Genomic DNA, 72,089 nt, shown 5'->3' on the forward strand with positions numbered 1-72,089 from the left:
TGTATTTCTAGCCGAATCCATGTTAGACGTTTCTCCTGGCAGTGTTGCTGGGGCTATTCCCGTGGCTTAGTCTTAGGGAAGCACACGCCTTTGAATACTGCTGAAGCTGTGAGTACCCAAAGCGCACCGGAGTACTTTTGCCATATGGGGTGTTAGTCACTGATACATGTCTCATTCAGACCTGATGGATTCTTGACCCCTTCCTTTTTAAATTTTTAATTTTAATATTTGTTTTTTAAGAGCACAACCCCTCAGGTGGCCACCATGAATCTCTGGTGTTTTCAGTTGGCTGCAGCCTATTTGCCATCTCTGGTTCAAACATATTCGAAGCCTGATGATGCTTCCCTCGGTTGTTCTTGTTCTGTGTGACCTCCGCGCCCGCAGGGTTCAAGACTGTCAGAGCTGGGAGCCCCCTTCACAACTACCAGGGTTTCAGGAACCTCCTTTATCTAGCCCTGGGGATGGAAGAGATGTCATCAGAGGCGGAGGCTTATTAGGTTTACATGCTATTGATAACGAATGAGGAGGTTTTCTTTTATATAAAGGGAGCTTCTTATAATGTGCTTTAGTAGGGTAAAGAAGCTTTTGAGGTTTGCTTTCTCTGGAAAGATAATTTGTGATCCTGCCCTTGCTTTCAACAAAAATATAATTTGCATACCAGTGCATGTTGTGTTACTGAGCACTGGCTGACAAATGGTTCTTTTTTTTTTTTTTTTTTTTTTTTTTTGAGACGGAGTCTTGCTCTGCCACCCAGGCTGGAGTGCAGTGGCCGATCTCAGCTCACTGCAAGCTCCGCCTCCTGGGTTTACGCCATTCTCCTGCCTCAGCCTCCCGAGTAGCTGGGACTACAGGCGCCGCCTCGTCGCCCGGCTAGTTTTTTGTATTTTTAAGTAGAGACAGGGTTTCACCGTATTAGCCAGGATGGTCTCGATCTCCTGACCTCGTGATCCGCCCGTCTCGGCCTCCCAAAGTGCTGGGATTACAGGCTTGAGCCACCGCGCCCGGCCACAAATGGTTCTTAACTCGTCATTCACTCAGTCACACTTTCTTGAATGGCATATGTGTGCCAGCTGTAGTAGGAACTTGCTAGGCTCTAGGACTAACCCTTATGAAACGGGGGTCCTGGGAGAAGCAAATGCATATAACTATAAACGTTTGAGGGGATATCAGAGGGGGTGCCTCTAGGTGCAAAACTTCATTCATTCATTGCCCCATCTAGGAGGTTTTGTGTCTTAGCAGTGTGTTCCATAGCAACACATCCCTCTATCAAAATATTCATCATATTATTTTGAAATTCTCTGCTTAGGTATGTGTTTTCCTGACTAAGTTTAGAACTGATTAAGGACAGGCTATGGGGTATGTATTATATATATCTACACACACAGACACACACATATATATATATATATATATACACACACATTACCATTGTAAATATATAACATATATTTATATATATACACATATATATATTTCTCCCTCTCTCTGTACACACACACACACACACTTCTACTGCCAAGCACAGAAAGTCAAAACTAGGCAAGAGTTCCTTTAGTGTTTATGAAAAAATAGATGTTGTTAGTTAAGAGTTTCCTTAAGTTGCCAGGGGAAAGACAGGATGGATTCACAAAGGAAGATAGCGTTTTGTGTTGTTTTTTCCTTTGTTTAACTCTTGAATTTGAAATAATCCAGGCTTATTGAAAAGTTGCAAAAATAGTACAGAGAATACCCGTATGGTCTTCCCTCAGGTTCCCCAAGCATTTCACTCCATTTGTACTTTCTCTCTCTCTCTCTGTGGATATAATTTTTTTTTTTCCTGAAATGTTTGAGAGTGGAAGGTAGAATGCAGGGCAGGGTGAAAGGTGGAAGGAGAGAGGTGGGTTTGGAGGCTTTCTTTTTTTAACCTTCTGAGATGGAGTTTCGCTCTTGTCACCTAGGCTGCAGTGCAATGGCACGAACTCGGCTCACTCTAACCTCTGCCTTCTGAGTTCTCCTGCTTCAGCCTCCCGAATAGCTGGGATTGCAGGCACCCACCACCATGCTCGACTAATTTTTTGTATTTTTAGTAGAGGGGTTTCACCACGTTGGCCAGGCTGACATCTGATGATCTACCTGCCTTGGCCTACCAAAGTGCTTGGGATTACAGGCATGAGCCACTGTGCCTGGAGATTGGGAGGCTTTTGCAGTAACCCAGAGCGCTATGATGAGGGCTGGACCTGGTTGGAAATGATGAGGAAGGTGAGAAATGGTTAGGTCTGGCATATATTTTGAAAGGAGAGTTTAAATGGGTTGGATGACAAGAGAGAGAAAAAGAAGTTTTAAGGATGATGTCAAGGATTTTAGCCTGAGTAACTGGAAGACGAGAGATGCTATTATTGGGATCGGGAAGAGTATGGGAGGAGTGGGTTATAGCAGAGATTATCGAATGTGTGTTTTGGTCATGCTAAATTTGAGGTCTAAAAAGAGATGTCAGGAAGTGTTGGCTGGGCGTGGTGGCTCACGCCTGTAATTCCAGCACTTTGGGAGGCTGAAGCGGGCAGATCACCTGAGGTCAAGAGTTCGAGACCAGCCTGATAATTATTAAAATCCATCATTGATGTTTACTAATTAATCATATTATTACTCCTAATACCGCAGAGGGTGTACACCTACCTGTGATGTCGTTCCTCATATCCAGGGACAGAGAGCATGATTTTAGTTTTAATATTGCAGTAGGTGTACACTCACCCTGTGACACTGATCCTAATATCCAGGGGGGTAGAGGATGATAATAATTCCAGTATCGCAGGCTGTGTTCCCCTGCCCTGTGATACTGTTATTAATATCCTGGAAGGGAGAGGATGATATGACTCCCCATAGAACAGGAGGCGTACACCTAGCCTGGGACCATGGAGAGGAGAGACTGATATTACTCCCAATATGGCAGGGAGTGAACATCCACCCTGTGATACTCTTCTTCATATTCCAAGGCTGAGAGGTTGATATTACTCCCAGTATCGCAGACACTGTACACCCCCGTGTGATACTCTTCCTGATATCCAGAAGGGGAGAAGATGGTATTAATCCCCACATCACAGGAGGTGAACACCCACTCTGTGATATCTTTCCTAGTATGCAGGGGGAGGGGGGGATAATATTATTCCAATATTGCAGAAGCTGTACACGCTCCCCCCGTGATATTGTCCTTAATATTCCAAGGCACAGAAGATGATGTTACTCCCAATATCGCAGAAAGTGTACACCCCCCAGTGATGTTCCCATGATCCAGGAGGGAAGAGGATGATATGACTTTCAACCCCTGCCCCCTGCAATGCTCTCACCCTGCAACACCGACACCCAGCTCAACCTGACATAGGACCAGAGGTGCTGGCTGGGGGTGTTCATTGCTTCTCTTTTCTCTCTTGCCAGACTCAGTAGAGGAAGCTGAGACTGCTTCTGGCTTTGGGAGAGGCCAGAGAGCCTGTGCGTTTGGAGCCTGGTTGCATGAGAGAAGCATGTGTGGGAACGCCAGGGCCTGGCTTTGAACCCCATTCCCCCAACATGATGCCGAGTGTGGCAGACATGACACTTGGCTTTGCTCTGAGTTCCATCTGCAACAGGGGCTACTTGTGCCCCTGGCCTCATCAACTCAGGCTGAAGGTGGCCCTGGTCCAGGGCAGAGGGGCTTTGTGAAGCAGAAATAGATGGCCTGGTACAGGGGCCGAGCCTGGCCAGGACCTTGGCCCTGGGAGTTGTAAAGAAGGCCGGCCTCTACCATGAGCATCTGCACCAAGCTGTGTCCATGTCACAGTGTGCTCGGCGTCTGCCCTGGCACAGGTGCATGGCCTGTCTGCGCTCAGGCTCCCCGCCTATGGGGCCGAGGTTCACAGAGGTGTGAAAGAGACAAGCACAGAGCAGGGGCCTCCGAGCCCAGCCAGCCTCGCTTCGATGCTGGGAGGCTGACATCTTCCATTTTGTCTTCTGCCCAGGCCAGCTGTGGACCGTCCAGTGGCTGTGCTACTTCTACAGCGTCGTCATGCCCAGCGAGGCCCAGTGTGTCCTCTACCACGAGCTCCAGCTCTCCCTGGCCCGCAAGGTGACCGACAAAGTGCTGGGGGGCCAGTTCCTGGAGACCATCAGTCAGCTCTACCTGTCCCTGGGCACCGAGCCGTGAGAGCTGGCTTTGCAGTGGTGGGAGTGGGGAGCAGGGAAAGGGGGTTGGGGGGGCAGGGCAGGGAGGAGGGCACAGGGAAGCTGGCCCAGGGCCCCATCAGCCCCTTCCCTTTTGATCATTTGGTTCCTTGGCATCAGATGCTTTGAGCTGGTGGGCCTGGGGTCGTCCCAGGGCTGCTGCTGGCCCCCGAGTCCCAGCTTGAGCCTCTCTTGTTGGGTCAAAGGTCATCTCAACCCCAGCAGAGGCAGTACGTGCACTCTGGGCTGTTCTTCCTACTATGGTGGCTTTTGTCATCTGACCTCTGCCTGCCCCGAGTCTTCACTCCTGACATTCATCTGTCCCCTTAAATGTGACCACAGCAGCCACCTGTGGCTTCTCTCCTACAGAAGACAGAGCCAGTTGTGTCACCTGCTTCCCTGGGGTGCAGGGTTTCAAGGTCTCACGTCATAGGTGGCCCACTCGGCTTCCCCCGAGCATTCTGACCTGGTGGGGTAACCATGGCCCTGGCCACTCCACACACAGCTCCCGGTGATATTGCTGCAGTCATACTCCCTCGAGTGTCAGACTTACCAAGAGAGCAGGGAAGGAGCCAGATTCCATGGGGACCTGGGAGACTGGCTCCAGTCTTGGCCTCAGGTTCACAGAAGGAAAATGGGCCAGTGTGCTGGAGCCATGTTTCTCAAAATGTAGTCCCTGGACCAGCAGAGCAGGATCTATGTCACCTAGGAGCTTGTGGCAAGTGGGAGTTCTAGGTCCTGCCCCAGGTCTGTGGAGCCGGAAGCTCTGGGGGCAGGGCCAGCAAGCTATACACACACAGGCCTCCGAGTGACTGTGACGCCTGCACACCTTGAGAACCATCGACCTAGATAGCCTCTGAACACTAACGGCTCCTGGTGCGTCTGAAGAAGACACAGGCCATGTCTGGGAGGCAGGGAAGATGGGCTAGCACACTCCTCCTGCCACAGGGCAGCATGATGCTCGATTCCCTCAGAAGGATGTCCTTCATTTCCATGCCATGTGTGTTCACCCTGGCCCTCCCAGCAGCCTGGGAAGGGCATACTGCACACAGAAGAGGGCCGTTCCCAGTCCCCACATGCCAGATTCATCTGTCACCAGACCCACGGGAGGAGGCAGACTGGTTCCAGGAGGATGAGAGCCCTTGTTCTGACACCTGTGTCTGATTCCAGGGTCTACAGATCCACTCTGGACTACACCAAACAAAGTCTGGGGATTCTCATTGACCTCCAGAAGAAAGAGGAGGTGCATGCCTGGCTGCAAGCAGGAAAGATATACTCCATCCTGTGGCAGAGTGAGCTGGTGGACCTGTACATCCAGGTGAGTGGCAAGAGAGGCAGGAGGGCCACTGTGCTGTTCACTCTCTGTCCATCCGTTCATCCTTCCATCCATTATCCATTCATCCATCCATCCATTCTTCCATCATCTTCCCATACACCTGTGCGTCCTTCCATCCATCCATCCATTCACCTGTTCGTCCATCCATTCATCCTTCCATCTCTATCCAACTGTTTATCCTTCTATCCATCATCTGTTCATCTCTTCATCCATCCATTCACCTGTTTGTCCATCCATCCATCCATCTTTCCATTATCCATCCATTCAGCTGTTCATCCTTCTATCCATCTTCCATCCATTCATGATCCATCCATTCACCTGCCCATCCATCCATCCATTCATCATGCATCCTTTTATCATCCATTCACCTGTTCATCCATCCTTCCAACTGTTCATTCTTCCATCCATCCATCATCCATCCATTCACCTGTTCATCTTTCCATTCATCCGTCCATTCATCATCCATCCATTCAGCCAGCATCCATCCACCTGTTCGTCTGTCCATCCATCCAACCATTCTTCCATCATCCATTCACCTGTTCATCCTTCCATCCATCCATCATTCATCTATTTATCTATTCATCCATATATCCATCTATCATCCATCCACTCACCTCCTGTTCATCCTTCCATCCATCTATTTATCCATTCATCCATCCGTCCATCACCCATCCATCCATTCACCTGGTCATCCTTTCATCCATATATCCATCCATTCACTCACCTCCTGTTCATCCTTACATCATTCATCCATCCATTCACCTGTCTATCCATCGATCCATCCATCCATCTATTCACCTGTTCATCCTTCCATCCATCCACTCACCTATTTGTCTATCCATGCATCATTGATCCATCCACCCACCAACCTATCTATTAATCCATCCCTCCATTCATCTGTCTGTCCATTTGTTTATCCATACATTCATCTATTCGCCATCTATCCATCCATATGTACATACATCATCTACCCTCCACCCATGCATACATTATCTACTCACCCATACATACATACAGACATACACACATCATTACAACCACGCACCCACCCATCCGTCCATCCATCCATCTACTCATTCCTAAGCCACTGCTGAGCACCTGTTGTGCCTTCTCCCTCCCTCCAACTGGTTCCCTCACATCCTCCCCCAGTGGCCAGCATCTTCTTCCTGAGGGCAGAGGTGTGGCCCCCTCACAGTGCCTAGCACCTGCTGGTATACAGCACATGCTCAAGTAATGGGACCACTCAGTTAACACACAGAAGAACTTGCTCCAAGCGACACGTGGCACATCTCCTTACAAAATGAATCTATCATAGTGGCTGTTTTCAGAGGCTTTCCCAAACACAGTGTGATCTGGAACAAATTGTGAAGCCCACGACCCTGGTGAAGCTTTCATTATTGAGCACCTGCTGTATACCTCCTTCAGCTGAGGAGGAGGATCAAGGGCTCATGGCCAAGAGGGGACCAGGCCCACCCACAAACACTGTTGATGTGTGGCCCTGAGCTGCGGCAGGGATGTGGCAACGCAGAACGGAACCAGGGGATGGGCTCCCAGCAATCTGGGGGCCACGGAGACTGTTTGAGTGCAGGGGGTGTGGGCTAGGGCTAGCCCTGGTGGTAGGATTCACAGGTGTCGGGCTCCTGGGTTGCAGCTGCTCAGTCACCTCCTGGCACTCAGGTGCATCAGTTCATTGTCCTCATGCCAGTGGTGGGGCAGCCCTAATGCACAGGTCTGAAAAATGCTCAGGTGTACCTACAGTGTGTGAGAGGAAGGAGGCTGGCGAAGGTGGGTGTGGCCACCTCACCAGGTGTGGGTCTTGAGGGAACTTCTGCCTCCTTTCAGGTGGCACAGAATGTGGTCCTGTACACAGGCGACTCCAACCTGGGGCTGGGGCTGTTTGAGGCAGCTGGAGACATCTTCTTCAATGGGGCCTGGGAGCTGGAGAAAGCCGTGTCCTTCTACCAGGTGAGCTAGCCTATGGGCTGATGTGGGTGGACCTCAGGGCGGGCACCTGGAGGGCAGAGGCCTCCCACCTGGAGGCAAGGCCACCCATGCACATGCTTCGTTTCCCAGTGGTCTCACCGGGAATGATACTGACAGTGCCCCTGCCCGGGACAAACGCTTGGGGCCTGGACATGACTATGGCCCTACCCTTGCCTAGTGATCTCACCGGGAATGATATTGACCGCGCCCCTGCCTGGGACAAACACTCAGGTCTGGACATGACAGTGGCTCTACCCTTTGCACCTGATGATCTCAAGCAACCATGAGCGGGAAGTCCTGTCCCCATCTTCCAGATGAGGACACTGAGGCCCAGAGAGGCACAGGGACATGTCAAAGGATACACAGCATGTCAGTGGGAGGCCCAGGGCCAGGGCCAGATCTGCATGCACCCCAAAAAGGGGACGGCATCTCCCTTCCTCTGAGCTCACGGTGTGCCTCAGCTCTGGGCAAAGAGAAATGTGTTTTTAGAGCAGAGAGGAGTGCTGGCTCCCCCGAGTCAGACCCCCAGTGTCCTGTTGGGAGAGTCTGGTCTGAGGCTGCCAGGTGTAGCTGGATGGGCGTCAGATGATTCTTCAGCCCCCAACTTGGGTGTCTGAACCGTGCGTTATCCCAGAGCACAGAGCTCTGTGGAGGTGCAGGGGTCACTGGGGCGTGGGAAGCTCCAAGCACATGTTTGAGCTCTGAGGATGGCGCTGGGCAAGGTGGGTGCTGCGGGAAGCCTGACCCCACCTGCCTGTGTGGTAGGACCAGGTCCTGCCCCTGGCAGTGACTACGAGCAACGGCAAGGTGAGCCGCAGCTGTGCATCAAGCCGGTGGCACTGCTGGCCATGCTGGAGGAGCCCCAGGAGGGCTTGGAATTTGCCCACATGGCCCTAGCTGTCAGCATCACTCTGGGTAAGTCAACTGAGCGCCCGCCCTGCCAGGACCCACACTTTGCCAGAGTCGAGCCTCCATGTCTGCAGGGCAGGAGCTGAAACAGCTGCTGGATTTTCCCGGTCTCCTGTCCAGGCAGGCAGATCTGCCCAGCTGGCTTCCCTGTCTGGCAGTGGGGCACAGCCTGAGGTCGCTCACGTAGCACAGAGCGCTCTGCCTGGCTGAGCTCTGTTTCCTCTGTCTCTTCCCGCTGCTGATCACAAGGGCCACCCAGTGTGCCCTCTGCCTTCCAGACATGCCAGGCATCTCGGTCCTTGTATGTGCCAGGCTGAGTGGCACATTCCCTTTGTCTTGTGCCCTTTCCAGCCTCATCAACCACACAGCTCTCTGGCTGAAATCCCAGTTCCCCTTCCAGTAGCCTGCCCCTTAAGGCCGGGTATCCCCTGGTGCTGTGCCAGGTCATCTGTCCTCCTCCAGAGACAGGGAACCCTGGGCGGGCCGCATGCCCCAGCGCCTTGTGCCTTGGGGCCCAGTACACAGTAGGTGTGCAGCTGTGTGGGAATGCATCGAATGCAGGCTCCACGGCACTCGCCCTGCAAAGGGGAGGACATCCGAGACAGACTAACTGGGTTTGCGCAACTGTGGGGGGACCTGGAGCTTAGGCACGCAGTGACTCCCCAAGGTAAGGGGCTCTGATCGTGACACACCCAGGAGGAGTCGGATGTCATGTCTGTGGGTTGCATGGAGCTGGGGGTGCCCGGGAGCACCTGGACTGCATGGCTTTTGGGCTCCCCTGGTTAAAACCAGTGAGCAAAGGCAGGTGGCTATGTGTAGGCACAGAGCTGGGCCATCCAAACCCGACTTTGCCAAAGCCTCACAGTAGACAGGGGCAGGCCTTATTAGTTCTGCTTTACAGATGGGAAAGTGAGTCTGCGAACCCGGAAGGGACTGGCCAGAGCTGCCCAGGTGACCGCAGGTGCCTGGAGGCAAGCCAGGTGCTGCCTGGGGTCTGCATACCTGCTCCTGAGGGGCCTGTGCCTGACTGCCCCAGGGAGCCACGTCCTCACACCTGCCCCTTTGGCCTACACCCCAGGGGACCGGCTGAACGAGTGTGTGGCCTACCACAGGCTGGCCGCCCTGCACCACCGGCTGGGCCATGGCAAGCTGGCGGAGCACTTCTACCTCAAGGCCCTGTAGCTCTGCAACTCGCCGCTGGAGTTCGATGAGGAGACCCTCTACTACGTGAAGGTGTACCTGGTGCTTGGTGACATCATCTTCTACGACCTGAAGGTGGGTGGGGAGGAGCAGGGCTCTGGGTGTTCCCGGCCCCCTTGGAGTGGGATCCCCACCCAGACCCCAGGGGTCTGGGTTCCAGCCTTCCTTAGGAATGGCCCAGTGGCTTCCCTGGAGCTCTGCACCCAGCTAGAGGAGCCGGCAAGGTTCGCAGATACAACCCAGCTCCCAAGCTGGCCAGGCCCTACCCTCAAGAACTCAGTCTCAACCAGGGAGGCTGACACATGAGCGGGCAATGCTGGCCTCTGGGTAAAGAATGGGGATTGGAGTCAGGGGGATCCTCCTGGAGGAGGTGACACCAAACTGAGTCTTGACAGTCAAGTGTCAAGTTACATTTAACAAAAACACAGGGTCGGGAAAGGACATTTTGGAGGACGGCATCATCCTCACATTGAATCCACAATGCAAGATCCAACCCAAATCCCGGTGCCTCCTCGAGGAAGCCTGCCCAGGGTGCCTTCACTGAGCAACTCCTTCCTGGAGTCCCGAGACACCTTGAATCTTCACATCACCCAGGAAGGGTGGGGTGGGACCGGTGTCTTACCACTGGGTTAACAGACAGGGGAACCCCAGCTCAGGGCAGGAGTAGTGGGGCGGGGCCCCAGCCAGCCAGGCTGAGACCGTGCTGGGTCAGGTCTGTCTCGAGGGGAGGTGCTGTGCGTCCTCTCCCCCCAGCCGTGCAGGGGTGGAGAGCTGGGACTGGCAGACTCAGACCTGGGGTGTCTCCACCCTCTGCCCAGCAGGCACCCGCCCCTCCTCCACATCGCACCGGCACCGTGTCAGTGCTCCTTATGGGCTGAGGGGCCAGGGCGCTCCAGTCCAGGGGCCGAGATCTTGGGGGCCTGAGAACAACATGAGCTGGGGCAGCCCTAAGACCCTGTCCTGTATCCCCCACCCCAGGCCTGGGGCTGCCCGGGAGGCCTCCGCCCAGTGCTGGCGACACCTGGTGGTCAGAAGCGGTCCCTGTGGCCTCCCAAGTCCCAGTCAGACAGGGAGGCGCCAGGTGTCAGGCCCAGAGGGACACTGCTCACTGCTCAGGGGCTCGCCGGGACCCAGGGGATGGGCCTCCCAAAAGTGGGCCTTTATCTCTCTTGGTCCAGCCTGCTGCCCACTCCGCCTGCCCAGGAGGAAGGAAAGGGCCAAGTAGTACCTGAGAGGCCAAAGTCCATGGTTGCGGTTGAGGGGCACAGCCCTCCTTGCCATGCACAGCCCTCTGGGCCTCATCGTGACTATGCTGTCAGTGCAGGCCAACTTCCCACAGGGAGGCCCCCTCGGAATTCCCCAAGGGCGGCTGTCTTTCCAAGGCTACACCCTCCTCCTTGTATAGGAGGCTCTGGACCCAGGACCCAGGGTCCAGAGCAGTGGAAGAAAAAGCCAGGGTGGATGGGGCCTGGAAGGCTGGTGAAGAAGCAGAGGTAAATGGGCGTCTTTTCCAATTGCCTCTAAAATGGGATCCCCTTTAGTCTACACGTGAGAGTGAGCCCTGGAATAGGGTGGATTAGGTGTGTCCTGGCTCAGCCTGCCACTCACTAGCTGCTGCACACACACACACACACGCACATTCACAGCACAGGCACACGCAGACACATATGCATTGGCTGGCTCCTTCCTGTTTAGTTGGGAAGCCCCCACCCCTTCAGGAAGCCTTTGCCTCCCCCCACCGGCTGAGTCCGGGGCCTCCTGGGCCCTTCACTGTCTCTTGGGTTTCCATCTGCCACAGCCTGGGCCACCTTTGTGGTCAGTGTTCAATCCCAGGTCCCTCAGACTGGGAACAAGGACGTTAGGCTCAGCCATGCACCCAGCACAGAGTCCAGTGTTCGGCTGGGCCGGGGGGCATTGGATGAGCAGTGGCGGTGACTCGGGGCCTTCTCACGCCCCTGCTCCGTGTGTGGGGCAGGGAAGTGAGGGAATGGACTGCTGCATCTTGGACTTTGTCCTTGGCCCTGGGAGCCATCTTGAGATGGTAAAGAGGGACAGGCCAGGCACGGGTCTTAGGATCTTAGAGAAGTCCCTTGGGTCACCCCCATGTGGAGGAGGCGCCTGGGGAGAAGCCAGGTGGGGGGTGGGAGGGTCAAGGAGGAGGTCTGGGAGGCAGCATCCCAACCCAGGGATGGTGAGTTTGAGCCAAAGATGCATTCAAAATGGGAGTGGATGTCTGGGGAGTCACACTCCATCAATATTTCAGGGAACATTGACAGAGAGGATACCTGTGAGATGGTTTTGTACCTGGCCTGGCCCGTGGAGGGCCTGGAAATGGTCAGCATGGACGGGGGCCAGAGGGGAGCCTGGGTCACTCAACGCTGTGCCCCTGCTGTGGCTTGGAGCCACGGGTCCTGCATGGAACTCTCAGAGCAGGCAGGATCTGCCATGATCACAGCCCACGGGGAAAGCAGCCACTGCCTGCAGAAAGGGTGGGACTGGGACAGGAGGCTTGGGGTGAGTGGGGCGTAGGGACAGTCAGGAAGGCTTCCAGGGGTGTCAGGATCGTCCCCACCTCCTGCAGCTGAGACCACAGCAGTGTCACAGGCTTCAGGGTTCATGGGGTGAGCCAGCATTGGCTGGACATGTGGAATGACCTGGAGACAGGAACAGCCTCTGGGAAGACGGGCTCCGAGTCCCACTTTTGCTGAGCATGGCCTGTCCCCTGCAGGAACGGTTTGATGCAGCCAGGTACTACCAGCTGGCACTGGCAGCCGCCGTGGACCTGGGCAACAAGAAGGCACAGCTGAAGATCTACACGCGGCCGGCCACCATCTCCCACAACTTCCTCCTGGACCGCGAGAAGTCACTCTTCTTCTACCGGAAGGCCAGGACCTTCGCCACAGTGCTCAATGTCTGCAGGGTCAACCTGCTTCCTCTGCCACTCTGCGGGTGGGCCCCCTGGTTGGCCCCAGCCACCCTCGCTGAGGACAACATCCGAGGGAGTGAGTTTTGTGCAAGGAGGATGGTCTCCTGCCTCTCCTGGTGTCTCCCGTGACTCATTTTCTGGGAAATGGAGGCATGAAAGCAGGGTTCAAATAGCAATAAATGTTTTTTTTGCAATAACATACCGAAGTCCCTATGGCATCCTTCCCTGTGTGCTTCCCGGGCGGGGTCTAGGTGCCAGCTCCTTCCCTGGTGGCAGCCCTCTGATCTTGGGGATGAGAAGGACCCTGAGTCCAACAGACCTGGGCCAGCTCACCATGAGTCTCGGTTTCCTCGGCCGCCAGAGGGGAGATGGTGGTGCAACAGCCTGGGCCGCTCCCTGCTCAGAGCTTTTGCTGTAGGTCTCGTGCCGCCCTTGCCTTTAACCTTCAGGCCACTGTGCCCGGATATGGGGGCTGCTAGTGTCCCTGTCCGCCATTGAAGAAATAGAGGCACACCGTCACACAGCAGGTAGGGGTGGAGACACAGAGCCCAGTACACTGACCACCACACCACCCTGCCAGCCTGCAGCCAGGAAGGTGTCCCCCATTAGGACCCAAGGTCAGCTCCTGGACCTCTCTTGTGGTGTCAGGAGAGCCAAAGGCTAGTGAGGGTGGCCCCGGGGATCCCTCACTCAGTGTCCTCTGCTCCCAGACTTGGTTGAGCCGAGCCTGGCCAGTCCCACCTCTGGCCACTGGTCAGTCCTGCGGGAAGTGAGATGCAGGGATCTCCGCCTGTGTAGACGCTGCTACCCAGTATCGAAAGCCTTATCTGGGCTGCCCCCCAGCCGTCCCCACATAACCCTCCCCTTCTGGCCCCCAGCCCTCATCCCAGTCCCTGGAATCCCAGGTTTTCCTTCTTGGAATCTCTTGACCCCAGGGAACACATCTCACACGGTCTCTTTGCCTGTTTCTTCAAGGAAATCGAGGTTCAGAGACTGTGGACGTCCCACGTGATTCTCACATGGCCCCTCTTTTAAACACTTTAAATGAGGTGACTTTCACATCGCATGCAATTAACTATTTCAACGCGAATAATGTGGTGGCATTTGTGCATTCAGTCCTGTGCAACCACTCACGCCAAGTAGTTTCAAAACGTGTTCATCTCCCCAGGAGAAACCTCCCATCCTCACTAAGCTGTTACCCCTCCTTGGTATCCCCCAAGCCCCTCGTTTAATGGAAGGGGAAACTGAGGCCCAGAGAGAGACTTGCCAGTGGGCGGAGCTCTGATAATAAGTAATCAGGCACCCATCTGCTGGTTCAATCCTGGGTTGGTTTTCCACCCAGCAGAGGTGACAGAGCCAGGAGGTTCTGGGACCCCATGCTTGCAGCCAGAGCCCTGCCCTGAGCCTCCCCACCAGGGGGCACCAGAGAGCTTTCCAGAACCGGACAAGGGGCTGGCGGGAAGCAGCGGGCAAGAGCTGCTGACAAACCTCACGTGGACCCCAGATCACTGTCTCTGTGTGTTGGGCTTGAGAATTGGAGAGGAGGCCGCATGATTGGAAACGTGAAGACAGCACAGCCTGGCTGGAGCAGCCGGAAGCGTCGTCACGTTTACTGAGGACACAGACTTCCTGCCTGCTGGGCCGGGCCTGCAGCCATTCTTCTCGGGGTGGGGCCTGTAGGTCCGGATTGCTCTCGGTCCCCGACCTGCCTCAGTGTCCGGGGGGCTTTGGAACTGTGCCTCCCCATCTCCACCCACCCTGGCTAGTGCCACAAGGGGACTAGATCCTGGGATCCTGTTCCTCTTGGGCAGCAGAGACTGGGAGACCAGAGGAGATGATGGGTCTTCAAGCCCCACATTCAAACCCCAGCCCACCACGCACAGTCTGGGTGTTCGTGGTGAGGGGGTTGATGTCTCTGAGCCCCAGTTTTGTCACCACTAAAATGAGGCCGACATACTGGGACAGAGTGCCAGCCCCAGGGCTAACAGAGGCCTGTTTCCTACTGACCATACCTCTTACTCCTAGGAACAGCTCCAACAACCACACACTAGGGAACACTCAACCCAGGCCAACTTGTCAGAGGCACGGGAGCCAGAGCGACTCCATCTTGAATGGAGGCTGGGTAAAGGGAGGATGAGACCTGCTGGGCCGCCTTCCCAGGAGGCTAGGCATTCTTAGTCACAGGATGAGATAGGAGGTCGGCACAAGATACAGCTCATAAAGACCTTGCTGATAAAGCAGTTTTCAGTAAAGTCGGCCAAAGCCCACCAAACCCAAGATGGCCACGAGAGTGACCTGTGATTGTCTTCACGGCTCATTATGTGCTAATTCTAATGCATTAGCTGCCACAAGACACTCCCACCAGCGCCACGACAGTTTACAGATGCCATGGCAACATCTGGAGGTTCCCTACATGGTCTCAGAAGGGAGGGCAGAAACTCTCAGTTCTGGGAATTGCCCACCCCTTTCCTGGAACACTCATGAATAGTGCAACCCTTGTTTAGCGTATGATCAAGAAATAACCATGAAAATGGGCAACCAGCAGCCTTTGGGGCCACTGTGCCTATGGAGCAGCCATTCTTTTTTTTTTTTTTTTTTGAGATGGAGTCTCGCTCTATTGACCGAACTGGAATGCAGTGGCATGATCTTGGCTCACTACAACCTCTACCTCCTGGGTTCAAGCGATTCTCCTGCCTCAGCCTTCCTAGTAGCTGGGATTACAGGCACCTGCCACCACGCCCAGTTAATTTTTTGTATTTTAGTGGCGACAGGGTTTTGCCATGTTGGACCAGGCTGGTCTCGAATTTCTCACCTCAGGTGACCCACCTGCCTCGCCATCCCAAAGTTATAGGATTACAGGAGTGAGCCACTGCGCCCGGCCAGAGTAGCCATTCTTTTATTCTTTTTCTTTCCTAATAAACTTGCTTTCACTTTATGGACTTGCCCCGAATTCTTTCTTCTGTGAGATCCAAGAAACCTCTCTTGGGGTCTGGATCGGAACCGCTTTTCAGTAACAAACTTGCTTAACCTCTCAGACCCTTCGTCTCTTCATCTGTAACCAAAGACAAAGCCTCCCCCGAGGTTCCAAAAGTGTGCAGAGAACGCATGGGAAACGAGGGGCACAGAGTTGGTGTGCAGAACCAGTACCACAGACTGGGTGTCAAGCCACTGTCATATTGGAAGTAATATCACGCTCTCCCCACAAGTTATGAGGAACAATATCACAGGGGGGTGTGTACCTTCTCCGGTAGTGGGAGTAGTATCATCATCTCTTCCTTTAGATGACAGGAACGATGTCACAGGTTGGGTGTACACCCCGTGTGTTTTTGGAAACAATGTTATTCTCTCTTCTTGTAGGTTTTACGATTCATATCACAGGCGGGGTGTACACCCCTTGTTATATTGGATGGAGTCTCATCCTATTTCAACCTGTATCTTTAGAACAATATCCCATGGGGGTTGTATATCTCTTCAATATTGGTAGTAATACCATCCTCTCCTTTCCTGGATATGAGAAACAGTATCAGAGGAGGGGTGTACACCCCTTGCAATGTTGGCAGTAATATCATCTCTCGCCTGTGGTTCTTAAGGACAAAATCCCACGGTGACTGTATGGTTCCTACTTTATTGGGAGTAATATCATCCATTCACCCCATGGATATCAGGAACCATATCGCAGAAGAGTTGTCCACCCCTTTCGATATTGTCAGCCATGTCATCTTCTTCCCGCCTGGATATTAGGAAGGATACCCCAGGGCTGGGGGCGGTGTGCACCCACTGCGATATCGAAAGTAAACTCAGCCTCTTTCCCGCTGGATATTAGGAACTATATCACAGGCGGCTGTACACTTCTTGCCATATTGGGAGTCTTATCATCCTCTCCTATCTTGGATATTATGAAAAATATTACAAACGAGGTGTACACCCGCTGAGATATTGAGAGTAATATTATGCTCTCCTCTTCGGGATATTACGAACAATATCACAGGAGGTGTGTACAACCCCTGCGATATTGGGAGAGATATCATTCTCTCCCCTTGAATATAAGAAACAGTATCACAGGAGGATGTACCCCCCACCGTGATAGTGGGAGTCATATCATGTTATTCGGAACAATAGTACAGTGGGTGTGTAAAACCCCTGCCATATTACCACTAGTATTATCTTCTCCATCCCAGGATATAAGGAACAATATCACCAGGGGATGTACACCCCTGTGATATTGGGGATAATATGTGCCTCTCCCCGGCTGGCTATTAGTAATATCTTCCTCTCCCCGGCTGGATGTGAGGGAAAATGTCACAGTGGAGGTCCACGCCCCTTGCGATATTGGGAGTAATATCATCCTCTCGCACTCTGGATAGAAGAAACAAGAAGACCGAAAGGATGAACACACACTGCGGTAATTTCATTAATGTCACCCTCTACCCCCTGGTTATTAGGAAAAACAGCATAGAGGAGTGGACACTTTCTGCGATATTGGGAGTAATATCATCTTCTCCTCGCCGGATATCAGGAATAAGTCTATTAATTATTAATATTAATAAATATAAAAATTAATACTAATCAATGACATTAATAATGACAACAAAGACACTAAATAGTAATACTAATTAAAAATGTTAATGATTAGTATTAATAATATTAACACTATTAATAATAAAATAATGATATCCATTAATGTTACTTAAATCAACACTGAGTGATGCTGACAATAAAACAATTAATATTAAGAATTAATCATAATAAATGACAATTATTAAAAATTAATTTTTGACATCCATCATCTATTTAAAATAATTATCAATATTAATGGTAAAATATTAATTGATAGTATTAATATTTATTACAATCAATTCTTGATGTTTAATAATTAATAATATTTTTCCCTGAGCAATACATTGGAGGTGTACACTGGTCTGTGAAAGAGTTCATTATTTCCAGAGGGGAAGACGATACTACTCACAATATCCAAAACAGGCCATGAGTCCACCATGGCTCCCAATAACCAAGGAGGGGAGAAGGGGTGGCTATGGGTCCCCACCTCGCGGGGGGTGGCTCACCCCCTGTGAGGTGGCTTCCAATAGCCAAGGGGGGGAGAGGGGGTGGCTATTGGTCCCCACCTCGCGGGGGGTTGGTGCAGGCCATGCAGGAGAGGGACGGCCCGGACCCTGATCGCATAAGGCTGCTCCTGAGCAAGGCTCAGAGCCCTCTGGATGTTGGCAAGGCCACTTCAAGGCCTGTGCAGCAGGTGGCACTGGTGGACTCTCCTGTATCGCTGAAATAATCTATGCTATTTTGCTTTGCATTGGTTGATCATATATATGCAGACAACTATTGGAGGGGATTCACGGTGAGGTGGGGAGTGTTACTCATTCGGTAATAGTACTGCCCACCCCCACTCCAGATCCTGGAAAATGGGGCAATACCCATGAGCTGAAAAGATAGAAGAGAGATCTTACCACATTACCCTCGGAAAACTTGGCCCTAGGCCTGTCCCTACAATATGGGTTAATGTGGTATCCCCCTAAAGGCAAAAATTCTATGCAAAATTTGACATGGTTAAGCTCTCAACTTATTTCTTATTTGGGGATTATATAATGGTGAAAAAATGATGTAAATAGATGGGAGGTTAATTCTATGAAAAGATTTGAGTTGTGGGACACAGTAAAACGACAAGGATGTTAAATTGGTGCCCTATACAAAATGTAAGTAAAGTACTGAAATTAGAAAAAAGGAAAATTGTTGTACATAGTTATATAATCAATGTTAAAGTATAACCTTACACTTATAAGAAACTGCTGTGCCAGTTCAAAGCCTATAACCAATTGTGCTGCTATAATTGTCCTATGACTTTTTCCTCAAGACCACACAATGGTCCCGTCTAGCACCTGTAACCGCAAGAGCCACCAAGTCTAATATAAGACTTTGTTATGTTAACCATTAAGCTTGCCTATCTAGCTCCATAGAAAGAAAATCAGGATTCCTCAAAAGGGTAACCAAGGAGAAGAACAAACTGACCATCCATGAAGAGAACTGTCTTGATGAACTTCTGAGAATATCCTGATAATCTATATATAATTATGTAATCGCCTGATGCTCTGCTGATTGACAATTGTTCCATATATAATTATGTAATCGCCTGATGCTCTGCTGATGGACAATTGTTCTATAAAATACTGTATAAGCCTATAGTAAAAATCATTCAGGGCTGTCAGCCCTTTGCTGGGCTGCAGAGTCTTTCTTGTCTGTGTCCTCTTGCATGTTGTGTCTGGTGTCTTTATTGTCTCTCATCGCCTTGCCTCTCCCCTTTGGGGTACCCTGACCACGCCAGGGCTGGACCCCGGCAGGGGGTGGCTCACCCACCTTGACACAGCCCCTGCTTTTGACAAGGGCATTCCAAAGCTAATCTGAAAAACTAGTCCAGGCCATGATCGGTGGGGGGTCGGAAGTGCCTCGTCACCCCACCTCCCTTCTGGAATTAGAACTTAGACTCTTAGTCTGATGGGAAACATTTACAATCTATTCTCTCCGAAGCTACCTGGAGGATTCCCTCCACATGACAAAGCCTTGGTCTCCACAACCCCTTATCTGACAACTCTCTGGACCATCTGTCAATCAGGAAATTTTTGAATCTACCTATGACCTGGACACCCCTGCTTCCAGTTGTCCCACCTTTCCAGACCAAACCAATGTACATCTTACATTTATTTGATCGATTGTCTCTTGTCTCCCTAAAAGCTATAAAACCAGGCTGGGCTCTGACCACCTCGAGAATACGTTCTTATGATCTCCTGAGGGCTGTATCAAGGGCCATGGTAACTCATTTGGCTCAGAATGAATCTCCAAATGCTTCACAGAGTTTGACTCTTTGCTGACACGGTACCTTTCATGGGTATTCATCTGGGGGACTCACAATCAACCGGAGGCAGCAGTTGCCCACTATGCAAAAGTCTCTGCAGGACTGAGCCTCTGGCACGGGGACTCCAACGCCTGAAGCAGCAGCTCTCCCACGTCCCACGGCCTGATAGACCTGCACCTCCCGGGCTTCTCATTTCAGAGTCTCAGCAACAAATCTACCAAATGTCATCAACATCACACAAGATTCCTCGAGGCTTTTGGCTGTTGTTTCTCCCCAAGTTCACTCTAGAACCAGAATGGCAACACTTGGAACAGGATGGTTCTCAGTCACTGACCCTCCTGGTAAATACACTGTCTCCAAAGCCCTTTCCCGCCAGACACAGCTTCCTTTGAGTCAGGCTCGACGGCCACCTCCCCAAGAAGGAAACCTCTTCAATCCAGCCATCACAGCTCCTGTTCCTATCTAGAGCTTGTCTGCCAGGAAGGGAAGACTCCTCATTCCAGAGACAGCAGGTGTCACAAACTCAGGGTTTTAGCCATTGCGAAGGCAAACACTCATGAAATTAATACACTTTTTCCTCCTTGGATACTGACGTTCTCTCTTCTGGAGGTCAGCCAAGGCCATCTGCACGAGTCGCGAGTGTGATGACTCCAGGCCCTTTTTGGTGTCAGCAGTGTGGCTCCGCTCTGAGACCCTCCTGCACCAGCCGGGCCATGCAGCTGTTCCCACGACTGCTGTCAGCAAACTACAGTGATTCTAAAATAATCAGCAAACTGAGGTTCCAAACGATGCATTTTAAAGAAAAGTGTGTAAGTTTTACTGCACGAAACCAGCTACATCTTTTGCTACTCCAGAGGCTTTTTGTTTTGCTATCCTCAAGGTTCTCTACAATGATCCCGACAGTCCAGGTTCCCAGTTACAGGCAGAGGGTTGGGCAGGCCACGTCTGATGTTTCACACACACAGAGGATCCACGTCAAAGGATTTTCCCTGTTCACCAACATCACCAGGACAAACTTTAAGCAGTAATAATCTCCCTGTCTGGAAAACGGAGCTCACTTGAGAACTAATGCAACAAATGTGTTTGACAAAGTTGCAGGTGGACATTTTAGTGAATGAATCACTATTTCAAGGAGGATAAAGGCTCACTATTCAAAGGCATGTTTTTGTCAAGTTTTGTCATTTCAGCTTCATGCATTTAAATCACAAAGTGAGACTTGTACCTGATACATTACAGAATCTCTACAAAATAGACGAAATTCCAATTCTGTACATTCACTCTCATTCTTTTCCATATGCATACGGATGGTCAGAATTTAAACAGGCATTCCAACAGGATTTCTACATTAAACTGTCTTCTACTTTAAACACTACGTGTTAAACATTACACATTCCATTGTTAAACATTTAGAGCAGGGTCTGTATGGCCCGTTTTAAAGATTTCTTCCTCACTAAAAACAAGCGTTTAAACAATAAATGGTCTACTCTAAAATATTCTAGAGACAGAGATACGTTTGGAGAGTGGACACACTTAACACAGAAATCCGGAACATCAAACAGGCACAACCAGCAGTGAGGGTGGTAGGGACGCCATGTGAGTGCTCCTCAAAACACGCACAAGCCTGGCTGCTTAAAAGGAATGAATATAGCTCAACACTCCCATGTGAACACTGACGTGTCTACTGCCTTACAGAATCCTCCTAGCTGAGCTGCAGGAACCTTCCTTGGAGCCTTTTCTCACCTACACTGCCTACAGATGCCCACTGGGCTCCCTGGACAGTCTCGTGTCTTTGTTTAGAATATCACAGTTCTTGGAGGCCTGTTTAATCCCAAGCCAGAGCCTTATCATAACTCAGACAACATCCCTCAGGGCTTGTGGGCCAACTTCGGCTAATGCAGGCTGCTCCACAGTGCCCTGCAAGTGGGCTTGGTGCATCCACACGATTTTAAGATTTGGGGCTGCTGTTTTCTGCAGTCACAGATGCGGACTTACATATTCATCATGACTGAAGGCAGCACGTATTTTTATGTTCCTTCTGTAAATGGTAATCCTGGCAACATTTCCCCGATCCTTAAAAAAGCCTCCTAACAGCAGATGCATTCCACCCCCTTCCTTCAAATTAATAGAATTTACCAAACTAGGTGAGATCAGTCTTCATGAGAAAGTGACAAACCAGTGTTCACACAATGGCATAGTAGCTGGGCACAGAGTGTACATCAACATCGCAAACTAAGCACCCATCACAGTTATTCCCAACTCGCAGGAAAGCTAGAAAAATTAGGAGGCTTAAAACATAATTATAAATGAAAATAACAAGAAACTAAAGTTTCTGAGGAGCATTTTGTTAGCCAAGCAAGGAAAGCCATTAACCAGTGCTGATTACATTGCATTTGATTACAGCAGGCAAAGACGTGTCCAGAGGAACAGACTTTTAAAGATTAGTCTTTCAGTAAGAATGGTTGCTTAACAAGTTCAGACTACTGAGCTACACCAATCGTCAATTAAAAAGCAAGGGAAACGAGTGTGAGTCATTTTCCTTAATTCTTAATGTGTCAAAAATTACCACATTGGCCAAGCTGGTCTCCAACTCCTGACCTCAGGTGATCCGCCTGCCCCGGCCTCCCAAAGCGCTGGGATTACAGGCATGAGCCACCACGCCTGGCGGAGAAGTGTTTGACAGAGGCTGAGGGGAGGCTCCTGTCCCTTCCTGGGACATCCACATCCCACCCAGCTTCCCACACCGACTATGACACTCAAAGCATCACAGCAAGGGCAGCTGCATCCCCGCAGTTCTCTGCACTAACGCCACAGCTGCATGAGCAGCCACAGCCCTGGAGCTGCCACTCAGCCTTATGGAGCTGGCACAAGCACAGCAGAAACTACCACGCCCCCAAGAGGGAGGAGTGGGGACCCAGGGGAGTGAACCAGGAGGGAGGAATGAGGCCCAGGGGAGTAGGGAGGAGTGGGGGCCCTGCGGAGTGAACTATGAGGGAGGCGTGGGGGCCCAGGGGAGTGAACAAGGAGGGAGGCGTGGGGGCCCAGAGCAGTGAACCAGGAGGGAGGAGTGGGGACACAGGGAGTAAACCAGGTGGGAGGAGGGTGGAGTTTGGCCCAGGGAGTGAACCAGAAGGGAGGAGTGTGGTCCAGGGAATGAACCAGGAGGGAGGAGTGTGGTCCAGGGAGTGAACCAGGAGGGAGGAGTATGGTCCAGGGAGTGAACCAGGAGGGAGGAGTGTGGTCCACGGAGTGAACCAGGAGGGAGGAGTGTGGTTCAGAGAATGAACTAGGAGGGAGGAGTGTGGTCCAGGGAGTTAACCAGGAGGGAGATGTGTGGTCCAGGGGAGTAGGGAGGAGTACGGTCCAGGAGAGTGAACAAGGAGTCTCTGGGGGTAGCACGTTCACACACCACAAATACCTCCCAATCCATCCGCATGCAGGGAGGGGACGGAAACCACGCAGGACCTACAGCACTTTCTCCTTGCAGATGAGGAGTGAGGATACCGACTCATGCATGAAATCAGAGCTAAAGTTCTACCACGGTGGGGAGATGCTTCACAGACCCAAATGGGTGCAAAAAGAAACCAGTCATACAAGATCAGTGGATGGAAAGGAATCAGAAATTTAAGCCTGTAACAAGCTTTCAGAAAAAATTTCACTTGATCTGCAAGATGACTGCAGCTCTGCTTGATCATTTCTGCAAATGTCTAACTCGTGATGAGCCATCTCAGAGCTGCAGGAAGGAGTAACAAAATCAAAACGCCAAGGCATGCTCCGTATTTAGATGGCCTGCAACAGTATGGAAATGAGCAGCGGTGCCAGAGCTTCAAGTTTGTTTGAAGTAAATTCCAGTATGAGGGCAGCATCTTCTGGCTGAAGCAATGAGGTGGGCTCCTGCTCACCGCATGGGAGACCAGCTTTCAGCTAAGCTGCTGAAATCTAAGCAACGTTATAAGAAAAATCACTGAATTCTGCCCGACGCTCCAAGGGTGTTTTCCTCTCTGAAAGGAGCCCCCTTCCGGGACTTGGGATTGAGTGACAGCCTTCAATTATGGTTATCCTGGTGGTAACAGGGAACTCCTCAGCCTGCCGGGAGCTGGGGCCCTCGACAGCCTCACGGCTCCACACGCCAGTGTTCTAAGGATCACACGAGTGCAGATAGCAAAGCTTGGTGCACAGACGACAGGTGCTAACAAGCCCCAAACGTCTCACTCATACTTGCTAACCACATCTCTTCTCTCAGCCTCCACAGCATTCCACACTCTGCCTTTATATAGAGATGAACTGTGCATCCTGAGTGCCACAAAGATTCAACTCCTTCCGGGCAGAGGGGTACATCTTTCCGTCATGGGGTCCTCACTCCAGCCGGCACAGGATTTGCAGAGTGGGCGAGTCTAATGTTGATGACACTTTCTCAATATTCCCTTCACACCCCTCCAAAAACAAGAGTAGTGCCAGCTTCTTACCGAAGTTGTCATGAGGAAAATATTTTTCTCTTATTTGTCACTTTTTAACGTAATACTTGTGAAGAATGTGACTCTGCATGTACACTGTAGGCACCCACACCATGAACATTCTGCTCTCCCATGACTGTATTCACAGGTCCCAAGGACAAAACTTCTCCATAGTAGCCAAATATATATGTATATATAATATATATATACATATATATTTTAACATGACTTCCACTCATCTGAAAGTCACAGATGTGGCTTTTCCTTCATAAAAAGATCCAAATGATCCACAAGCCAGGTTTAATAAACACGTTGGTCCAGGTGGGAAAATGACCCCTCAGTCTCCCTCCCCTCAAAGACCAGGGCAGCCAGGAAACTGCGCTCTCCAGTCAATGACAGCCGGCAGGATTCCCTAAATAAGCAGTCGGAAGATTCCCATCTCGCAGAGCGCGCCTTTCAAGACTCAAGATGTCCTCGCTCCCTGAATGTCCTTCAAAGAACAGACTACCCAACTGAGGACTGAGGCAGTAAAGAAACATGTTTTTGGCCGGGTGCGGCGGCTCACGCTTATAATCCCAGCACTTTGGGAGGACAAGGCAGGCGGATCACAAGGTCAGGCGATCGAGACCATCCTGAATAACACGGTGAAACCCCCGTCTCTACCAAAAATACAAAAAATTAGCCAGGCCTGGTAGCGGACACCTGTAGTCCCAGCTACTCGGGAGGCTGAGGCAGGAGAATGGCGTGAAGCTGGGAGGCAGAGTTTGCAGTGTGCCGAAATAGTGCCACTGCACTCCAGTCTGGGCGACAGAGCAAGAGTCTGTCTCAAAAAATTAAAATAAATAAAATTTAAAATGTTTTCAGCAAATAGCATCAGCGACCCACAAATGAGAGGTACCGTTTTGATTCTAGGAGGGAAACACTACAAAGCACGTACATTTTAGCCCCGTAAGTGAATTCTTTGGGCCTTCCTGTGTCTGCTATCAAATGCAGCACATCACCTCAAAAGGCAAAGTTCTATAAGTCACATCCAAGGAGGGGAAAAATCATTCTAAGTTTTAGCAATCCAGTAAGAACCCGATCCAGAGAAGCCTACTTGTTCCAGACTCTAAGCAGCAATATATTGCTACAATGTAATGAAAACAAAGGGATGATTAAGAAAATTTCAATGCTAATAAAAGACAAAAACGTAATTGGATTTATTCTACTCTAGACGGAGCAGCCGGGCAGTTCACCCATACGTTATGATCGTTGCTGTTTTTCAGGCAGGGTCCAAACTCTGTCAACAAGGCTTGACAGCAAGGGCGTGATATCCACTCACTGCAAGGTCCGCCTCCCAGGCTCAAGCGATTCTCTTCAGCCTCTGGAGTAGCCGGGACTACAGGTGTGCAGTCATCATGCCCAGCTAATTTGTGTGTTTTCAGTAGAGATGGGATTTCACCAGGTTGCCCAGGCTGGTTCCCTGGGTCTCAATCTCCCAGGCTCAAGCAATCCGCCCGCCTCGGCCTCCCAAAGGGCTGGGATTACTAAGCGTGAGCCATCACGCCAGGCCCTTTTTTTTCCTTTTTTTTTTAAGTGATTCATGTGCTTCAGAGTCTTGTAGGCATTTAAAAAAAAAAAAGAATAAGCAAATTCTGTAAGGGAAAGAAAGCATTAACACGTTTTACACTTCTCAAAAATCAAAACTGAAATGCTAAGAATAAATGTATTTTCTAAAGTTCTGTAAAAGTGATACCATGGACAGAGCCACATCACAGACGAGCGTGGCAGGACTGCTCAGATTCAGAACACATTCTGAACAGTCCTCCTGCCACTTTCCTCAATGGGAACACTTTATTCTGTCTTTTATTCAAATTGAGTACCTTGAAAGGGAGTTGAAGAAAACTGCATAGCAGATTTTAAAACTTCAATGCTTTTCTCAATTTTCGCCACATTCTAATGCATTTGACTGACTACACGGCCAATAAGTCTAAAGCTTTTTGCATCGATCAAGACAATGCTCCTTGTAGCAATAGGCTTTTTCTTTTCTATACAAAGATCTATAACTTAAGCTAGTAAACTGGGCATTTCACAAAAATTTTGCACAATTCCTAGCACAGATTTTAGGAAAATAAAACCGTTATCTTTCCACAATTACATAACCAAGCATAGGAAACTGCACAGTTAAAATAATCATTCCATTATTTTATATAAACAAATGATAAAGGAGAGTATGCTTTGGAAAGCAGTATTTCCATATGCCAACGATGAAGCAGAAGACAGTTCCTCAGCCTCATATGACATTTGACTACCGAAGTATTCTGGCCCAAGCCCAGCCCGGTTAAACGGAAATGAAGTCAACGTGTGAGTGACTGTGGTGGGGCACTCTGATAGCTACAGTCCAGGAAAGAACAACTAACATCTTTCTTCTTCATGGGAAAACCGAAACATACTCGAGACCTTGATTCTTTAAAACACAGTCTGCGCCAGCACTAACCATAAGCTCCCATTGATCAAGATTGCTATAACCACAGAGGTGTTTTTCCATGCCCTCGAAAATCATGGACATGGCACATACACAACGTTTTCAAACACTCAATGCTGCCAATTTGTTAAATGTGCTGTGATACCGGAGGTCTTGTGCAGGACCAGAAGCGTCGCAGCCTGGTTACCTGTCTTGGTGTTCAATGCTTTGTATGTGCAAAACCTGCTGTTACAATTTACTGGGCTTAATGTGATTCAGTTCATCACAGAAGAGAGCTGTGACATTTACTTAATTCCACGCACAGATTCTCAGGGTCACCTTCCACGAGTGACTGCTCTGTCCATGAGACAGCGCAGGGAAGACCCAGGAAAGGCCTGGGAGATGCCAGGTGCTCACAAACTGGTATCAGTCTGCTGGTTTCGCCTTAAAGGAAAACAGACATAGAAGAAACTAAAAGGGCTCACTACACCTAATATCACAATGTTCTCAACTTTACCTTAGCCAAAAATAAAAGCGGAAAAGCAAAACTACTGCAGGGCATGATTCCAGTGCTCATCTGAAACATGGAATATTTAGAAGACAAAGCTTATTGTGAGTGCAAGTAATATACACATAAAACACTGGTGTCACAAAACCCAGTCTTTGCCATTGCTTTTATAAAAAGTAAAATTCTCATGAGGATCGCATACATTAACTGATTTTCAAATGAAGGGACTGGTCAACTTCAGGGCATATGATTCTGCCACACATGAGGGGAGCAGTGAGAGAGAAGAGCTAGGATCAAGTGTCCTGAAGCTGTCCTAGGACTGAAATTCAGTTTCTGCCAAAACAAAAACACAGAGTCTGTCAACTTCGATAGCAAGCTCTGCTTGAGAACGTCAAGATGTTAAAGTTGCAAAGGGGCTTCTCCCTGCTATGGGCACGTGTCATCCTTGCAGAAACACAGCCCATCATCATCAAAAACCAGGAAAGAACACAAGCATTCCAGACATGTAATCCAAGAGCAGAAGGGAGCAGAGGCCAAGCTTGCTCGCCAGAACTGTCCCCAGAGGAGAACAGCACAGAGGACCTCACAGGGAGGGCAGGGCAAGAAACAGCAGCTTCCGTCTCACCGCAAGCAGGGCCTGAGCCAGGGACGCAGTGTCCTCCAACCTGACAAGGAGGTGCAAGGAGCCACAGAGAAGTCAATTCAGGGTCTTTTTCAGAAAGGGGCAACAATGAGGAAATCTGGTCTCACCCATCCCACACCCCCCACGGTAACAGCTGAACTTGCACGAGTGTCTGTCACATTCCCCAAACCCTCTTGCAAGTGCTCTTCCTGCACCCAGGTGCTCGTCTCCGTGCTGCTCCTGAGGCCACACCTGTTGCCATCCAGTAGTGACCAGGAATTCACCTTTGTCTGGGAGAAGCAAACGCAGAGTTCACACACTCCCGTACAGGTTTGCTGGCTGAGAATCTAACGGCACTGTCCGATTCCAGATGTGCTGCTACCAAGGAGAACGTTCGATGTCCGGCATTTATAAATGGTATCAGTGGGTTCTCCTGGGACTCCCAGGCAGCCGCACGAGGGAGGGAGCTGTTGCCCTGTTACCCCGAGCCAAAGCAAGCCTGTGAGGCAAACACCACAGGCCACATCACACTCGAGCACCGACTCTTGACAGTTGCTCGTTCGTGTGTTAAGAAGAGTTCGGGGTACAGGCATCAGACAGGCCTGATCTCAGCCATGGGACAGCAGTGACTGCCCACAAGTCCCGTATCTAAGCCCCGACTTGCCCATCCGGCCTTCCTTCAGGAACAATGACCACCTCACAGTGCAGCCATGAACGCTAAGTCAGCACGTGCATACACAACCAAATTCATTTCAATTGTGCTTTCTACCCCAATTTAATACAACCAAGCACTATCATTGAGACTGAATAACCAATATTAGAACAGAAGATCAGGCCAGCGATGGTGGCTCAGATCTGTAATCCCAGCACTTTGGGAAGCTGAGGTGGGTGGATCACTTGAGGTCAAGAGTTGGAGACCAGCCTGGCCAACATGGCAAAACCCCATCTCTACTAAAAATAAATTATCCGGACATGGTGGCACACACCCTGTAACCCCAGCTACTAGGGAGGCTGAGGCATAAGAATCGCTTGAACCTGGGAAGTAGAGGTTGCAGTGAACGGACATCGTACTACTGTGCTCCACCCTTCCAGCCTGGGTGACAGACCAAGATTCTAGTAAAAAAAATAAAAGGTCAAGATGAAAACTGATTGCCAAGGTCCGTGTTCCATATACTTCAAACATCAAGTTCATTAGCTGGTACTTGATCAAGTTGTTGTTTTCTTCATTACAATCTTGTATATCCTTCTAACACGACTCAAAATGTTTACGTTTGAGCACACCTCGAGTATAACAAAAAATAAAGTGCCTGTATTTCATAAATGAGCAAGTTCCAGTAAGGCTGCATCCTGCTCTAGTTAATCCTTTGACAACGTAAAACTGAGCCATCCTGACACAGCACTGACAAATGGTACAAGAATAATGACCTCCAATTAAATCGCTAGATTTAGAGAACACATCAATATAGTTTATCACTAATTCACCAGCGGTTAGCAAGAGTTTAAAGGAAGAAAAAGTATCGGGACTGTAACTAGAAATAAAGGCAAAAATAAACACGAGAAATTAGTCACGTTTAAATCAATACCCTTTCTGTGGGGCCGTAAGAAAGTATACACAACAGGTGTGCAAGCTGTCATGCTAAGCTGTCACCAAGCTCTCTATGAAGGTGGTAAGAGCGTCCCAAGTCGCAGAGCTTCATCTTCCTATTTAAACGCTAAACAACCAACACCACACTCAGCACGCAGTGAGAACTCTGAAAGCTCAGAGGAATGCATGATGGGATGAAGGGCCCCAGCCCTGCCATCACCCTGCTGCTTATTAAAAATATAAAACAAAGCCCTGCCTTCAAGGTGCTCAGATCTAACTAGTACAAGGTTTTGCTTTTAACTACGAATGATGAAGACTCGCAACAGCTGTGCGAAATGTAAGGCACCCTCATAAGAGAACTTGGCTGAGACTAAACCCAGAGATGGTTTTTTAACCACAGAAGAGGAAAGAACTGAAGAACCTTACAGAACGTTGGCAGCAATCTCTATTTCTCTATGGTACAACCTGGAATTTACCTTTGAGACAGACTGTCCTTCTGTTCTGAAAAATCAGATTATTCTTGCAATCCTCCATCAGGACTGAAATTCCCAAAGGCATGGAAACCAAGTACTAATTTTAAACCCCCCCCAAAAAACTACCTATGATCTTAGTTGTGAAATTTAGTATTCTCAAATTCCAAATTTGGAAATATTTTGCACAAAGTCCTTATTTTCCCTGTTGACTTGAAAGCTCTCTATTCTTTTGTCCTAAACATCTTCTTTCTCATCCTTCCAAACAGTAGCTCAAGATGAACTTACATATCGTTTTCAATGTTAACAAAGAAGATACTACAATTGTCATCAACTGTTTCTATTCACAACTCTAGGAGGGATTGTGCTACATCGTGAGGAATAACACGAGGCAGTAAATACGCCACGAAGAAAGAACAGTAGAAAGTGGACACATTTCCTGATAAGTGGCGATTTCCCATTGAGCTGCTGACAAAGTTATAATATGGAAAGCTACACAGCTGCTCTGTTAGCTCTACCTCACTTAAGTGACCGAGTCATTGTTGTTTCGGTTCCCTCTCCCGTCTGGGGATGAGACACACCTCACAGAGCTGTTTATGATTTCAGGAACACACACATCAATGAAGTGACCGTTCCTAAATCGTTGCAAAGGGTATAGTAACCTGCCAAACTTCAACTAGGTTGCAACAAACAACAGTTTCCATCCTACACTCTCCGGTGCCAGCAAGATGGTGCGTTCTGGGATCCCTGCGGGAACCCTATTCCTGGTGCCATAGAGCACACACACATTGACTTCCACATGGTGTACGTATATGGTACACTGTAACACGTGTACATGCATACAGAGTACACACACCCGAACATGTATAGTGTACATAAGTGCACTACGTGCGTACAGAGTGCACACACATCCAGATCCATGTGGTGTACATGTATAGAGTGTACACACATCCAAATATATATATAGTGTACAAACAAGTTCACTACGTGTGTACAAGCATAGAGCATACACACATCCATATAGCAAATGTACATAGGTACGCTAACATGTATGCACATGCATAGAGTGTACACTCATCTATATACATACAGTGTACACAGGTATACTATAACCTGTATGTACATGCATATGGCATACACATGCACATCCGTATGTACACAGGTATGCTATTTGCTATATGTATACACATGCATATAGCATACATTCTTATCAAATGTAGGTAGGTGCACTACAGCATGCATACACATGCACAGCGTACACATAGGCACATGTATACAATGTACATCAGTACACTAACGTATAAAGCATATACACATATGCAATAGTGTACATACATATGCAGCATGTATATGTATTACTGTGTACATATCCAGAAGTTTATTCAGTGTGCATAGTGTACACGCATGCTTGTGTGCACATATGTATATATACATCTGCAGAAATAATGTGCACATGCCCACACGGTGTACGTACACAGGTATGTATATGGCATTAAATACATGCATGTATGTACACAGGCAGAAAAGACAGGTGTCCAAGTAGTGTGTTTATAACCATAGTGCCCATACACACATGCCTACAACATGCACGTGTATAGGACACATATGAAGTGCACATACCTATACATTGTAAATACATGCACAGTGGAAATACACGTAGTATGCGTACACCACATACAAACATGTACATTTATACAGTACACATATACCGAGACCCAGAACGGGTCAGGAGTATTAACACTGCGGAGAGGCTTCCAGTTCTACCTAAGTGAATTGTTTTTCAAACAAACAGTGGGAAGGGCACAACCACTTTCCCTCAGAGCTCTGGGCCTGACCGTGGAGGTTCAGAGGTTTCCTAATGCAGTACACATCAGGACTGACTCACGACGAAGCGCTCCTTAAAAATTAAAAATGTGTCCTCATGTTTTGGCCTTTGAGACAAAGCCTCTTATTTAATCGAGTTCTGACTGAATTTGACTCACAGTGCTCTGGCAGATTCTTCATTTTCTGGTGAGACAGACGAATGTCCCAGGGTGAGGGCAATGCCAGCCCTTTCAGGATCAGCTTTTCGAGGAGCGATGTCTGCCAGAACAGAATCCAACACCATAGTAGGATCCCCCAGCCAGCCACTTAGACACTTCCGGGTACTTACTCTGTCTGCTTGTTTCCCTTTTTTGAATTCAGCTGGGGGGGGGGGGGGGACAAAAAATCGAAACCAAAATTAAACAGCCCAAGTGTTTGTGTGTCTGAAAAGTTAATACATCCACATCCAACTTTCTAAATGAGACACGGCAGGTATGATGGTCACCGAACAGTGGCCACTGTTGACAAAATACAAAGTCTTCTGCAAACAAGAACGACTTTCTAGGAATAAAAAAGTCAAGGGAATTTACTTCACGTATTGAAGCTGTCAAGGGTGCTCATCAAAAGTGTACTTAGAGGTTTTCCTTTCAAGTTATTTTTGAAGATTTTTAAGTTGCAATACTGAAAAGCCTCTGGGAAAAGAAAGGACACAGGTATCTGGAAGATTTCTACTAAATAATTTTCATGTCTTTTTGATAAAGTTAAATAAGGTCAGCCTTGAAGTCATGGGTTCCACGACTCTGAGGCTGTGGATGGAATCCACACCACCACCAGACAACTGAATAAACAGGAAGGCCGCACACACAGGACACACGCAGTGAGCCAGCCTGACTACTTGTCAGCTTCTGGGTCAGTTCTACCCAGTTCTGCCCAGGCCCCACTGGAGATGCCAACCTGCCCTTTAGAAGCCTTCAATCCCCGCCTTTCAAAATCTAATCCTCTTCAACTGAGGCCCGAGTCCAAAAATCTACTGACATCTTAGCACCTGTGAGGCCAGCTGTCTCCCAGCCTTTTTGGCACCAGAGATGGGTTTCATGGAAGACAATTTTTCTGGGGGGGAGGGGGTTGAATTGTAACTGTTCCACCTCAGGTCAGGCATCGAATCCTCATAAGGAGCACCTCCGAGATCCCTCACATGCAGTTTACGATAGGGTCCCAGCGCCTAGGAGAACACACAGCTTATGATAGGGTCCCAGCGCCTAGGAGAACACACAGCTTATGATAGGGTCCCAGCGCCTAGGAGAACACACGGCTTATGATAGGGTCCCAGCACCTAGGAGAACAGATATTAAATGAGTTGGCAAAGCCAAAATCCACCCGATCTACCACTCCAAAACAAACATACACCACTGCCCAATATTGATGTGAGACAAAAACATGGAAGTCCTGAGGGCCCACACTGACCACAGCCAGACACCACTTCTGCAAGAACCAAGCACGTGCCTAAAGATCACCCGTGATGACCCAGGAGAGCAGCTTTGAGCAGAGACCAACGTGAGGGAGAGGCGCAGGGCCAGGGTGCTGGGTGTGCCCGTCTTTGTGACCTCACTGAGATTGCTGACCTCTGGCCCTTGGTGTCCGTCCTATGGAGGAGGTAGCCCCCAAATCCCTGCCTCCCTTCAGCGCTGACTGAGGCTGCCCTGCAGTCTCCCTAGGGCCAAGACTGCTTCTAAATCCTGTTCACTGCACACCCACAGAAAAAACAAATAAACAAAGTATCAAGTATGCAGACAGCAAAAGAAAAGCATGTGAATCCTCCCCTATTCCACAGGCATTTAAAACGTAACGGGGAAACTGTGGTAGTCTTTAAACCCCCACCAGCTCTCACGTCCTGTTGCAATGTTTTAGCTAATCAGGAACGGCTTTACCAAGCACCTGTGTGTTCAGGAAATCAGTTGACAGATTCCAAATAACCTCGGAGCTTACGACTTGACCCCCACTCACGCGCATCACCTCTCCAGAGGAACGAGCCCTGGACACCTTTCAAATGGTGAGGAACAGGAACAAGGGTAGCTTTCCCTCAATACCACAAAACAAGTTCGACCCCGAGGAGACCGGAGAACAGCGATGTTTGTTTAGATGCTTTCCCACTGACCTTGTCAGAGCAAACGTTCCCATCCCACACCGCCCAGTGTTTAACTCTCCCTGGGATACCAGCAGCCGTCAACCCTCAACAAGCTGGAAACAGAGGCCAAGCTGACAGGAGGCCTATCTCCATTCCCTACTGAATTCGCTCAGGACACGGATGTTCCCAAACACACACGGCCCCGGGTATTCCACACCTGGAGAACATTCAAACAGACGCTGCAAAGACGTTCCCCTCAAGAGAAACTCAGCTTCTAACTTCCCTTAGGGAAAAATATGAGACCCAGAACTTTCCAGAAAATCAAGTGTAGGAAGAAGCCACTCACCTCTCGCACTTCCTAAACCTGCTTTCCCGCAGGTGCTGAGGGATGTCCCCGCGCCAACCCCGTCCACCCGGGACGGCGGCAGGGCTCAGGCAGCCAGCACCTGGGCAGCTGGCGAAGCAACCCCAGGGTGAAAACGTCATCCCAGTCACCACTTCCCGGAGCCCCTCAGCAAGAAAAACACAGGCGGGACAGAACCGAGGGCCGACTCGAGGCTGGGGAGCCACAGACCCGCACAGCTCAATCATCAGACACGCTCTTCTGTGGACAGAGCCCAGCCCAGGGGGAGACCAGCACAGAGACCCTCATGCCGGCTCCACGAGCCAGCGTCCTCCAGGGCTGCAAATTTGTGATCACAGCTTCAGAATTTGGTTCCAGAATCTTCCGGAATCAAAGACACACCACACTGTAAAGCTGCCAGGACAGCAGGGCCCAGGAGCAGGCTCAGGGGAGGACCACGTAGAAACCCCACACAAAGCATACACGTGTGCATGCTTGCTCCACACATGCCACCCCGTCACCCAATACTATACACGCAAACGTATGTATGCACTCCATACACACCCTCAAATACACTCACCAAATATGATGCGTGTACACACTCCACACACATCCTCAAATACATACAACACACATGAACATGCTCACTGCGCCCACACCTGCTAAATACACTCACCACACACGCACAAACATGACACACGTGCACACTCAGTCCAGACATCACACCCCTCACCAAGTACACAGGTGCACACACCCCCAAGTGCAGAACCTGCAGACTCCACAAGCTTTGGTTTCCCCCACTGTTTATCTCATCACATGAGATCCACACACAGGTGTCATTTACGGACATCTAACACCCGGGGAGGCCCTTAGACAGAACTGCAGTCACAAGTCGCCTTCATTCAGGCATTCATCACCAGCCTCCTGAAGCCACCTCCTGTCCCCACGGGGAGGGGGGCCGAGACCGCAGACGTCACTGGGCTTACAGATCCCCAGGCTGGCCACCCAGCGAAATCAGGAGGGCTCGGCCACGGCCGTAGAGGGAGACGGGTACTGGCTCAGGTATGCGGAACATGAGTCCTCATTTTCATACAGTGTCACCTACGACAGCGTCAGGTGAAAGCCAGTGGTCTGGCATTCCTGGGATAGACAGTCCTGGAATCACAAGGGAAGCTTTTGACTTCTCCCCTCTGAACACATGAGGTCCATGGTCCCCTCACATCTAACACTGGAAATCCGAATCGGTGACTCCTTGTCCACCTGAGGACCACCCAAGAGGATCCACACACCTGCTACAACAGCAGCACCGCACCTGGTCTGCAGGGGAGCAAAGCAAATCCCCCCTTTATGAATAAAACTGGATTACCCCGACACTGGCAGCCTGCAGTGTGTATATCGTCAAGCCCCCACATCTGTGCCACCTGCAAGAGGAACACAAGCCCTTAGTCCCGGGCTCTCAGGACAGCCTGTGAGGTGGATGCTAGCACCCTTCTCATCTCCCAGTGGAGAGGAGAGAAGGCCAGGGTCAGGGCTGGTGTATCAGGAGGGTCGGGGTTCAAACCCCATCTGCCTCACAAAGCAGCCCTGACCGTTCAAGTGACTTCTATCATCAGCCTTAAAATGTACTACAGTTACCAAGAATTCTGAGTGCTGTTCCTTGGGACGTCATAAGCAAACATTTTGTTAGAAAGATTTGCCAAATCTGCTTTCAAAATCCTATGTTATGAAATGACTAATGAAAATTTGAGCTATAAAATAAAGCACAGTTAAATGAATCCCAAAATGACTATCGTGAAGGAAGCTTTAACTTGAAGTGAAAAATATCCTCTAAATGACATCAGCCAGAATTATCTTCAATCATTACTGATCTCATATGCTTCATGAATTATACAGCATCATCTCAGATATGAACTTAAAACCATTAGCTGAATGTACATTTCAGCACAACCAAAGTTCTGCTGTAATAAGCAGTACAGGAGTCTCTGGAGAGGATTTTAATTGGGACTACAAACGATGCGCACGATCGTGGTAAGAGGTTTCATGCTGGCTGTTCTCCAAGGTGCGACACAGAGAAACACCACTAACCTCAAAGATACCTGCTGCTTTATAATGAGATGAGAGATGAGAGACAATGTGGACGGACTACTGTAAATATTTGAAAAGGAGAAACAATGCAAGGAAAGAATCGTATCCGTTTCCCTTTACATTCTTAGAAAAAACCGATTTTTCTTTTGGGATGATTTAAAAAGAAAATGACATTTCTGGATTTTTTTCTTTTTTTACTTTTCTTTCTGAGGCAGGGTCTTGGCTCTGCAGCCAAGACTGGAGGACAGTGGAGCAATCGCAGCTCACTGCAGCCTTAAGTGATCTTCCCACCTCAGCCTTCAGAGTAGCAGGGACCACAGGCATGCACCACCACACTCAGCTCACTTTTCTGTTATACAGATGGGGTCTTGCTATGTTGTCCAGGCTGGTCTTGAACCCCTTGGCCTCAAGTGATCCTCCTGCCTTGACCTCCCAAAGATTTCGCCTAAGCGACCGTGTCTTATGGGAAAATAGACATCAGAGCAAATGCATTTCTGTAAGATTTTCTATCTCTTTTCACTGGAGAAACAGGTAACTTGCCTCCAAGGGTCAAGACAAAGCCGTTACTGCAGACAAGAGCGCTGTGCATTCCGGGAACCACTACACCACGAGGCGCGGCCGTGCACACTGGACGCAGGAGTAACACACGAGGCTAGCACAGGCCGATGCTGGCCCTCTCCAGAAGCAGGCCTATTCTTCCTCCTCTCCTCAGCCCCCTCTCCCTTCAGGCCTCAGTGGCTGCTGACAGGGGAGAGGCCACAACTAGAGGAGGCTCTCAACTCCACCAGGGACAGGAGCCCCGGACCCTGGGGACTCAACTGCTGCCCTCCGCGCCCACCTCCTTCTGGTCCAGCCTTCTCAGGAGCCAGGCATGGCCACTTTGACCCTCTTTCCCTTCTGTGACTCCTACAAAAACCAGTCCAGCGAGCCCAGGCTGCCTCACACTCCATGGTCACCCGGCACATGCCCCCTCCATGACCTTATCCAAGCTCCTGGGGCCAGAAGGGTCTTGCAATATTCCACTTTCCAGTTGAGCATCCCCAGCCTGAAATCCAAAGTGCTCCGAAGAGCATTTCCTTCCAGTGTCATGAGGAAGCTCGGAATGTTTCAGGTTTCGGAGCATTTTGGAGTAGGGACTGTCAGCCTTAATTTAAACCTCTTCAAGGAAGCCACACACTGAAGCCCCCGATGTCCACCCTACACAATCCCAGCACACCCTCTGAAGTCCTCAGCAACAGATTTTCTTTCTTCAAAAATAACCACAAGTCACAAACTCACACGCAACCACAGAAGGGGGCTGTGGACACCCGCACAGACGATGAAATTTAACTGTCACATTTTTACCTGGGTAATTTAAAGTCATTCCTCAAAACACACCTGTTTTACTGAGTCGCATTTTAAGGTGAACACAAATCATTTCAGGGAAACAAACGTCACTTTGGGCTGCGTGCGGATTCTTGACTCCCATGAATAACTCAGCGTTCACCCTCACTTCTGGATAAGGGAGAAGATACAAAGAAATCTATTAAAGACACGAAAACACGTTTAAGAAGGGTTTGAAAGGTTCCTCCTGTCCCCCTGGAGGGGAGAGGAGGACACCTGGAAAGCTCACGGGGGACAGGAGCACAGCCTCCTCGGTGTGCCACGGACGCCGCCTCGCCAAGGGGAGAGGATGATGCCTGGAAGGCTCACGGGGGTGGGAGCACAGCCTCCTCAGTGCTTTCTACACTCAGCAGCTTCAGAAATTCCCGTAGAAGCAGAACACATGAGAACTGAGACTGGAACACCCCCAAAGAAAAGGGACGAGGGGTCAAAAAAAGCATTCGATCATTACCAAGGAGCACGGTCATGAAGCCGCTTCAAAGACCGTGTGAGAAGTCACTCATAGGCGTTTCAGACAATAAGGTAGCCCGAGATTGCTCGATCAGCTCAAACAGGCTGCCGTTCCTCAGGCCATGAATTCTCTAAGTTGAGCCTCTCAGTGAGCAGAAGTCACTCGCATCTCTGCCAGAGAAAGTACTAGAAGCCGACACATAACCTCATGAAACCTGGGCTTCAGCCTGTCGACAACAGTGAGTCTGACACGGTACATCCCTCCAGATGGCTAAAGACCCCAGGGGTTCATCAGACAACCTCGAAGGGCTGTGTCTGTCCAGCCCCTTTTCCAAGTTCTGGATGATTTTTCCTGATGTACTATAAGCAGCATGTTCCAGTAGAAACGTCATTAACTGGCTGGGGATCCTCTTAATTTTGAAGTTAGAAACACACTTGGCCAGGCACGGTGGCTCATGCCTGTGATCTCAGTACTTTGGGAGGCTGAGGCAGCTGGACTGCTTAAGTCCAGGAGTTCGAGTCCAGCCTGGGCAACATTGCAAAATTCCATCTCTACAAAAAATACAAAAGTAAGTCAGGCATGGGGACATGTGGGACATGTGCCTGTGGGTCCTGGCTACCCAGGAGACTGAGGCAGGAGGATCGCTTGAGCCTGGGAGGTGGAGGCTGTAGTAAGCCGTGCTCACACCACTGCCTGGGCAACAAAAAGGTTTTTTTTGCCTGTCTCAAAAAAACCAGAGAGAAAAAGAATTATATACCTGACTTGGCCAAAATAGGCCTTGTGGAATGACCTGAAACACAGCTGCAAATTCTGGCAGGGCCTCCCCTGGCTTGATTTATGGTGAGTGTAGGACCGCTCTGAAGGATAGGACCCCAGGCACCTCCCGAGACTAGACCTTACAGTACAACTTCCCTTCGCGGGACAGAACACTGGCCTTGGAGCCTGGGACACCCTGGGGCAGTGCCACCATCCCGAGGCCGCCATGGTACAAGGAGGCCCTACCATCATGAAGCCTGGGACGTCCGTCAGAGCAGTGCCACCCACCTGAGGTCGCCATGCCAGGGGAGCCCTACCATCATGAAGCCTGGGACGTCCGTCAGAGCAGTGCCACCCACCTGAGGTCGCCATGCCAGGGGAGCCCTACCATCATGAAGCCTGGGACGTCCGTCAGAGCAGTGCCACCGACCTGAGGTCGCCATGCCAGGGGAGCCCTACCATCATGAAGCCTGGGCCGTCCGTCAGAGCAGTGCCACCGACCTGAGGTCGCCATGCCAGGGGAGCCTGGACATCATGAAGCCTGGGACGTCCGTCAGAGCAGTGCCACCAACCTGAGGCCGCCATGCCAGGGGAGCCTGGACATCATGAAGCCTGGGACATCCTGGGGCAGTGCCACCAACCCGAGGCCGCTGGCACACACGGGGGCCCTGGCGCCACTGAGAGGCTGCACAGCAGGTCCAAGCCCAGGCCAGGAGTGAAGAGGCCCCACATCCTTTCCATCCCTCCCGCTGAGTCCACAGACGTCTCGGAGCAGAAATGCATCAGCCTCAATGTCCACGGGTAAGTTCTGGACACAGAATCTGGAAGCATAAAAGATGGTCTTGGGCTGGTTCGTTGCCGGCTCGGACCTGTCCTGTTTCCACACAAAACCTGGCTCACACCAAGCAGCGTCTAAGTCCTGGAAGATCTGCTGAACACAAGTGCAGTTACAAAGTGGAGAAACTGGAGGGGGCCGGGCTGTGCTCCAGTGGCACCAGCGTTTCTCAGGAAGACCCCGGGCATTACAGGGTCCAGGGCAAGTGCTTCTTGGGATTCAGTGCATGGAACAAGAACCCATTCCCCGGTCCTGTTGAATGTGAATCGGCTAAGGGCCGATTCCCTCCCTCGGAGGATTAAGCACCGCCCCACAACACTTTGGTATGGGTGTGTTATTACATACGTTGATATGGGTATGTTATTACCCATACCAAGGTAATAACAAGCCCGTTACCAGCAGGAGGCTGGTGATGAAGATGTGAGGACCATTTGAGCACGAGGGATCCTGACAGATCATCCCTGGCACCGAGCAAGGGGCGGACAGTACCCCCTGTTCCTGACGCATCAGCCCTGGCACTGAGTGAGGGGTGGCAGCACAGCCTGTGCCCCTGTAGATGCAGAGAGATGTGAGGGGGACGCAGGCTGGGCTTTGAGGTTAACTCAACCACCTGCGCTTGCACCTCCATTCCACAGGCAGCATTAGGGCTCACCTTGCCCCCGGGCTGCACTTTTTTCTGCTTATGAGTCATGCTCGCTTTACATGGACAGGCATAGCTATAATAACGGTTCCCTGATTATTTCGCTGCCTACATGAAGGGCTTTCAGAATTCACTTCCATCCTTAGGAAAGGGGGCCAACACCAGGCTGTCTCCCTTAAGATGCCATGTCTCATATGGGGAAAAAAAATCAAGAGAAATCAAATAAAGGCCATAAAATACATCAGTTTCAACACTAAAATTTAATAGTACGCTTTAAATTGAAGATGAGTTAAGTCACATTTCCAAACCTCTGAAAGCACGGTTACTGGGAGGGAATGGTTTGCAACACACAAAGGCAGCTCTGTAGAAGGGCCCAGGCTGGATGAAGGCTCAAACGTCAGTGCAAGGAGAAAGTCTGAACAAACTCTCTCCTGCCCTGCTGCTGTCCTCTTCCAAAACACACTGGTTATCTGTCAGTTTAGAACAAGGCCTAGGGAGGCGAGAGGCAGGCCTGGGAGGGTCACCTAGCATCCAAGCTCCTCACCCACACAACCGGAACAGGCTGAGCTGAGCGGCACACACAGACACGACTAATTCTCCCCAGAAAGAAGACGGAAGGCAGCACACTGCCACGCCAGGCGCCCTGCAGACGAGAAGATGGAGGGGAGCCAGAGGGACCTTTAATCTGGCTTGCATGGTGGAGGGAGGGGAATAATGCCACTCACTTGAGTGTTGCACAATTCTTTCTAGCACTGAATGGCAGAAAACAAACATTATAGATGCTTCCTCAAATAAATGTTCCTGAAGAACTGAACATAAATTCTGTTCAGGAAATAGCATTCTGAATGCCTCCAGTGCTTCTGTTTTCAATAATCCCAGAGTAATTCTATAAACCCGGGAATCAGTCTCACCCAACTCCAGGATCACGGCCCAGGTGACATGGGCACACACATCCTGAAGCTCCAATGCTCAACTCAAGTGGGGCGAGTGAAAATCATCCTGGGTATAATTGACACGGACACAGGAAAGTGGCTGAGCCCCAAACCCCTAAACTAGGAAGACCAGCGTCCTTCCGGGGCCTCACCTCTGTCCTTTCCCAGCCTCTGGGAACCACCACTCTGCTCTCTACTGACACAAACGCCCCTCCAAGGTACAACACCAGGAAGATCATCATTCAAAACTGAGGAATGTGGCAGAACAAAGCTGTCAGGAGATTTTCATCACCAACACCACTAGTTACATGACCCAAAGATGATTAAAATCCCAGGCCCTTAAAGACTGAATGTCATCTATACTTAAATGCATTTAATCACCATATTGGGGGTTATTCCTTTGTTTTGCTGCAAATATATCCAACTGCTGTAAAAGGAAAAGGCAATTTGTTAACGAAGCTTCTTGGAGTGTCTCAACAGGCCTCGAGGTAGGATAAACGGCAGGACTTCCTGGCAGAAACGCTCAGCTCTGAGGTCAGGTGGAGTTCTTGGGCACCAACCAAGGCAAAATAAGGTCGAAGACCACACCACACTTTCCTCAATCACATCTTCATTCCACGTTTCCTTCTATTTCTCACGACTTCACTGGGAGAAATTGCACTGAAAGAAAATGGAAACACACACATACATAGGAGACCCTGCAGATGCTGAGAATGGGTGCAGCTGTCACAGTCCGAATGTCCTTTCGGGGCCATCTGACCTGGCTGGGATCCAAGTATCCAAGTGCAGGATTGTATGTCAGACCCGTGAAGCCAGGATTACAGCCACTGAATGGCAGTTTTCCATCCCACAGCAACCGGCCTTGCTAGGGGCTTCCTCGGGAACCACCGACTTCACACCACCACCCCTCAACTACTTCAACTAGCCTACATCATGGCAGAGGCCTCTCCAGGCAGACCAGCCCTGCCCTAGTCCTGCTTCATGGCACATCCTCCAGGCAAACGTCCTTGGCCTCCTCCGGGAGGCTGTGCTCGGAAGGTGCCCTCATTTACTTCTGTGGCTCTGAGACATTTAACTAGAGCCCGACACACTTCTTCCTGTTCACGTAATATTGAGTTAACAGATTTTTATGAGTCAATTTTCACTGGGAAAAACACCATTTCAGGAGCTCCAATGACCACAATGAAAATGTTTTTACCTCCCCTTACGTGACCTCGGCAACGCCAGGTCCAGGAAACGTTCTGGATCTCAGATAATGGCTTATCCACTCATAGTAAGTCTTGGTCTTGTTTCACAAGCTATCAAATGCTGCCCAGAAGCAGGAAAAACCGCACAACGTGGCAGGGAGGGGCGACCAGTGTGAGTTCTAAGGCCAGGCCACCCGGGTCTGCTGACAGCGTGGCAAGGGGCAAACAGTGCAGGGTCTAAGGCCAGACCGCCCGGCTCCCGCTGACAGTGTGGCTTCAGGAGTTTCCTAAACCCTCTGCTCTCCAAGGTTCATGTCAGAAAAATTGCAGTGATAACCGTGTCCACCTCGTTTATATATATACATATATATACGTATATATACACACATATACATATATATATACACATATATACATATATATACCCCAAACCTACAGCCCTACAAAGGTCATTAATCCTAGTTATCCTCAAGGCATTGAGCCATCAATAATGAGCCATCTCCCTTGCTGCTGACCTGCCTCAGCCCCACCCTCCGGAAACCCCGCATCCACACCAGCCACACAGGATGAGGCCAGGGAAGGCGCAGGGCTGTGTCTTGGGAACTTAAACTCTGGAAGCTGAGTTAAATCAGTGCCGCTCAAATCTTGTCACCAACTCTCTTGTTAAATTGGGAGATTCCATCTCTGGGGATCTTGAAGGAACTTGAGGCTCTACATTGAGTGAGGTGAGCACTCGTGCTGCAATGAGACGGCAGGGAAAGCAACCGAATCTGGGGTCGCAGCTGTCTGAGGCTTGGGTCCCACCGGGAAAGTGGCACCAGGGCCCTCAGGACAGTGGCGGAGGTCCCAGGAGGCAAGTTCCCGGCGCAGAGACTCATGAACCCAAAGATTGCTCCAGGGCCAGGAGGGGTTGCTGTGCTGACAGCCACGAGGCAGGCAGCCTTCGAGCTCCTCCAGCTGCCATCCTGCAGGCAGGGAGGACAGTGCCCAGACCACCCCGGGGATCCCCCAGCCTGCCAGGCTGGTACTCTTACTCCAGCCACTGACAAGAGTCCCCATGTTCCAAGCTAGGTTGAAACAGCGCCTCAGGCCTCGGGGCACATGCACCCCCCTGCAGGGCAACTCCTACCCAACACCTGGGGATGGCTATTCCCACACATCCCCAACTCACAGGAAACTTAAAAATGAAAGTCGGAAGATACAGCCAGGAAACCAATGCTCAAGAAGCAACTCCAGGGTGACTCTTCCTGGAGCTATTGCTACTGAACATCTTTAAAAACATTTCCAGGGTGACTTCCTAGAGCTATTGTTGTTGAAAATCTTTAAAATTCTTCATTTCAAAATTAGCTTTTATTACACTGTCTTCCCTATTCTACCAAGACTCTAGAAAACAAAACTACTACAAATTCCAATTCTATCTTATAGCAAGTTAGAAATACACGTTTCCTCAAAGGATTCTACGTGTTTCCTTGGCAATATCCTTTCCATGCCCCATACTACTGCCCGCAACAGGGAAGGCTTTTCCAACCCAACCCATCCCAACCCAAACCAACCCAAACCAACAAAACCCAACCCAACCCAACCCAACGGCCCTGAGACAGGCCCCTAACGAATCATCTACAAACTCTTGAGACAGGCTTGCCCTGACAAATCATCTGCAAACTCCATCTTCCATTAAAAACAGTACCGAAAATGAGCATATTACCACTTTTTAAAAATTACTGTAAAGTGGACAGTGTTCAGTTCTGTGAATTTCGGCACAAATATTCCCATAATCATCATCACACAAGCAGAACAGTCCAACAGCCCCAAACCCACTCACGGGGCCTCATAAGCATACCCTCCCATTCCCAGCAACCAACCTCTCTGTGTTCTCCCATCCCCCGGGTCTGTCTTTTGCGAGTGCTGTGGCAAAACACTCGCAAAATCACGATTTCCTGGGCGTCGTGCTTGGAGGTGCACCCGGGGTGTCCATTCCTGGACTACATTCCATTCCTGGATTACATTTGACTTAAGACTCCACAGTGAGAATGATTTCTGGTGAATGAAACACCAGGCAGGAGGTTGATTCCGCTGGGCAGCTCTTCACACACAGCCCAGGAGCTGAGGGGAGAGGAAGAGACCCACGCGCGTCCACCGTGCTCACGGCCCCTTCGAATGCCCCCCACTCCTAGAGGCCCGGGCCCAAGGGAAATCTGACCTGAAAATGGGCAAACCCTCACTTTGGCAGAGGGACAGGGACTCGGGGCCACAACTTGACCTCAGAGCAACACAAGTGCAGACACAGCACCCCAGGACACCCTCCCCACCCAAATTCAAGGAGGAAAACCAACGCCCCACCCCCTTGCGGAAACCCCCGGCTGCTGGAGCAGACACCTGCTGGCGTGAGCAGCCTCTCCCGTCCCACGTTCTGGGCTCATCACCTGTGCCTCAGCCCTGGCACTGCTCGCCACACCCACAGGTATGCCAGGAGGGACAGGTCCTAAGGTCTCCACTGCACCAAAGCCTGCAAGGCAAAGGGGCCGCTCCCTCCAGCAGGAGTCCAGAAGCACAGACTGCACCAGCGTCAAGGCGTGAGAATTCTCCCCTCGGTCTCCGAGTCTCCAGTCTGTTGCCCGCCAGGATGTTCTGCCAATGGCGAGGCCCAAGCTGGGCGGCACATTTGGTTCTCACCATTTCCCTTCTCAAGATCAATACTGCAAACATATCCAATTCATCCTGTCACTAAAAATGAAATAATCCGCCATCTCCATCACAGATGATGCAATCAGATTTCCATTACCGGGTTTTGTTTTGTTTTTTTCTATTTTGAGATGGAGTTTCTGCTCTGTCGCCCAGGGTGGAGTGCAATGGTGAGATCTCGGCTCACTGCAACCTCTGCCTCCTGGGTACAAGTGATTCTCCTGCCTCAGCCTCCCAAGTAGCTGGGATTACAGGTGCCTGCCACCATGCCCGGCTAATTTTCATCTTTTCAGTACAGACGGGGTTTCACCATGTTGACCAGGCTGGTCTCGAACTCCTAACCTCAGGGGATCCACCTGCCTCCTCCTCTCAAAGTGCTGGAATTACAGGCGTAAGTCACCACTCCCGACCATTACTGGTGTCATTTCTAAGCAACTCTCTCACACCCACTCCCATTTTTTTTTTTTTAAAGAACTAGCTTTATGCCTATATTTTTTCCAAGAGAACCAGTTACCCATTTGAAGTACAAATAAGACACCATGGTTAAAAACCCAAAATGCCCATTTGCACAGAAGTCTCCAAATTCCCAGTCGATTTAAGCCTTGAGAATAAGATCAAGCCGTTGGCTGAATACAACTTCCCTTTCCATCTGTCTGCCTGTGAGTTAGACACAAGGACGAAGCCACGAGCTGGGGACATAAAGGCAGGAACCACCAGGGTTGCCGAGACTCCCAATAAAAGCTGGAAGGACCAACACAAAGGCACCACACCCTGCACGCCCTCCTCTCCTTCCTTTCCAGAATTTCCAGAGGATGAAACAGGGATCTCCTCAGACGTCCCACGGTGTAGGCGGCCAGAGGGGAAGGCGGGGGCAGCCTGAATGAGGCGACCGGGAAATCACATTCCACAAACAGAAATTCTCCATGTGCTTTACATCCTCTGTCTCTGAAGAACTATGCCAGTCTAACAGTCACTAGAAAACCGCATTCAAGTGTCATTTCCCATTTCAAGCAAAGAAAACAGTGGTGGGGCATGAGGGAAAAACATAGCCATGTGTTCTGGGCTATTAAATAAGCTTTTTTTTTTCTCTTATAAATGTATAATTTTACATTCTCAGATTTCTGTATAATTGATATGCTTCCTAATTAGCAGACATAGTAATAAAAAGTGAATTCCAAGTGTAAGATCGGAGGACCCGTTCACATGGCTTCAGGTTCTGCTACTGTGTTTCAACTTAAAAAAATGGTTCTGTGTGTTGGTAACAAGGCCTGAGAGTCTGCGTGGCTGTAATCAGGGTTCGTCTTGGCTCCGTAGCAGAGGATGTTACACTGTTACATTATCTTCTACAAAAAATCCTGAAAAAATGAAGGCTGAATAGACATCCACCCCCTCCCAAATCATCCAAATGTCCACCGATGTGAAAAACAGGTGAATTACGGTTTCCGTCATGGAATATTCCTCAGCAGTGAAAACAAACTATAGCCACAGGTGCCAACTAGGACAAAGAAAACCTTGTAAACACGCTTAAAGTGAACTGACTAGGCAGAATTCCTCGATGACAGGCATCTACTCCAAAAGGGTCCTGTTCTGAATCCTGTGATGTAGAATTGTAGTTAGCAATCCTGTTTCGGGGCACATCTAGAAAAAAGCAAAATAATGACTACACAATTTTAAATTCTTTGTAAATTATAACTATTACTATGAAAATTCTAAAAATGTGAAAATCTTCCCAACTATTATTGGACAAGCTTCAAAATAAATACCCTGGCATTGGTTGCCACATCCACAGGAGTGCCAAAATAAAAGAAAATATAGCCCAAGTTAGTAGAATCGAAACCTGAAGATGTACGAGCCATTCCTGCCTCGCTATCTATACATCGTGTAGAAATTTAAGAGCAGGTAGTGACACTGCAATGCAAGGCTCAAACCAACTGGGTATTTGGAAACTTCTATGCGAATTGGCATTTTCTGTTTTTAAACATGGTGTTATTTGTACTTCAAACAGGTAACTGTTTGGTTCCCTTGGAAAAAATACAGCCATAAACCTGGTTTCAAAAAAAAATACGGGAGTGGGTATGAGAGAGAGTAGCTTAGAAATTTTAAAAGTATCGGCAGGGAGCAGTGGCTCATGCCTGTAATCCCAGCACTTTGAGAGGCAGGCCCCACGGGGCTTTTGAAGACACCGGTCTCCTCTGCTGCCTTCCTGCTGGACTGACCCCAGGACATTCACTGGGTTTCCACCCCTGTCTCATTCAACATCCCAAGGGTTGTCTTCATCCTCGTCTGGGGCTCAGCTCTGCCCCAATTTCCTAAATCTCTGCCTTCAGAGCCTGAAAACACCCACGCCCAGGGTCACTCTCAGTCCACGTTTACCCCAGAAAGTCCCAATTTTATGCTTTCCCAGCATCGCCTTAGTGATAATTTATCCTGTAAATTCCAACTGCCTTCACACCTCACCCTTGCTGTCTCTCAGCAGACCCCACACCCAGGTCTGTGCCCGCTGCCCTGCTCTGCCCATGTGGGGACCACCTCTCTTTCTTGAGGAATCAGCTGGTGGTCATCTCCTTGTGGAGGGCTGCCCTGACTTCCAACTCTCTCCAGCAAAGGCAGAAGCCATCCTCGGTACTTCCCCAAAACTCAGGCCAAGTATGAAGGTGGCGCAGATGCTAGCTGTGCCTGGGATGCCATGGGCAGGGTCCCCATTTGCTCTGCACATGGCCCGGGGCACCGCCTGAACACAGCAAGTGCTGAAGAAACAAAACTGACGTGCGCTGCCCTCTGATAGGGCCTCCTTCACCATCCACATCTGTCTCCCCTCTGGACAGTAAAATCCATAAGACAGGGAGGGCTTGTCTCACTCATCTTCAAACTCCCAGGGTCACCCTGGCAGGTAAAGGGAACTCATATGTCTTCTGAAGGAAGCAGCTGGTTAGCTGACAAGTTAAAGGGCCTCTGAAATTCAGAGCTCCGCATAGGAGTCCATCACACTTTTTTATGAATGACGCCAACCACGCAGAAGTGGCCGTGGAACCAGTGCTAACCAATCCAGGGTTTGTTCACTGTTTCTCAGTTCATTATCACAACTCATTCTAACAGAGCAGCTGCGCACAGATCCTCAGACGTCTACACAGAGTGGGACAATGGCGCCGAGTCACGTCAACGTCCTGTTGCAGACTGGGAGACACCGGTCAAACACGGACCGAGGCAGAGCACAGACCTCACGTTAAATCGGCTCCGTGTAAACAGTACTCCCTGTCACTCCCTTTCCTATCTGCACAGCTTCTACAAATTCAACTCTCGCACCTGACACCTAAGAATCCTGCACACCCCCATGTGAACCCCCCAGTGACTTCCCAAAATGACCTGGCATGGCCGAGTACAAAAAATTTCAACATAAGGGAACTGGAGGGCATGTGGGGGCTTTCTTGAATCCCTGCTGCCTGATGGGAAGGCCCAGCGCTTCACACCCGAACTGAAGTGTGGGTCTCTTCGGCCCCGGCTTTCACCTGGAGCTAATCAGCATTAACTAATTTCACTTTCCAGGACCAACTTCAAAGGCCTGTAAAGCCAGAGAAGGGAGAGGAGATGAACACACCCTCACCTCAGATCTGCTGCAAGCACGCACTTCTCAGATGTGTCCCAAGGTGCACAGCGTGTCCGATGCCTGTTTCACATCCACGACCTGCAGGTCTTCTATGTGGCATCAGCCTCCTGGGCACTGGGAACAAGAGGTATAATGGCAAGTCCCCTATGCAGCAAAGGTGAGGCAAAGGGGCCCAAAGCAATGGAACTGACCTTTTTCTGACCGTCTCAAAACAGAAGGAAAATGCTGTACAGCCAACTTCCCCTCACGCAGGTTTATTTACCTGTGACTCAGAGGCCATGACAGACAACTTCAGGTTCTTACCGATTCCTATTTTCCCCATCCAGGAAGCCTTTGTTTTTAATATCGTATGAACTTGTCATTTTCTAGGCCAAAAACAGCAAATATTGGCAGTTTCTTACGGTTCAACTGAATAAAATATGATCATGGCCTTTTGTGAAACCATGAAGAAAAGGTGGATATCTCAATGTGTGTTTCCAGACTGACTTTGTTCCTGAAGCACTAACTCTGTTCACTCAGGATTTTAGACACTGAAGAATAAACATCAATATCCCACCAAGAAAACCAAAAGAATGAAATAATTTTGCATCCACCTTGGAGCCTTTTTAGGACAAGGCAGGACACAAACTTTTAAAAAGCTGCAGTTGTCCCTCTGTGTACACAGGGACATGGATTCCAGAACACGCCCCGAGTTGACCCAAATTACCTACCCACAGGACCCCGCGGCCACCCTATGGAACAGCATGTAGGAAACGTCCACCCTCCACCAAGCCAGGTTTTTTCAGTAAGGGTTTGGTTGGAAAAAAAATTAACATAAGTGATCCTTCGAAGCTCAAAACCCAGGTTGTTCAAGGTCAGCTGCATTTACTACTTGTCTCATATCTGAGGCCTGAAAGCCATCATTCTCGATACCTTAACGTGACGGTTAACAAACTAAGTGTTCTGATTAGAAAGAGGAAAAAGTTTATTTTTAAGCTGACAATGAGAGCGGAAGCGGCTATGGTGAACGGAGAACAGACCTAAGCAAGCACCAAGGCTGGGGTGACTGCCTGTGCTCAGACCCACCAGGGCCTGTTCCTCCATCTCCCTCTGCAGAAAGGGAAAACCGCTTCTCCCCCACCACTAAAGGGCCTTTTTTAAATGTTCACACGAGAAGTGCTATGAAAAGCTGGAAGGTCCCAGATAACATTTTTAAAAATAAACATTAAGGTAAGCATTTAACAAGCCCATTATGATTTAAAAATTTAAAAAAAAGGTATTAAGTTCCTGGGTGCAGTGGCTCATGGCTATTTGGGTGGCCGAGGTGGGTGCATCACCTGAGGTCAAGTTTAAGTCCAGCCTGGCCAACATGGTGAAACCTCGTCTCTATCGAAAATATGAAAATTAGCCAGGCATGGTGGCAGATGCCTGTAACCCCAGTTACTTGGGAGGCTGAGGGAGGAGAATCACTTGAACCTGGGAGGGAGAGAGGTTGCAATGAGCCAAGATCGTGCCATTGCACTTCAGCCTGGGCGTTGAGTGTGAAACTCCATCCCAAAAAGAAAAAAAAGTATAAAATTTCCCTTCCAAGGAACCTATCATTCAGCCACCATAGGTACTTATTCAGCCATGAGATACACCACAGGAGACATAGGCGAACAGGACACAATTCCTCCCTGAAAGGTGGCTGCACCCCCACAGAAGGCAGGCACACACTCCGGATGGAATGGGCGGAGGGAACACATGCTGCTGCAGGTGGAACTGGCTACACAGAGCACCCGCTCAAGTGTCTGAGAAATAAGGAGCCATCGGTGGCATCACCTTCCATACCTGAGCTGGGGCACTGGGGAGCCTGTCATCACCACCACCACCCGGGACAAAGAGCCCCAGAAGCACACAACGAACTTACAAACTCACCGAGGAGATGACTGAGCAATGTGCGTGGAGTGATGCGAACACGCAGACGTCAGGGTCACGTGCGGCGTTGGTTTTGTGCATCAACTTGAGCGTGCCCGGGGTGCCCAGATGGCTGGTTCTGCATTATTTCTGTGTGAGATGCATGTTTGCCTCTGGACTGAGTGGAGACTCATCCTCGCCAGTGTGGGGGGCACCACCCTATCCACCCAGGGCTCAAGTAAAACAGCAAGGCGGGGAAGACTGAACTCACTCCACCTGTCTGGCTGATGGGCCAGTGACATCCGTCTTCTGCCGCCCGTGCTCCTGGGTCTCAGCTCCTCGGACCCGGTTGGGATCTGCACCCTCCGCTTCTCAAGTCTTCAAGCCACACCCTCCCAGGACTCTAGCTTGCAGGCTGTGGGTTCTGGGGCTTCTTGGACTCTGTAGCCCCTGCAGCAAGCCTCCCCCTGGAGACACACGCACACCTGGCTGGCTGTCTCTCTGGAGAGCCCTGACTAAAAGCCGCCCCTAAAAGTGGTCTTCAGAGTTTCTTTCTAGCCCTAAGATCCCAGCGCCCCTCCTACAATTCTAGGCGGAAAGGTGAACAGAGACCAACGGAATCATAAAAGTAGGCCTATTAACAATTACATAAGTCTTTAGAGGCCCTTGAACTACTTCTGTCCCTTGTGTTTTTATACAAAATAAGCCTGAGGTTAAAGAGAATAACATCACTGGCCACAGCTGGGGCCATGCGAGGACACAGCTTATACCCATCAGATCCCTGGGTGCCCCGAGTCCTTCCCTTGCTATTTATGGAAATACGGGAGAAACCAGGAGGTCTGAGCATTTACCTGGCTGTGCTCCCAGGGGCCGAAGAAAGCACCTATCTGTCCAGTCTTCCCTCCACCCCACGGTTCCCTCCTACCCGGACTCTTGGGCTGAGGCGGCTCATGCACTCAGCAGCGCCATCATTAAATGTTTAGCTTCGCATCACGAGGGTCTCCTCTGGCCTCCTCTGACCACCACTGAACCTGCAGTCAGCACTAGTCTGCAGGACACGTGTGGACAAAGCTGATGGATCACGGCCTCCAACGAGGAAGGTGCCAGGCAAGGAGTCGGAGAGCCGAGGATGGAGCAGCACTCACCCAGGGAGGCGAAGGCTAGCAGCGGCCACCACCGAGGACCTCCCTTCCCACCCGAAGGGCAGCCCACCCAGGGAGGTTAAGGCCAGCATCGGCCCCCACTGAGGGCCTCGAGGGCTCTCCCCACCCCGAAGGCGGCTGCGATTACATTTCCCATCGCACCAAGAGACCCCGTATTGAGCACAAACCTTTTCAACCTTCCAATCAATAAGGAATCACAACACAGACATTCCCTCAATCCAACTGGCCCGTCCACAAAACAGACACGCAATCATACACATTTCCTGTGGGAAAGTCAGTCAGTCCCTGGGGCCTCGCTCCAGGGGTGGGGAGCATCACGGGGAGACGCCCCAGCCTGGCTCCTCCCCCTACAGCTCCTTTTCCCTCTGCCTCCCGCCCCTCCCCACCCCCTCCTAGGCTCAGAGGCTCCTTCCTCAAATTCTTTCCCCTTGATGAAGTCATTCATCCCCAAAATACAAAGCAAAGTCATGGGGGCTCAAGAGAAAATCCACACCGTGGCTCGCGTTTAAGATTCTCATATGTTTGAGAATAACCAAGCAAGAATCTTTGGCGTCTGAATGTGGTCTGAAGGCATCTGAGTACCATGCCCGGCACTGGCCCGGAGTGGATCATGGGTGTCTCAGACATCTTCGTAACTCGACACCAATTATTTTGAAACACACTAGCAGAATAGAACCATGTGAATAGCTACTTCTCAGTTAAAAGTAGGAAAAGACTCCAAAAGCTGCCCTCAAGGAAATCCTTCCCACGAGGAGTTTCTGCATCGGACCTTTCAGGCGCAGGCAAGGCCCCCGGGCCCAACTCCCTCATCCCTGAGTCATAAAGCAGCAAAGACGGTGGGAAATAAAGCAAGTGAAGGAGTCAGTCCCGCATAAAACGGGCTCCAGAAGCCACAGCCACTCTCCCAGTGTGGGAGCCAAGTCCAGAGACCTGGAAACACCAGCGTTCCCAGGGAGGAGGGCAGAGCAATGCCATTTCCCCCGAGTTTAGGGAGACAGCACCCCATGTCCTCTGGCTTTCATAGAAGAGAGACTTCATATAAAGGATTTCAATGAATCCACCACACACAGAAAGTGGGCTAAGGGCTAACACACCCATTTAAATGCTCGGCAAAAACACATTAAATGAACACACAGATAAGCGAGGTTCTCCTGTTATCCACGAAATATTCAGAAACAAATCCAGCAAGCAATCTCTTTGCAATCAAAAGACCAATTCGGAGGTGCAGATTAAAAATCAAGATACAACTGAACCCTTAATACACCAAGAACCAAGTTCCACGGAAGTGTAATCACATCACCACCTCCCAGCTGAAGGAAGCAGCACTGGCCACTGACCAGCTAGCTGTTCACTCGTGGGTCAGTGAACGAAAGGCGATGCTGTCCAGGACAACGATGAGATGTTAACCTGAAAAGCGCAAAATCGCAGCGGCTGGAGAAACCTTCCAGGTAACCCGACCCCCTCAGTGGACAGAGGACCCCTGTGGGGCCACAGAGCCCAGAGCTCCAATGTGTTCGGGGCAAGCACTCAACTGCAACCCTGATGATGTCCGAACGCCTTCTGCCCCTCTGTGTCTCTGCCCCACTAACAGGGAATCCGTGAATGCTAAGGAAATGTAACGCATTTCACAACATGTTTAGATTTTTAGCAAATTAAAGATAAACAGTGAGAAACTTTGGGAATTAACCAAAATACAGTTCACTGAATGCCCAAACTCAAAGCTAGTCTCCAAGAGGTGATAAACTGTGTGTGGTGGTTAGTGCTGTAAATCCCAGCAGTTGGGGAGGCTGAGGCAGGAAAATCACTTGAGCCTGGAAGGTTGGTGCTGCAGTGAGCTGTCATTGCACTACTGCACCCAGCCTGAGAAACAGAGTGAGACTGTCAAAAACAAACAAACAACAAACAAAAAATTAAACAAGTTCAAATGAATTCGCCCATACCCTTTACATTTTCATTTGGGTAGATGGGGTGATCTAGTTCCTTTTTCCCTTGCAATATATGAATAATCTAATAAATAAATATAATCTAACCTTTCAATGGGAAAATTTAATTATTTTCCCATTTCATTATTCCCTATCTCAGGGAAAAAGTTAAAATTATTCCCTATTTCAGGGAAAAACCTAAAAATCATTTTAAACCTTCCTTCCACAAAACAGTATACTCAGTCATCTCCATCTGCTTTATCATGTGGAATTCAGCTTCACGTGTCTACAGTACAGTTTTTGTTAAATAGCGTTTATGTAGACAGGCAAGAGAAAGAAACACTTGGTCTATGTAGAAGCAGCAGAAGACACGTTTTAACAGAAAAGGGAGAAGATACCACCGTGTGAATCATCCAGAAATTCTGTCCTCATCTTGTCCACACACACAGAAAACACCAAGCACGTGCCTAGTGTCCAACAAGAGCACAGAAAAGACAGGGATCCTTCCAGTTGTTTAATGACCAGCCCCACTGGTCACTGCCACATAACAAAATCCGCACGGCAACTTCAGCACGTTTCAGTCACGATTCCACGGAAATCATCTGAAGAACTTAGAGATGTTTTGCCCACACTTAAACATCCAAGTGTGCGACTCCTAGAAATAAAACACATTATGGGTTCACTTAACTTTTCCAAATTTTTACTTGGAGAAACCTATGAAGTTCTTGTCAGTCACATCCTTAAGTTTTTCAATAATTTTTAAATGCAAAGGTTGGGCAAGACTTGTAAAAAGGTACACACATACGGCCCGGCGCGGTGGCTCACGCCTATAATCCCAGCACTTTGGGAGGCCGAGGCGGGCGGATCAAGAGGTCAGGAGATCGAGACCATCCTAACATGGTGAAACCCCTTCTATACTAAAAATACGAAAAATTAGCCAAGCATAGTGGTGAGCGCCTGTAGTCCCAGCTACTCGGGAGGCTGAGGCTGGAGAATGGCATCAACCCAGGAGGCGGAGCGTGTAGTGAGCTGAGATTGCAGAACCACACTCCAGCCTGGGTGACAGAGTGAAACTGTCTCCAAAAAAAAAAAGAGGAGGTACACACGTACATGCCACGTTCTTCTCCCAAACAGATGGGCCCTTTTTAAAGATTCCAGATGTAAATGTGGTTGTCACTCTGCTTTTGAGAGGATGGGCTGTGTTTTAAGCATGAACACACTTTCCTCCGTGCACCAAGGATACACCATGGAGGACCGTGCTGCTGCCACCTCCCCAGTCTCTGCTCAGGGTGGGGCAAGGAGAGCTCCTCTGTCTCCCGTGTACATCGTCAAAAGGCCAGGTGCTCAGAAGGGGGCTTCCAGGACTTGCTGTAGGCATTCGTTTTTTTTTTTTTTTTTTTTTTTGAGGCAGAGTCTCGCTCTGTCGCCCGTACTGGAGTGCAGTGGCCAGATCTCAGCTCACTGCAAGCTCCGCCTCCCGGGTTTACGCCATTCTCCTGCCTCAGCCTCCCGAGTAGCTGGGACTACAGGCGCCCGCCACCGCGCCCGGCTCGTTTTTGTATTTTTAGTAGAGATGGGGTTTCACCGTGTTAGCCAGGATGGTCTCGATCTCCTGACCTCGTGATCCGCCCATCTCGGCCTCCCAAAGTGCTGGGATTACAGGCTTGAACCACCGCGCCCGGCCTGCTGTAGGCATTCGTTAGCAGGGCAGGCAGTGCCTCGTGCTGGTGGGCATCCAGCAGTAAGGGGGTCTTGCACTTAACTCCCTGGACCCAGCCCCATACAGAGGGGAAAGAGACACCTGTATCGTAACTCATGTGTATTTATAGACACACAGAGACACTGCAGTGCAAGGTGCAGAACTAGAAGGAATCATGGAAATAAGAGGGAAGACATTTGGTTACGACTGGCAGAGCCACCTCAAGCCTCAGCACTTCCTGCCGGAGCCCTCACTGATCAGACTCCTTAGGGGTCACTGCCATTGCCTTGCCCAGCTCATGACAGGGCAGACAGTGACAGAGCCTCAGAACAACCTCCCACTCCTTCCTCACCAGCCCAGGGGACGAGCTGCTCATGAGTGTCCCAAAGCCTGAATGTGGGAACACAGAGGTGACTGAGCAGAAAGGGGGACAACCACAATCGCCACGGGTGTGCAGATATTGCGGGGCACACCAGCAGCCCTTTCCACCTTAAAGAGGACGGCCACGGGTGTGCGGATGCTCCCGCGTGACCCAGCCATCCTTTCCACCTTAAAGGGGAATATGGTCACGGGTGTGCGGATATTCCCAGGTGCCCCAGAACCCTTTTCACCTTAAGGAGATTTTCACAGTCTCATTTCAGTCTCCAAACTATTCAGTGAGGTTGCAGGAGTATCACTGTGGACCAACACTGATTGGCACCAAGTAAGGGCAGTTTTATAACCACGTCTCAACCCTGAGACAATCAGGTCTTGGCCATCTGGTCAAAGCTTTTTCTGGAACAAAGTTGGATAATTAACCTGAACTTCGGTTTTCCAAAGCTTGTTACAGAAACCACATCTTCCTAGGTGGGGCTTCGTGGTGTCAGGTGCACACATCAGTAGCCAGCCTTGCCAAGACTCATGGCACGTTACACGTTCGCCTGAGGAAGCTGCTCAATCACTGAGGGCTCTGACGAGATCTGAAATGAATTTGCCACGTCGGCCTACACTCTACTCCCTTGTTTGGTTAAGGAAACCGAAAAGGCAGAATTTGTTTTGGCCAATAGCCTGCTGACCCAACTGCAGAGGTTTTAATTACAGTGCTTTCATTGCATCATAGAAAGCAAAGTCATACAGATCAACTCATTATTACCACTCCAAAGGTTTAGTAAATCTCCAGATAATCAGGCAAACATTTTAAGAAGCTACATTAAAGTTTACAATAGTCAAAATTTAAAACTACATTCATGCTTCAAAAACCACCATTCCCATTTTAGATGGCCAAATGCATATGAGAAAGAAAGCAACGTGCTGAGCGCATTTTTTTTGTAATCTTATGGAAAATCTGCCACTTTACAAATGGCTCTAGTTCCTGGCTCCAGATGGGTGTGGTGGGTTGCCTCACTCCATTTCAACTCCACCTGAAGCTGGGACACTAGAAATCCATTCCCAGACTCCAGGGCACCAGAATTCCCACTTCTGGAAACAGCCTGGAATGCAGACCTGTAGCAGAGAATTCTTTCCTGCCCACCCCAACCGTCCTCTGTGGAAGGCGACAGACAAAGACAAGTCCACCCCCCTAGACGCAACTGCACCACGAAGAACCATTTCAAGGTGGGAGGTGATCGATCAGTGGGAACAGGCAGTTTAGCTAATCACTTATAAGGCAGAGAAGGGGGATTTGAAGGCCTGTGTCTGGCCTTGTCCTCAGTGAATGGTCATCCGCCAGTCAGCCTAAGCCACATGGGAAGGGGCTTCTTGCAGTAAAGGTGGGGGCGCAGTTGTGGGGAGGCGGAACGTCTTAACCATCACTGTTTTACAGGATCACAGGGCTCAGACAATGTTCAGTATTGTCACACACCAAGGTTTTTACCGTCTGAAGAAAACTACAGTCCTAAGGTGTCAGTTCTCAAAGCCCTTAAGTTCCTCCTGGGAATGGGCATATTAAAGAAAAAAGATAAATGTTTGACTTCAGGGGTTTGCCCACGACTTGGATAAGCATGATTTTCTTCTGGCCAAGCAGGGAGCAGTTGGACCAGATTGGAGGGAAGGAAGAACAAATTTCCACTCTGACCTCAGTTGGGCACCAGAGTCTTCCCTGTCAGAATGTGGGTGTGGTGCTTCCCACACACCAGCCTCTGACAAAACTCAGCCCAAGGGTGTGGGAAAAGGCTATCTACTTCTGAAAAATCTATAAAGTGCAGATACATCAAAAGTTTCAGAAGACTGTAAAGGGCCAAGGAGACCACTACACCCTTGGAGTTGACAGAAAATGGTCAGCATCACACGTGCCTGAGGTCCAGGGTCAGCTCCCAGCTGCCACGATGCCGTGAGCACAGCCCTGGCTTCCCCTCTGATGCAGAGAGCTGGTCACTCTGCCGGCAGTACTCAGAGCTCAGAACATTCTAGATGAAAGCAACGGGTTCCTTTTAAAATGGGGAACCGGGGCAGCACAACTGAAGCTCTACGACTATCTCAACTACTGGGTTTCGGGGTAGCATTAAGAAATCGTGAGAATCCAAATCTCAATTTCGTACAGATTCCAGATTCACTGCAGGTTCCAGATTTTCCTCAAACATTCTTCCAATTTATCACTCAGGATTCCCTTGCCAAAGCTAATCAAGTCTACAATCCTTACGGAAAATCTAACATAAGCACCACCACAAATAAAATCAACGGACGCCCGCTCTTTGCACCAAACATATAAACTGTTACTCACAGAAGACTGTGCTGGAGGCAGCTCTCAGCTGAAGCCGAATCCATGAGACTTCATTATCCCCATTTTGGATCGAGTGTGAGGACTGTCAGCAAACCAGGGCCCCAGTGTAAAGCAGAGAACAGATCCTCTGACGCCTGCCTGAACATTTCCTTCCCACCTCTGTCTTGGATATTGAACACCCTCAGAGCTACTGAGTCATCCACATTTGCAGGTCATTTATCCAGCCACCACGATAACACAATTATGTGATAAAAATGCCTTCTCAGGGCTTTGTCATACTCAACAAGGAAGCTCAGAAGGCTAGGTAAGCACAAGAAAGGGGGAGGCATCCTCCAAACAGACAAAAACCAAGGAAAACCGTGCAGAGGCTCGAGAGAGAGCAGAAACAGAGCCCGCTGTAGCCTTTCAGGTCCTGCTGGCCGCAGCCCTGCGTTAGGTGGCACCATTTCCACGAATGCATCCTGCTGGGCCCATTTGAAAGGTCCCGCTGGCGAGAAACTCACCCCCACTTCCGATCCTGCAAGACCCACTGCAGCCCCACTCCAACCCGGGGGCCGACTGTGGAAGTCTTCCTGGAGCCACCCTTCAGAGCCTGCTCAGTGTCTGAGACTGGGAAGCACCAACCATCCAGAAAGGCACAATCCCGTTCTCCTTGTGCCCCTTTCTGGGTTCCAAGTTGTCTTAATAACGAGTCCTGCATAAACCCCGGGCTGGGGAGCCAGCCAGGGCCCAGCAGCACCCAGCTCATGCGCTCCACTCACCCCACAGAGGACCACGGAGGCCCCAGCACACTCTGTCCGTGGGGCAAGACACCAGAAAGAGCCACAGTTCAGGGTTCTGCCACCCGTCCCGCTGCCGTAATTACCTGCTGTGATCTGAATTGTCTTTGGTTGGAAAGGTGATCCCACAGCTCCGCTGCCTTCATGACCTGCTGGGATCTGAAATTGCATTGGTTGGAAAAGGGATGTCACTGCTCAAGCACTCCCTGCTGCCTCCTTGCAAACAACATGAAAAATCCAAAACCCCTCTTAAAGAATGTTTACTGTAACCTCAAAACAAGACACATCCCAAGACCAGGGAAGATACACACGCACATCTGACACCTGGTGGACATCAGTGACCTATGCCACGACTTCTGGGTGGCGTGTGAAGCAGGAGGCCTGTCACGGTGACTCAGGCTGGGGTCTGAATAGGGGTCTTCCAAGCAACTAGGCAACCAGGACGCACACCCCAAAACCCAAGTCCCCGCACTCATGTACCTGGAAGAAATGCTGCGTGGCCATCGACACCAGTTGTGAACCAAGACTGATCTGTGTTCTTTGGCCCTCACAACGTCCATACACGCCTGGGCCCAGCACAGGCCCACACGGCACCCTGCTCGCCTCCAGTGGGGCTCTCTCCTGCCAAGGGGGATGGCCCTGAAGTCCGTTGAGATTTCCAAAGCTCTGCAAAGTCGTCCTTCCTCCTGCTTGTTCAGAAGGCCTAAAGCCCTGAAGACACCAGTGAGAATTGACCTAGCCTGTTAAGGCAGCTCAAACACCTACACACAGGAAGGCTGGACCTCTCTGCCCTCGAGAGCAGCCGATAACACACTGGGCTAAGCAGAAGGCACAGATGTCACATCCAGAAGCCAGTGGCACTCACGTTTGCATTCCAGGAGCTGCCCATGTGACTCCCTCCAAGGCTTCCAAGTCCCACTTGATTGTTTTCATCGTATCTCTATAACATCAGAGACATTATATCTCATGGTATCTATGAGATCATCTCTACTTTTATGAGCACATATGCTCCCTGACTTACCATGGGATGAAACTGTTCCAATAAACCCAGCGTAAGCTGAGAATATCCTAAATAGAAAGTGCATTTGACACAATAGTTTCAACTTACAACGGGTTCATCCAGAGGCAGCCCACCTTGGGCCAAACAATGCACTGAGTGTGACTAGTTCACACCATCACAAGGTTGAAAAAAAACATCACAAATGTAACCATTGTGAGCCAGGGACCATCTGTATTGGGGCTCCTGTCTTCAGAGACAACAGAAACCTCTTCTTAGACAAGAATCACAAATTATAATCCTCAAAATGTTAAACTTAGGTTAACAATCTAGAGGTTCAAGCAAAGCCAAAGTAGGCCCACAAGGCCGTTTGTGCCATTCACTAAGACACACGACTCTGTAATAACCCTCACCACAGCCCCTCAGGGTGGGTCCCAGAGGCGGCTGAGGCTTGTGGCTACGGACACTAACGAAACCAAAATCAGACTACGCAGGTGCAGTCAGGTCATATGACTTCTCCACTAGCATATGCACAAATGTTCATCAGCAAATGTGATCTTTGCTTTACCTCCCTCCCATGACCTAAAAAGGAGTCCACCCCCCCCACACACACACCACTTCAAAAACATATTTAGTACTTGCATTCAATTCTGGGCATTCGGAATAGACCTAATGGGTGATTAAATCTCTCCCCCAACCCATTGCTTAGTCTTCTTAAAGGATGAAGGATTTTGCATCACACAAGTCAGCATATAAAACAACTTGTATAGAAACAGACTTTCAAGTGGTCCTCATTATAGTCATTCCACTCATATACAAAGGACCCAACACACAGCACAGTGTCTATTAGAAGAATGATTAACTTGTTCCCCTCAAAATCCTAATATGTACACAGAAAAAATACCCTATACACATTGTATCATTCTTTACCAGTATAGTCATACAAAGGAGTATCACAAAAGCAAAAGAACACATTTGGTTTGACTCACAGTTCTAAATTTAATATAAAATTGCTAAAACCACCAAGACAAACATGACTATGAAATATTTAACGATCTTCACCTAAATTCAAGTCACCATTCAACCACCAATACCTCTGCTCTCCTTACGGGAACTTTCCAAAAGTAAATTCTGGAATTAACAGGACACGTTTTTCTGGTGATAGAAATTAGGAAGGAATTGGTTGAAGGCGGTTCCTTGGCTGTCAAACTTTTTCTCAATCATATTTTGTAAAATAAATGCATCAAACAGATCTTTACATTAACTTACAATCTATCAAGCAATACTGGAGCAAGCTTTAAATATTAGCCACGTTCTGTCAGGGCTAACATTGAATCAGCATCAGTCTCATGTCTTGCAGCATCCACAGCTCATCTTCTCAAAACCAATTAAGATTTCATAATTAACTCCATTAAACAATGTAAGTCATCTCCTTGATCTTTGACATGAAGGGGTAATTTTCCCCCAAAATAGTACCTCTTTCCTTGACATGATTTAATCTGTGGTTAGAGTATTTAACAGGATTTCTTTCCTTCTTGGAAAATAAAATATACACCTTTCCAGTATGAAAAACTCTAACTGATAATGCTATAGCTTAACCAGGTCAAAAGCATTTTTTTTTTTTAAGTTAAAAAAAGAACCTAACTGCATCTTTGGACCTTATGTGAGGTAGTGTCCAGGGTCACTGGGACCCCTGCTTGGCCAGTGTAGCTCAGTACCAGTTAAAGACAGAAACCCAAGCGTTCACTCAAAGCCCCTTCCCAGCTGTTCATCTTAGTGGAAGAAGCCATGGGTAGAAACGAATGTGGCATTCTACGGACGGCTTTGGGGATAGGCTGCTTGAGAACATCAAACTGGCTCGTGTCCCCCGAGTATAAAGCTAGTGACTGCTCTCAGCTTCCATCCACAGCAGCCAAGGTCTGGAATCACCTGAGTGCCCGTCAACAGGGGATGAAGGGAACGTGGCCCGAACATACACAGGAGCAATACTCCACCACACAGCAGAGAGCCCTGTCATCCGCGGCAGCATGGATGGAGCTGGAGGACATTACGTGAAGCAAACGAGCCAAGCAAGGAAACGGCCCATGTTCTCACTCATAAGCAGGAGCTGAGAGCAGATCTCATGGAGGCCAAGAGTAAGTGCTCAACAGGACCCAGCAGAGCCCACTCAGAAGCAGGATGGGCAGAGGCTGGTGATGGGCACAAACACATAGCCTAATGGGAACATGAGACCTACTGTTGATAAATCAGCAGGGGGATGGCAGTGGGTCATCTACTGTGTATTTCAAAACAGCTAGGAGAGAACAACTTGAACATAACCAGCACAAGGGAAAGAAATTATTTAAAGTGAAAGACATCCCAAGTACACAGATTTCATCAATATAGGGGTGAATCAAGGTATCACACGCACTCTGAAAATATGTACATATATTATGTATCAACAGAAACAAAAACCAATGACAGAACCATTTGCGAAGCACGTGCAGGAGAAGAATGGGAAGCCTGACATGGTGTGGCTGTGTGTCCCCACCCAAATCTCATGCTAAACTCTAACCCTGTGTTGGAGGTGGGCCCTGGTGGGAGGTGATTGACTCATGGGGGTGGTTTCTTTTTATTTATTTATTTATTTATTATTATACTTTAAGTTCTAGGGTACATGTGCATAACGTTTATATCATGTATAACTCCCCAATGCAATCCCTCCCTCCTCCCCCCTCCCCCTGATAGGCCCCAGTGTGTGATGTTTCCCTTCCCGAGTCCAAGTGATCTCATTGTTCAGTTCCCACCTATGAGTGAGAACATGCGGTGTTTGGTTTTCTCTTCTTGTGATCGTTTGCTAAGAATGATGGTTTCCAGCTGCATCCATGTCCCTACAAAGGACGCAAACTCATCCTTTTTGATGGCTGCATAGTATTCCATGGTGTATATGTGCCACATTTTCTTAATCCAGTCTGTCACAGATGGACATTTGGGTTGATTCCAAGTCTTTGCTATTGTGAATAGTGCCGCAATAAACATACGTGTGCATGTGTCTTTGGAGTAGAGTAATTTATAATCCTTTGGGTATATACCCAGTAGTGGGATGGCTGGGTCATATGGTACATCTAGTTCTAGATCCTTGAGGAATCGCCATACTGTTTTCCATAATGGTTGAACTAGTTTACAATCCCACCAACAGTGTAAAAGTGTTCCTATTTCTCCACATCCTCTCCAACATCTATTGTTTCCTGACTTCTTAATGATTGCCATTCTAACTGGTGTGAGATGGTATCTCATTGTAGGGGGTGGTTTCTAATGGTTTAGCACAATCCCCCAAGTGCTGTCCTCATGATAGTTCTCCTGAGATCTGGTTGTTTGGAGGTGCATGGCACCTTCCCCTTCACTCTCTCTCCCCTTTCAGCCATGTGAAGACATGCCGGCCTCCCCTTCACCTTCCACTCTGATTGTAAGTTTCCCCAGATGTAGAAGCCTGTACAACCCACAGAACTGTATGCCAATTAAACCTTTTTTTCCTTATTACCCAGCCTCAGATAGTTCTTCATAGCAGTGGAAGAACAGTACAGTCCTCAGGACCAGCAATGTTTTCCTTCTACCCAGCGGCCAGCAAAGTCCCCCACCCTAGCTGGTTTTCCAAAGCCTTTGCCAGAAAGCTGAGGCTGTTTTGGGGATAGTAACTTTCCCCATCTCTGGCCAACCAGATGGGGCATCCTATTTGCCTCTTACCCCCTTTCTCAGAGAAACCCCACCTCTGAAACAGCCTTCACCAGGGGCCTCCCTCAGTAGCAGAAAAGCTGAGTGTTCCTTGCACTTCCCTTCTTCTGAACAAGTAAAGATCTTAAGTTTGTTTTTCCATCTTCCCAGCTCCTTGAAAAAAATATCTTATGCTTTCTATTTTCCTAATACACACACATGGAAGAGAAGTGCCGTGAGGGCAGGGGCTCTTGTTTTCCCGGATCTGAGCCTGGCCCTCAAACACTAGCTGAATACTAACACGATATCCAGAGGCAGAAATGCAAATCTACACATGACTTCAAATACCATAAGGATTTAACAGGCCGAGTGGCCCACGTAACTATGGTGTGCTGGGCCATTCAACTGGTGTCCAAATCCCTGTCTAAGTGAGCTCTTTAATTTCGAGACTTTTCAGACAGCTATTTTGTTGTTGTTGTTCTGTTTTGTTTTTATTAAAGGGATATGTTACAGTTATAATCAAGAATATCCCAGGCCGAGTGTGGTGGCTCGTGCCTGTAATCCCAGCACTTTGGGAGGCCAAGGTGAGCAAATCACCTGAGGTCAGGAGTTCAAGAACAGCCTGGCCAACATGTTGAAACCCAGTCTCTACTAATACAAAAATGAACCAGCCATGGTGGCAGGCACTTATAATCCCAGCTACTCAGGAGGCTGAGGCAGGAGAATGGCATGAACCAAGAGGTGAGGCTGCAGTGAGCCAAGATCACACCACTGCATTCCAGCATGGGCAACACAGCAAGACTGTCTCAAAAAAATAAAAATAAACCAATACTCCCAGTTAGTTCTTCACCAATGTCAGATACATTAGTTTAAAGAAAAATATGAAAGCATGTTTTTAAATTTCAGTGTTGAATTTAACCATATCTTTTAAGAAGATATGAAGATAGAAGTTCCCCAAGGATCGGGGGAGAAAAAAGCAGTTAAGAAAATCTTAAAACCTCAGGAGAAAAACGAGTATGGGGTAAGACCTCAAGGCAAAACTTTTTCTTTGCACTTTGATTTCAAAAGAACAGAGATGCCCAAAATATGAACTCTCCCATCTGCATTTTATATTCCTGTGTCCTTTGAAAGGCTGGAGATGGGATCCCAGGTTCCAAAGTGCCTGGCCATGGCTCACATCAGGCGGCATCTTTCACAGCCGTTTACTCCCCTGACTGTGCCTAGAGAGCTCTGTGGCTCAATTTACAAAGAAAAAGTGCTAATTTACTCACGTTCATCACTTTGAGCAGAGTCTCAAGAAATGAGACAAATATTGACACTCCACAGAAGTACTCTGTTCCGAAAAGTCAACTGTCAGGTTCCCATGAGCCAGGCAGCTTGCTTACAGAAAGCACTGGCTGACTTGCTGGTTTAATGTTCAATGCATTTAAAATGCTAAGTGATCCGGCCCCCCTCCCAGTGGGTGTGCACCTTGAGCTGGCTGCAGTAGTGATGCACACTGACCACGTTCTTGCCTTTGGTTTTGCTTTAAGCAGAGCACCCCACACCCAGGAAGAGGCCAAAGGACGGCATCCAGGTCTAGGACAGATCTAACGAGAGCTGCAGGCTGACTGCCTCATCTACAAATAGTCTCTCATTTCAGAGGAAATCACTGAACAGAGTTCATAACACGTGAATTTTTAAGATTCATATTTCTAATTTCATCCCATTAGAACTTTTGAACCTCCGACTCCCACCTAGATAACGTCAGCTCAAGCCGATCACAGCGCAGTGTGATTTTCTATAAATAATGTGCACACCTGCATCTGAGCTGTGAATGTCTGGAATGTGCCTGCCAGGCCCAGGAGGAACTGCAGCAAGTGTGGGGACACAAGCCGCTAAGGAATCTGATTTGGAGGGAACTAGAAGCAACTAAAACTAGTTCCACTAGTTTTTCTTGGTAAGGTTTGACCAGGCAAACTGTTATCACTGTTGCTAATTCATGGTAATTGGGATGGGGACTCAACACTAAGTAATTAGAGCAATTACAGAATTTGCTACTTAATTACAATGGCACAGATTCCTGAGAATGGAAGAATTGTTGCCCAGGAATAGAGTTCAAGAGGTCCTCCCCACGCTCCGGGAAACATGGCATTTCCACGCACCCGTGCTTTGGTCTCTGGCCACCACCATCCTGATCTCGGCCATCAGATCAGTCCCCAAAGCTGGAAACACCTAACCTCTTGTCATCCTCCCATCTCCCCTGCCTTCCTTCAGTCCGGGATATTCAGCGATGCCCACATACAGGACCAGGAAACCAGGGTTATCCCAAACCAGTGCCTGCATTCAAAGTCCTCCACGGCAGCACAATCACCAATGGCCAAAACTCCCAGAACCTTCCACCTCAAAACAGGAGCACATCTGGATTCAAGCTGACAATGCTGCATTCTCTTTGCCATGTACACATGGAGGCATGTCAGGTTCCACCTAAAGGTATCAGGTTCCACGCTGGTCAGGAGCCCAAACCTAGTCACTCTGCATGATCTCAATTCACCATCCACAGAGAAGCCTGCAGGTTTCCTCTGGTGAACGGTGTGGATGGTGGATGGTGGATGCATTTCCCCTGAAGACTCGGAGACAGGAGCCTGGCAAAGGAGGCCAGTCACCCCAGCCCCTGCAAGGCCCGGACGTGCCCCTCTGCTGTCTGCACACAGTACCCAAGTCTAGCAGTGGTGGCTCTGTGGTGGGATCCATCTGGGCCTGCAGAGGACCCGGGGCGCAGGAACCGTGCAGCCTGGCTGCAGCCAGAGGCCTAAGGGATCCCCACGAGGTTCTCCAGCCTAGGTGCCCTCACCACAGGCAGAGCCATGCAAGAGAGTTGCCTGCTGAACTGGAACGCCAGAGACCACCCGCTGCTCGTCCGGGTGAAACAGGCAGAGCTACCCGAGCCCTCAAAAGCAGGAAGAATTAGGAGGTGATTCCCAGGACACACGTGACACTCCTTGGAGACAGACACAGGCTTCGCTGCGAAAGTGCAGAGGACGGTGGAGTCCCTAGGTGGGCTGCTTCTTCCAACGATCTATCGGGAAGAAACCAGATCCATTTCCTTGTAGGAGAATCATTTGTACCGTGATTAGACAGAAGACAGAAGGTGGCTGATGTTATCAAATCATCAAGCACCTCACGGCTGCTTCTCCAAGGAAGGCCTGGAAACTTGCAGCCACCCGCGGAGGGGCCGCAGTGTTTACAATGGAGATACGGGTGACTGAGGTCTGGCTTCCTCAGGGAAGCTACATTTGAACTTTCACCACTGAGGAATCGGTCATTTACAGTCACTCACCCTCAACGCAGAAGAGGGCTCAAGACACTGCACCAGACTTCAACACTCAGGGTTAGGGTCAGGGTCAAATTCACAAGTTTTACAAAATGTATTTACTTGGGATGCCAGAAGAGATGTAGCTTCACACACCCCCACCTCCACGGTTTGCTTAGCCCCTTCACCAGTGGGTCTCACCAACAGCCGACACATCCACGCCTCATCCATGACAGCACAGAAAACCACTTGGAAGACAGCTGCTCCCACCAAGCTTCCTGACTTTGCTGTTTAAAATCTGCATCATTTAAAATCTGCATCTCATACGTGAGATTACACTCCTCCGAACAACGACATTGCCACTGTCATTTCACCCAAAAGGGCTTTAGGAAATGACACGCGGTCCAGATGCCAGAGGTCGCAGGCCCCCTTACTCTAGCCTAATTCCTTTGTGCCTATATGGAGGCTTCACAGATACAGCCCATTAATGACCATATGAGAAGCTCAGGGCATAGACGAACTCAGTGCTGAATTTTTCCATTTATCACCCTTTTGTTTTGTCCAGAAGACAGCTGAGAAAGCCTGGGGCAGATCATCTCCTCGAGTGTAATGACTCCAGCCACTTCTCTTCACCCCAGGTCACCCCTTAGTCACACGCTTTAGAGAAGCCAAAGCAGTTCTGTTCCCTTCACTCTGGGTTCCAAGCACTGAATTCCTCCGTTTTATCAATTAGATTATCAAGCAGCCATTTGTAATCTGGACTGCAATCTGATACGAAATTTAAAGCTAATTTAGGTTGCGGTAATAGCTCCTCTTTACATTATAGATAAGGCATGAATGAAAACTCTAATCTGTTCATAGGACCAACTTTGTAAACAAACCAATTATTGAAGCAATGATTGTCTACAGTTAGATGCAAATTACTTTGCTCATAAAAGATTTTCCAGTAGGAATTTTTAAATCCATGGTCTGTCTTTCCTGAGCCTGTCTCTGCACCTTCCCCTGAGTGCACAGCAGGACTTCTCAGGGCATCCCATCAGAAGGCCCACTGAAGAGAATAAGCCCACAGCCCCTAGCCCAGGAATCGAGTCCGAGCCCCAGCAGCCCCTCGTCCAGCCGAGGCTTCCTCACCAGCACAGCACCCAGAGGTCTTCCAGGTTTAATGCCACGTGTGCGTGGAAAGTAGAGTGCTGGAAGGACCACAGCAGACATTCTACAAATGCAAATTCCCTCCTGGAACAGCCCAGCAACCCTCTGTACCTTCCCCAAAATACCCATGCCAGGCAGGCGTAGAGTCTAATGGGGGTGCCTAGGAATCAGCATTTAACATGATTCTGATGAATAAAAACGTTTGAGAGGTCGGTCAGCAAGAGGCTGCCGTGGCCTCCACTCTTTTGCAGGCTCTGAAGAGACACAGATTCGGGTAACAGGCCAGACAGGGCAGGACAAGGATGGGGAGGTGGAGGGCAAATTCCATGGACCACCAACCAACACGCCATCCCCACTGAGACTCCGTGATTTAAGGAGAGGCAAAGCCAAGGAGAAAAGATGCCCGCACCACACGAGGGACTGAGATTTCACCTAAAGCACGCAGCATGTGGCTGAGGGCCAAGGTTGGGCAAGCCAGGAGCACAGAACGGGGTTCACAGGCCCAGAGGTGCCCCCCACACCCAGACCCTGTGCAGACCTCCCAAGCTCTGCCTGTGTCTCCTGCCTGCTTTATTTACTCCCCCCCTTCTACTGTGTTGGTTTCTCAGCCGCCACCCACCACCACACACCCCTCTCTACAAGCTTAGTGGACTCAAAAGAGCGGGGGCAGGTAAGATCTGGGCTCTGGGGCCAACGTCCTGTTTGAGACATTAGTTCCAACCCACCCAGCTGAGATGTGAGCCCCGGAGATTTCTCAAACGTGAGATGGGAAGGTAACTAAACCCACTCACCAGGACGGCTGTGCAGACTGAGATTACATATAGCCACACCTCGGCGTCCAGCACACGTGGGACCCCAGTCGTATTGCCCCTGATAGGAATCCCTCTATGCCCCCTCTGCTACCAGAGCGAACTCCCAGCAGTAGCTGTGGAGGGTGCATCCTCTATTCCCACTCCACTCACCTCCCATCGCTCCACGCAGTGACCTGCCACGCAGTGGCCACCAGCAAATCCGGCCCCACTGGATAACCGACCACCAGCTCCCCCTCACTTTCGGGCGTCTTCCACTTGCAGTTCCGAAGCAGGCCGAGAAACCGCCCTCAAGGGCAGTCACCTGTTCCTTATTGCATGTAATGACCTGCCACACAGGACCACCAGGAAACCCAGCTCCACTATCCAGGCTCCTATGGATAACCAGGTTCTGGTGGGTAACTGCCCCCCCACTTCCTCCTGGGGTGTCTGGGAGGCTCAGAAACTGCCCTCCAAGGGCACTCATCTGTTCCTTATTGCACTAATACCTCATTTACAGAAATCCACTTTGACTTCCAGCACTGCAGCTGTGACAATTTAGCAATCCTGCTTGCTACAAGAGCTTGAGGTCACGTCCACCTCGCCAGTATCCCATAGACCCAGCACTGTCCCACTGTGTTTAAAATTCCAAAATACTCCTTCAAAATGCTACTGGCATTTGGTTTGCACATAAAATGCTAGAAACCTTCAAGTGAAACAAGTATCTTCAACAGTTTGATACAATGACATGTGAGTTACACATCTGCCAAGTTGTAAAGCCTCACGCATTTATAACATTTTATGTATGGTCAAATGGTTCATTAATATAAATATGAGAATCTCTAAGAAACAGGTTTTTTTCTGGCATTAGATGACCAAAGGAAAACTGGGTTCTGGCTGGCTTTCAGGCCTGTAGAGGCACATATCTGCTGACACAACCAAGCTCCTTCCCACTGATGTGGCTTCATCCCAGGCCCCTCACCCGGATGCCCACAGGTCCCTGGAGAAGCAAGCTGACCTGCCCACATTTCTCAAATACACAGCTGTTGCTCACACTGCAGATGGAGCTCAAGGTACGAGCAGGCCACCACGCTAAAAATACCATGCAGCGTCCATGCCAGGTGACGGTGGTTTTCACTCCATCCCAAAGCCCCATGTATGAGTTTACAGCCATGATTACCACATGGATTTTTAGACCCTCAAGACATACTTTGTTTACTTATATGCAACACAGTTAAAAGACTATCACTCAGATCTAGGCTCTGAAACTGTGGAATAATTATTTGGGAACAGAGCCTCTGCCAGATCAGGATAAGCACTTGGACAACACCCCGTGACCTCGGTCCACACAAACCCATCCAGACCAGAGGCCTCCTGCACTGTAATTTCTGTGGATTTCTCTAAATGAGGTATTAGTGCAATAAGGAACAGATGAGTGCCCTTGGAGGGCAGTTTCTGAGCCTCCCAACCACACGGCCACGTTAAGGCTGAAAAGCCGCGCCACCTCCAGAAACACTGTCCCTCACCGAGGTGTGCCTGGCTTCTCCCTTTTTCCAAAACTTAACGAAACCTGTAAAGGACAGGTCTGTGTAGAAAAACACAAACTACTTGCGATTCCTCTTCCCAGTTCAGGCTGTAGGAAACTCGTTTCGGCCCTCACCGTGTTCTGACTGTGGCTTGGTTCCCATAAGAAATAAAGTCAGAATTCTAGTCCCTGTCTCTTGGGCGGTGTGGCAGGCATACACACCTTCAGTTACATGAGGAAAGGCGTGGTCAGCCCCCTTCCTTCAGTAAAACTGCAGTTCCCAGAACCCCGATGCCATCCCCCTCACGCCACTGTGAACACCTGGACAGAGCACATTTTAATGCGTGCACCTTTGTGGGCTAGTTTTCTATTTCTCCACTAAATCACCCCAAATGTAGCGCCCTAAACGCTGACTTATTTTCTCACATTTCTGGAAGCTGGAGTCCAAAACAGGTCCCACCAGCTAACGTCGAGGTGTCAGCAGGGCTGGCTCTGGAGAAGCGACTGTCTCCTTGAAACCCACAGCCTCTAGAGGCTTCTGCATCCCCTGGTCCATATGGCATCCCCTGGTCCATATGGCACCCACTGTCTTCAGGATCCACAGCGGCTCTGACGGCCCCTCAACTGGAAGACGCAGAAATGTCAGGAGCCGGGATTCTAGTGTAAGGGCCAAGCCTCCCCCACCTCCCAGCTCCTCACACTCTCCAGTGTGAGCTAATACAGATTCCACATTAACTAGTGTCACCTGTGTAGGGAGTAAGTGCCCAGCTGTGAACTGGTTAACCTCGCCCACACAAACCCCGAGAATAACTCACAGGCCATGGACCACTCCACAAGCAATAAGTGACCACCTGCTCAGGGACCTCCATGCCCCAGCAGAGCCCCCTGGTAACTCCTTTTGAGCTCAGACTGGCGGCAGGGATCTGCAGAGCCATGGGGCCCTGGATAAAAAAGACAGCTCCCATGTCGGGAGGCACCCGCCGGTGGTTGGGTTCCCAGTACTTTAAGTAGCCCAGGTGGACAAGCCGCGCTGCATGCAACCCCATCACCAGAATAACGGCTGCACGTGGCGAGTGCACGGGTGGCCACCACTCAGCCCAGCTGGCCGCGCTAAGCACATCACCACCGTGACGCCCAATCAGACTCAGCTGCTGGCACAGTCCCAGCATTGGCACCCAAGAACATTCTGGATCACAATTCAGAGTAGTGATTGCGATCAGGGCCACACGTGGCTGAATGTATTTACAGGAGGACGCCACAGCTGGACTGATGGCACAGCTGGATCTGGCTGGACTAAGCATTTCCCACTGTGCATTCTTACAACACCAATTTATTTGCGCTTTGTTAAACCTTTATGGCTTTTTTCTGCTAATCTACTTTATGGGAGTGTTTCTTCTTCTTATGACTGCAGTGATACTTCAAGCTACAACTATTAATGTGTAAAATTAGTTTGGAAGCCGCCTTATCATTAAACATTTCACAAGCAAGCAGTCAGAGGCACCTAACCGGAGGCCTCTTTTCTTCTCTGAGCCAAACCTACCTTGGACTCAAAGAAAACGGCACACGGAGAGGGGCTGGATCTCAGCGCCCATTCCTAGGGAGCCTCCTGGGGAGCAGATATGGAGGGAGAAGCCCTGGGTTATGGCACTGTCGTACTGAAGAAAACTCTATTTGGGTAATGTAAGCAGCACCAGACTTAAGAGATTAAGCAAACATGAAAAGAAACCACTAACCACAGCTTCTCCAAAACAGAACTAAACTCCCTTTAGTTTGAATTGGAAAAGCAGAAATGATGATCAGGATACAAAAAAAAAAAAATGACAAAGTATCTGAACACAGGAGAATAATCAGGAGCCACCGTCTCTTCCTGTGTCACTGGGAGCCTCGCATCTAAGCTGGATTTAGAAGGTTGCTACTTTGGACTGAAAGGTATCCCCAACCCTAGTTTGTAAGCAAGTGGAGCAGAATGCTTCAATGATTTCAAGGTTTAGTGGTGAAGCTCTGCAACTCTCACAACCATTTTAATTGGTGTGAATTTTAAAGTGACCCAATCTGTTGGCTGGAGTATCTAACGGCTTAACCACGGGGTCACGTTGGAAAATTTTTCCAATTGCTTTTGTTTTTCCTGCTGAAGATGCATTTGAACGTTCTTGTAGTTTGCAGTTGGCTGGTTCTGATGTTTGGTCCTGAGGAGACCCCTCTTCTACCCATAGAAGAAGAA

At 49.5% G+C, this 72,089-nt stretch overlaps 1 long non-coding RNA gene and 1 pseudogene across 1 annotated transcript; one reads left to right on the forward strand and one right to left on the reverse strand.

Moving 5' to 3' along the window:
- The window catches only part of LOC117067980, a 21,465-nt pseudogene extending 8,742 nt beyond the window's left edge, over nt 1–12,723 (forward strand).
- A 26,501-nt stretch (nt 12,724–39,224) lies between these two features.
- On the reverse strand, nt 39,225–42,367 carry LOC117067983. Its single transcript, XR_004430913.1, has 3 exons — nt 42,017–42,367; nt 39,899–41,915; nt 39,225–39,339 (listed from the first exon to the last, which is right to left on the reverse strand). It is a non-coding gene; the product is annotated as an uncharacterized LOC117067983 (long non-coding RNA).
- Nucleotides 42,368–72,089: the final 29,722 nt, after the last annotated feature.

The sequence above is a fragment of the Trachypithecus francoisi genome, unplaced genomic scaffold, assembly GCF_009764315.1.
Source record: "Trachypithecus francoisi isolate TF-2019V2 unplaced genomic scaffold, Tfra_2.0 Lachesis_group20, whole genome shotgun sequence".
Lineage (NCBI taxonomy): Eukaryota > Metazoa > Chordata > Mammalia > Primates > Cercopithecidae > Trachypithecus > Trachypithecus francoisi.